Below are 72,089 nucleotides of genomic sequence, written 5' to 3'. Positions count from 1 at the left end.
GCATGTTCACTGAGAGGGCCATCTTCTGCCCGGAGTTTGCCTTGGAGCAGGCCCAAATGACACGTTATTTGAGCATGCTCAAGACTGACATTCATCAGTTTGTTTCCACACAACGATGTGACACTCCACTGGATTTACAGGAGGCCGCTAGGCGGCGTGAGTTGGAGACTGATCTGCAGTTGAGGGAGCAGTGGCAGGCCGGCTGTGCAGTCACAGCCGGCGCCGAAGCGGTCTAAGACCGCTGTTACCAGGATTGGGGGACAGCCAGGCCGCACTTGTGGGAAGTGCGGAAAGGCTCATTCATGGATGTGCCGATCAGGGTGTGGGTGCCACCGATGTGGCAAGCAGGTCCATCTGGCCAGGGATTGCAGGCAGCAGACTCCGGCTCCCGGAGTCCGACTTTGTTATCATTCTGAGCAGGTGGGCCATGTGAAGGCCCAATGTCCTTTATTAGTCGCCAATCTGACGCAGGTTCCAACACCGGCTACATTGAGGATTGAAGATGGGAGGCCAGTTAAGGCAGAGCCTCCGAAGGCTCAGGGGCGTGCCTTCCAGCTTACAGCCGAGGAGGCCAGGGCAGCACCGGATGTGGTTGCTGGTATGTTTCTATCCTTTATCTCATTTATTATATCTGTTTTATGCTTATCTGTTGTACCTATGTTTAGGTACGTTTTTAGTGAAATCCTTGCCTGCATTGGTTTTATTTGACTCGGGGGCGAGTCGGTCTTTCGTATCTCAGACTTTTAGAAGGGAGTTCAGTGTGCCAGTAGGCGAGCTAGAGTGTCTGTTGCGAGTCTCTATCGCCAACGAACACAGAGTTTCTACTTCTTCGGTCTATCGAGGATGCGAGTTGGAGATCTTCGGAGTGTCCTTTCTGATAGATTTGATTCCGATTCCCATGGGGGAGGTGTGCGTGATTGTGGGAAATGTATGTTATTCTACTAAAGTTTTTATAGTACAAGTACCCCATAACATGCTAGTTAGGTTGAGAAGCTTGGAATTAAAATTTGCATGAATATTAGAGAAAACATAGGCCCAAGGTTTCTAGGGTTGCATGTACACCATAGGAGTGTTAGAATGCTCAAAACCCTTCAGTATAGTATGGAGGATTAGGGTTACATCCATGTAAACCCTAATACCCATGAACTTTCATTTCCATAGGATCCATGGGTTAAAAACTCCATGGACTATCCATGCAAGCTTAGCCCAACCTAAATGAACTTGGCCCATTCTACATATATAAGAGTCCATATTTAATTAGTTCCTTTTGATCATCAAATTAATTCTAAATTAATTCTTGATCAATACTAATTAAATAATATGATTTCATATTAATATATTATAACTCATAATATATTAATAAATCATAACTTATATTATTCTCAAAAGATTATCCATATAAATTGTTTAGGTGAAGTGCAACCCAAATGGACCATGTCGGGTCGGGTCAAGTACATACCAAATATAGTTACGGACTTAGACACCTTATCCAACAGTCTCCCACTTGGATAAGTCCGATAACTATACTATGACTTCAGGAACCGACCAACAATCGTAGCTCTTAAAACTTTGTTGAACTATGAAGTGCCATTTTAGATAAGTGATCATATAATCCTCTGTTCTAGATATCAGTCGGACAAATACATGGAACAATGTCATACTTATTGTCCAGCAGTTTGTTTCCCGATTTCCGATTTGTTTGACATAGAACTAAACTGAACACATCAATTCAGTTCTGATCGGGCCCGAGACATAGGTCAAAACAAAATCATCGAGGGGCCCAGATATCACTTTTAATCCTCCAAGGACTAAAAGGAACAGATAAACTTCGACTCATATGCTTGTTCAAGTTACTGATGCGTTTTCGTACAATCAATGCACAACCAACTCATAGGCAACAACTCATATCTCAAGGTTTGAAGACTTATATGATATTACCGTCTCACGATCACTCGAGATAAATTCCATGAAGTGATACAGGTGAGCGTGGGTTTAATCCAATAATCAGAACTTATGAGCACTCATGAATGTTGTAGCAACTCTTGCTATGTCCAACACCTTAGACATCTACAAGCCCAATTCATGACAGTCTTGATTCATACCTACTTCCAAAGTACGACTGACTGTGGAGAGTTTGAATAAAGTAATTATTCTGGAAGTCAAAACATGCAAAGTTGAAACAATAGTAAACGGTTGACACAAGATAGCAACGCCTTACTTATAAATAAACAACAACTTTTATTTAATCATCAAATGTGAATTACATTTTACAAGTTTTAGAAATAGCTATCTAATCTGTAAAACTAATATCGTCCTTCAGCCCGATGCGCCTCGCATGCTGTAAATGCCTAACCCTAGTCAGTCCCTTCGTGAGGGGATCTGTCGGGTTTTCTTCTGACGATACCCTATTTTCCACGAGGAGTCCTTCTTCTATCTTGTGTCTTATGAAGTGATATTTTCTGTCAACGTGTCTGGATCTGCCATGATCTCTTGGTTCCTTGGCTAAGGCAACCGCACTATTGCTGTCACAGAAAATCTCCATAGGCTCCTTTATAGCTAGTACAACTCCAAGGTCTCCGATGAAGTTCCCCATCCATATCGCCTCCTTCGCTGCTTCATTCGCTGCTATGTACTCTGATTCACATGTCGAATCAGCTACTGTCTCCTGCTTGGAACTTTTCCAGGTAATTGCTCCTCCATTCATGGTAAAGACCCAGCCCGACTGAGAGAGGAAATTATCCCTATCAGTCTGAAAGCTAGCGTCACTATACCCCACTACTCTCAAGTCATCACTCCCACCAAGGGTAAGGACCCAGCCCTTAGTCCTCCGTAGGTACTTGAGAATGTTCTTCACCGCAGTCCAGTGAGCCTTGCCAGGATTCCCCTTATATCTGCTGACCATGCTCAAAGCAAAGGCCACATCAGGGCGGGTACAAGTCATAACATACATGATCGAGCCAACAGTGGAAGCATATGGTAATCGGCTCATCTCAGCTATCTCAGCCTCTGTACCCGGACTCTGAACCTTGCTCAGTTTGGCATTATGTTGGATCTGTAAGTCACCTTTCTTGGAATTATGCATGTTGAACCTTTTCAACACTTTGTCCACATAGGTGCTTTGACTAAGTCCAATTAGTCTCCTACTCCTTTATCTCAATATCCTTATCCCTAGGATATAGGTAGCTTCTCCAAGGTCCTTCATAGCAAAACACTTCCCAAGCCAGGACTTAACCTCCTGCAAGGTTGGGATGTCATTTCCCATGAGTAGTATGTCATCCACATACTGTACCAAAAAACTAACTATACTCCCACTAGCTCTGACATATACACATGACTCATCTTCGCTTCTCGAAAAACCAAACTCTTTGACTTTCTCATCAAAACAAAGATTCCAGCTGCTAGATGCTTGTTTCAATCCATAAATGGATTTCTCAATATTGCACACTCTATCAGGGCACTTTGCACTGACAAACCCTGTGGCTGACTCATGTAAACATCCCCAGCCAACTTTCCATTAAGGAAAGCGGTTTTGACATCCATTTACCATATTTCATAATCATGAAATGCAGCAATGGATAGCATAATCCTAATAGACTTAATCTTTGCTACTGGCGAGAAGGTTTCATCATAGTCAACTCCCTGAGTTTGAGTGAAACCCTTCGTAACCAGTCGCGCGTTATAGGTGTGCACTTTTCCATCCATGTCGGTCTTCTTCTTGAAGATCCAATTGCACCCGACTGTCTTACGGCCCGGTACACTGTCAACCAAGTTCCAAACTTGATTGTCATACATGGACTGTATCTCGCTGTCCATAGCCTCATTCCATTTCGCAGACTCGGGGCCTACCATGGCTTCCCTATAGCTGTTAGGTTCATCTAAATTTACCAATGTACTATCATAGATAAATGTATCACCTTCTGCAGTAATATGGAAACCATAATAATGCTTAGGTGCATTCCTAACTCTAGTGGAACGCCTCAGAGGTATGGGCTCGTCAGTTGACTCAACAGGAGTTTCCTCCTCAGGTTGATTGCTAGGGTTTGAGGTTCCTTCACCACTTGACTCTTGAAGCTCTTCAAGGTCAATTTGCCTCCCACTGTTTCCTTGGCATATAAATTCTCTCTCTCGAAAGACCCCTCTCCTTGCCACAAAGACCACATTCTCACTGGGTCTGTAGAAGAGGTAACCAAAGGATTTCTGTGGGTAGCCGATGAAAATACACCGCTCACTACGAGGTTCGAGCTTGTCTGGAGTCTCACGTCTCACGAAAGCCTCACAACCCCAAATCTTGATGTGGTCTAAATTGGGAACATTCCCAGTCCACATCTCGTGAGGTGTTTTGGCAACCTTCTTGGTAGGGACTAGATTAAGGATATGGGCGGCAGTCTCTAAGGCATACCCCCAGAATGAGATTGGTAACGAAGCTCGACTCATCATGGAACGAACCATGTCTAACAAGGTTCGATTGCACCTCTTAGCCATACCATTCAGCTGTGGTGTCCTAGGAGGTGTTAATTGTGAAACAATTTCACATTCCTTAAGATAGTCAAGGAACTCTATACTAAGATACTCTCCTCCTCGATCGGATCGGAGCATCTTAATGTTCCTGCCCAACTGATTCTCCACTTCCTGCTTAAACTCTTTGAACTTTTCAAAGGTTTCTGACTTATGCTTGATTAAGTATACATAGCCATATCTACTGTAATCATCAGTGAAAGTCACATAGAATCGGTTAGCATCCCTTGTGGTGGTTCTGAAGGGTCCACACACATCTGTGTGTATGAGATCCAACAAACCTTCACCCCTAGCACAAGTACCAATTAAGGGTGACTTTGTCATTTTTCCAAGCAAACAAGACTCACAACTATCATTTGACTTTAAGTCAAATGACTCCAAGACCCCAGTCTTTTGGAGTTGTCCTATGCGCTTCTTTTTGACATGTCCAAGCCGACAATGCCACAAGGATGCTTTGTCCAAACTAGTGGAAGAATCGATATGCAACACATTATTTCCTAAGTTGTCTACAACCGACACAGTTTCATATACACCATCACAAGGTAATGCTTTAAAATAAAGAACACTATTATAAAAAGCATTAATACCACCACATTCATTATCAAATGAAAAAGTAAACCCTTGTTTGTACAAACCGTGAAAAGAAATAATATTTCTCGCCATTTCAGATGAGTAACAACACTTATTCAAATCTAACATTAACCCACTACTTAGCAACAAAGAATAAACTCCAATCTTGGTGACAGGTGAAGCTTTCCTATTCCCCATGATCAAGTTTATCTTTCCGTGCTCCACATCCTCACTTCTTCTTAGGCCCTGCAAATCAGAACATTTATGAATACCACAACCTGTATCAAGGACCCAAGAATTAGTATGCGGAGAGTTATTAGACAATATAGTGTAAATACTTGCATGGGTAGGTTTGTGTGACATCCCCATTTTCACGGCCAGAAAAGACTGATTTTTTTTTGTTTATGCTTTATAAAAATCAGAGTACCCTTTTTAATAAAAATGTTGCGGAAACATAAGCATAAACAGAACTTACATTCATTTTCACTAGTGATTTATATCTCCTTAGTCTCTCAGTGTAATGTAACTTCGTATCGACACCTGTGATTCAAATAAACTGAGTGGGTCAGGTTGGGAAACCTGGTGAGTACATAGGGTATTCAACCCACAATAATATAATTATTATGTTTAAACATCAAACAATCAACCCAATTACCCATCCCCATTATCTTCCTTACTCTTTAGGGTCTACCCTAAGAGTCATCTATCCTGCATTCGTTCATTTCGAAGTCCCTTACTTCCAGGGTTTATAAGACAGACACTAATTCCATAGCTGCCAATGCACTAAATCCATAGCTGCTAAAGTTCATTCATCAAGTACTAAATCCATAGCTACCAGTGTAGGTACTAAGTCCATAGCTACTAACTTTTATCTAACAGGCACTAAGTCCATAGCTACCAGGTACTAAGTCCATAGCTACCAACACCTAACAGGTACTAAGTCCATAGCCACCTGTGTTTACCTAATAGGTACTAAGTCCATAGCTACCAGTGTTTGTCCAATAGGCACTAAGTCCATAGCTGCCGATGTTATTTATTAGGAACTAAGTCTATAGCTGCCAATGTTTACTCACATCATCTTTTATCTCTCATTATTCATATACCCATGTCATACCCAACATATTTGTAGATATAAAATACATATACAGTTTAAATCATTTTAAAACATGTATAAAATCATTCTTCCAGCATAGACAACAAGTATTCAGATAGTATGCACACATAGCACGTAATTTATATAAAATACTTCATATCTATGTGTAAGATGATAGTAACTATGCACTCACCTGATAAGGTGGTCACTCGGTACTCGGACAACGCTTCTTTAATCTTAAAACAATTTCCCTCGGACAAAACCTAGTATCATTACCACTAGAGTTTAGTCTAACGTTAATCGCGACTAATTAATAGTCTAGATATTATTACTATTATATAAGCGTTAAACAACACTCTTATATAACTCATAATAATAGCCCAAATAAGTATTTTAAGGTCCTAATAATGTTACTATATTAAAACATAAGCTATACTAAAGATAGGGTAGACATAGCTCACTTACAGCGGGTTTTTCGCAAAACCGAGCTTCGCTAGAGCAGAGTTTCTGAGCTGAAAGGCACTTTTCTCGGGGCTTCGGGAGCCTCGGGGCTTCCTTCGGTTGCTAGGGGGTTTACCTAGACTTTAGGGGGGTTAGGGAGCTTAGAGAGAGAGTATAGAGAGAGAAAGAAGAGGGTTGAGGGGTGAGGAAATGAGGGAACCCGACACTCTTATTTATAGGCTGAATTCCTGATGGAATCACCGAGTCAGTGCCATGTGTCATCATCTGATGGCTTTCCTTGGAGAGAAAGCAACGGCTGTGATCGCGCCACGTCACCCAAACTCGCACAGCACCTTCCCGACTTAGAAAAATCATAACTCTCGCATACGAGCTCCGTTTTCGACGTTCTTTTTTTCCACGCCTAGGTAAAAACAAGATCTACAACTTTAGTTTAGACTCTGTTGGCTAATTCTTGACCGATCTTAAATTTAACAGTAGGAGGAGATTAGACTGTTAAATGACCGCGAAAAATTCGCATCTCCTTCATACGGACTCCGTTTTCGTCTGTCTTTTTACCGTTGAGTTCCTATTAATGAGATCTTCAACTCTCATTTAGGCCGCGTAAGCCAAAAACTGCTCGAACTAAAATTCGAGTTTCGGGTCGTGCACTGCTATGCCAAATCTTAGAAAATTCATAACTTCCTCATACAAAGTCAGATTTTGGCGTTCTTTTTATGGACGCTCTCGGTTTAACATATTCTACAACTTTTGTTTATATTGCTAAGGCTAAAAAGCCCTCTATCGTAAATTCACTATTTACGTTTCCCGGTGCCGTGCCGGTTTTACCGTAAAACTTCGCCGGGCCATAACTTTTTCGTTATAACTCGGATTTCGGCGTTCTTTATATGTACAAACCCTTGAGACATATTATAAAACTTGGTTAAGATTATTTATTCTAAATAATCTTTTGTCAAAAAGTCGTTTTCGACCCCTATTATCTCTAAATTGACTAGCCCGGATCTACGGGCGTTACAGTTTGACCTTCCCATCCTTAACATCTTGCAGGTACTTGGGACAGTTTCATTTCAAGTGCCCCTTATCATGACAATTGAAGCATTCAGCTTCCTTCGGGTTGGAAGAAGGAGTGACAGAACCACCTTTGGTTCCACTCGAAGAGGAGCCATCAAGAGACTTTCCCTTGGTACCCTTCGAAGGGGTTTTCCTCTTTTTCCATCTACTTTTCCTGATTGCCAGAACAGGGGCGGAGTTAGGAGTAGGAGTAGTAACAACTGATTTACCTTTGAGACCACTTTCGGCGGTCTTCAAAATTCCTTGAAGCTTGTTGAGTGTGACCTCCTCCTTGTTCATGTGATAGGTCATTCGGAACTGATCATAACAAGCAGGTAAGGAGTGCAATATGATATCAATAGCCAACTCCTTGGGGAAGTTCACATTTAACTTCAGAAAACGGTCCACAAACCTTTGCATTTTCTGCATGTGGCACGTGATGGGTTCACCATCCTTCATTCGGGTTGTTATCATGGAAGAGATGATTTCATACCTCTCTTGACGAGCACTCTGATGGTAGCGGTCCATCAGGTCCATGTGCATCTCAAAAGGGTAAAAGTCCTCATAGGACTTCTGGAGTTCAGCTGTCATTGTGGCCAACATGATACATGCCACCTTGGTGGCATCTCTCGCATGAGTCCTGAATTCAGCGATCTCTTGTGGAGTAGCAGTAGACTCATCAATTTCTTTCACCTCCTTGTCAAGGACATATTCTTTGTCCTCGTAACGCGTGACCATCCTGATGTTCCTGATCCAATCATTAAAATTTGAACCATCAAAGATGACTCTCCCACAAAGATTCATGAGAGAGAAGGAGCTGGTAGGGTTTGAGCCAGAAGCAGCATTGTTGGAAGACATCTGAAAAGAAGAAAGACAAGTTTAGATTAGATATAGAATCCTTAATAAGACACCCAAATGTAATATTAAGGCTAGGACCCAACACAATACTTCATAACTTGGAAGAGGGATGCCGTAATCCAAGCTATGAAATATTTGAAGGTATGTGAATGACGATTCACCAATTTCCACCATGAAAAACGAAATAAATTATTAGGTTTTAATTGGATTGAAACTCCTAGATCTTTTTTAGATTCATTGAACTTTTCAGTGGCATGTTTAAATCTCGATTGTGCCCTTTCAAGTTTGTGACTGGGATGCCGAGGATCACAAACAAGGTGTGAATAACCATGCAAATTAACTTGGTACCCTTAATATTATCACCTAATCAATGTGTCGGTTACCCACACGCGCTCCACCAATCTATGATAAACATTAAGTCACCCTTTGCCACTCTTACTAGTCCATGTTGGTGTGTCGGTTACCCACACACGCTCCACCAACGACTTGGTAAGGTACAAAGTGCAATTTCATGGGTTAGCATCATTTTCACATTTTCCTAAAGTAACTAAGATTAGGAATTTATAAAACATTTAGTTACTTTATAATCATTATACTTTTTAGGGGTGTTCGCGGTGCGGTTTAGAGTTGAAACCGCAAACCGCACTGCACATGCGGTTTGAGTTTTTTGTAAACCGCAAACCGCACCACAAAAGCTCTCAACCGCATTATGCGGTGCGGTTTCATGCGGGCGGTTTGTGCGGTTTGATAAGTTGTTTCAATTTATAACTTTGGTTGTTATTCATTCCATTTAAACACTTTCAAAATTTATTAATTATATTGCATACCCTTTAAAAGGCATAAATATTGCAAACAAAAAAACCACATAATGTTTTGCTAAGTTGTTATGACTTATGAAATTCGATATCAGTCTTTTAAGTCTTTAATTACCATATTTAACCATCGTGATATAGAAAAAAGTTATTGGATAGTATGAAGTATTTGGTGATTGAAAACTTTGATATATATATATATATATATATATATATATATATATATATATATATATATATATGTGTGTGTGTGTGTGTGTGTGTATATATATATATATATATATATATATATATATATACGACGCGGTGCGGTTTGAACCACGGTTTGGTAACTATAAACCGCAAACCGCACCGCATAGTGCGGTTTGACAAAATTACGAACCGCAAACCATACCGCGAAATTCTAAACCGCATTATGTGGTGTGGTTTGTGCGGTTTATGTGGTGTTTTGCACACCCCTAATACTTTTAATGAGGATTATAGTCTTTGTTCTACCCATTCGGTGACCCTCCACCAGTCAAGGAAGCGGTGGGTGATAGTGGACACCCATTAAGCTGCCATTTTATAGGCAAAACCTTATACCCCCTTATAGACCGGCTTCGTGAATGAGGCCTACTAACAGTAAGACTGACTTGATCTTATACATATATATATTATTAACTTATAATAGTATAAAGTATAAGGGTTGAATTTTAACTTTTAAAACTCTAGGGTTTGGAATTTAAAGTGTGTGTGAGACTTTACAAATTCCAAGACTTGAGGGCAAGTTTTGAAACTATTCAAGACTTTTCATTTCTATAACTTATGAGTTTTAATGGTTTTAAAGAAAAAGACTTTTGGAATTCTATAACCTGAGGACAAGTTATGGAGTCCATTAATTGGCATTTAGATCAAGAATTACACTAACAAACAATTTGCAAATAATTCCTATGATCTACTAAAACTCATAAGTATGAACATCCATATCCACAATTTCAAGAATCATATAACCATATATAAAACTTGAAAGTTTGATAATAACCATTGTAAATGGATTAGCATAATCATTACCACACCAAAAACAAGTTTTATAAGTCCAAAACAGTTTAGGGTAATGATTCTAGTCCATTTCCAGCAGCAAAACTCGAAAATCTGCACATAGGGCCTCCTACTTGCCGAGTGCAAGAACATTTCGACGAGTAGGATGAGTTTACACCATGGACTCGGCGAGTCCACTGAACAGTGAACAGTTTTTCGACTTTTTCAAGCATTTTGCATCAAGTATAATGAAAACAAGCCTAGGCTCTGATACCACTGAAGGGTTTTGAGCATTCTAACACTCCTATGGTGTAAATGCAACCCTACAAACCTTGGATCTATGTTTTCTCTATTATACATGAAAATAATCATTTTCCAAGGTTCTCAACCTAACTAGCATGTTATGGGGTACTTGTAATATAAAAACCTTAGTAGAATAACATACATTTTCTTGTGGTTGATTGCTTGGAGTCTTAAGAGCCTAGCACCAATAATGTGGATGCCTCAAGTGGAATCACAAATCACCAAAACACATTAGAAAGCTTGAGAGAATCGAAAGCACTTGTAGAAATTGGCCCACTCTTGTTCACCCACACACTAGTGCCATTTCATGTGCCAAAGACCTCTTTATATAGTATGGTGGATTAGGGTTACATCCATGTAAACCCTAATACCCATGACCTTTCATTTCCAGAGGATCCATGGGTTAAAAACTCAATGGACTATCCATACAAGCTTAGCCCATCCTAAATGAACATTGGCCCATTCTATATATACAAGAGTCCATATTTAATTAGTTTCTTTTGATCACTAAATTAGTTCTAAATTAATTCTTGATCAATACTAATTAAATAATATGATTTCATATTAATATATTATAACTTATAATATATTAATAAATCATAAATATACTATTCTCAAAAGATTATCCATACAAATTGTTTCGGTGAAGTGTAACCCAAATGGACCATGCCGAGTCGGGTCAAGTACATGCTAAATATAGTTACGGACTTAGACACCTTATACAACAGAGAGTTCATCGGCCGAGAAGTTGGTCGGCGTGTATGTCCGCGAGATCGTGGCTCGCCACGGAGTTCCAGTCTCCATTGTCTCCGATCGAGATGTTAGATTTACCTCCCGTTTCTGGCAGAAGTTCCACGAGGAACTGGGCACGCGACTGCACTTTAGCACAACCTTTCATCCGCAGACCGACGGTCAGAGTAAGAGGACCATTCAGACCCTCGAAGATATGTTGAGGGCGTGTGTCATTGACTTTGGTGGGAGCTGGGATTCCCACCTACCCCTTGCAGAGTTCGCCTACAACAACAACTATCATTCCAGCATTTGCGCCCCGCCTTTCGAGCTGTTATACGGGCGGAGATGTCGCACCCTGGTTTGTTGGGGTGAGGTCGGACACAGGGTGATGGGACGGACAGCGGTAGTCTTGCAGACTACCAAGAAGGTTCAACAGATTAGGCAGCGGCTGCAGACAGCTCAGAGTCGGCATAAAATTTACGCCGACAGACGCCGATCTGAGTTAGAGTTCCAGGTGGGTGATATGGTACTCCTGAAGGTCTCACCCTGGAAGGGTGTGATCCGCTTCAGGAAGAGGGGAAATTGGGTCCCGGCTATATTGGACCGTTTAGGATTGTTGTCAGGGTTGGCAAGGTGGCATACAGGCTAGATCTACCGGAGGAGCTTAGCCGGATCCACAACACTTTCCACGTTTCGCAATTGCGAAAGTGCATTATGGATCAGGAGGAAGTGGTGTCGTTGGATGATATTCAGGTCGATGAGCGCCTGAATTATGTGGAGCAGCTTGTGGTCGTACTAGAGAGGAAGAAGAAGGTTCTACGGAACAAGGAGATACCTTTGGTGAAGGTACAATGGGAGCATCGGAGGGGATCCGAGTGGGTGTGGGAGCCCGAGTCCGAGATGCGGGAGCATTACCCGGATCTTTTTGCCGCAGCAGACTTCGAGGACGAAGTCTAAGTCAAGTAGGGGAGAATTGTAACATCCCGTGATTTGGCAGGTATTCCCGAAACCTCTTCTATCATTACCTTGTCATTTATAGTCCTTGGGGGTTGGAAGTGAAGAGCCAAGATAAGTTTAAGGGCCAAGTTTGCAAACTTGGGCCAAGAGGGGGTACGCTGCGCGTACATAAGAGTACGCTAAGCGTACTTAGGTCCGCCTTAGTATGTTGGGCGTACACTCGTGTACGCTGGGCATACTAATGTATGGGTGAAACCCTAATATTTAGGGTTTGGGGCCTATATAAGCAACATAATGAGCACCAAAACCTCCCTTACCTCAGCCTCCACAGATTATACTCGTCTTCCCCAAACCCTAGCCTTTCCTTTGTGTGCTTAAGCTTATTCAGTGTGTTCTTGAGTGCTTTAAGAGGAAGTTGTTGCATCAAAGAGTTGGAGGAGAAGATCTAGCTTGTGGATCTGAAGTTAGCTTGTGCCCAAGAAGCTCCAGAAGGTATAAAGCTCCAAAATTTATGCATATATGATTAGATCTCACCATTTTGCTTTAAAAGGACCATTTCTTGTCCCAAAAACCACAAGGTGGTGCATGTTGTGATTTGGACGAAAAGGGTTGTCCTTCTAGACTCTTGAAGGGACCTTGAGTGATAAAAATGAGGTCCCATTAGCTGTATGTGTCTCATGCATGGAGAAATAAGGTCTTAATGGATTAAGACCAAGCATTAAGAACTTTGTGGACGTCCAAAGTAATAAAGTTCATGACTTTATGGATCCTAGGCATGTTAGGTCTCTGGATCTGAAGTTTGGGCTTAAGTGCTTAAGCCATTAAGCACTTAATAAGGTTTTGGCAAAACTGTTGAGTACGCCGAGCGTAAATCCAGTACGCCCAGCGTAAATCCAGTACGCCTAGCATACTGGGTTAACCACCCCGATGGTGGTCAACATCTGGTCGAGTACGCCCCGCGTACCAAAGGAGTACCCCCCGCGTACGTCCTCTGTTGGGCCTTTGTCAAATGAGCTTCGGATTTTGGACTGTTTATGGACTATATGGAATATGGCCCTTGCTGGACTTTGTAAATAAGATATTTTAGGCCAGGTAGTGTTAGTGGATCATGAGGTTAGGCCCAATTAGGAGGTTGGGCCCAATTTAGTAAATTGGGCCAATAATGGGATTAATATATATGGACCTTCAAGTTAAGGACTTGGCATTGGGCCTTGGCCCAATAAAGAGAATGGATTTAACGAGTTGTGTGGACACTTAGTCAAGAAGTTATTTTGGGTATTAACTTAGTATTTATTATGTAATAGTTCGGGATTTCCGGTGAGACAGCACTCAGAGGTTCGGTATTTCAGCACTACTTGCGAGGTGAGTTATCCTCACTATACTTAAGGGTCTAAGGCACCAATTTCGGCCCTTTGGATTGTTATCTGGTTATGTTATGCTAGTATGATCTGTTAGATCGGTATCCTAGTAGGTAGGATAGTATTATGTGGTATGTGGTATGATATGTTAAATCAGTATCCTAGTAGTTAGGATGGTTTTATGTGATATGTGGTATGATCTGTTAGATCAGTTGTTGTCTATATATTGCTATATGATTATCTGTTATATGTGCACATGTTTTTTTGGTGGTTGAGGCTTATCTGCTTTGTGCGAAAGCCAATAGACCTGGGCATTCCAACCTGTTGGTTGTGGGCCGTGAGTATTCCATCCCGAGGATGATTGGACTCATAGTATGTTGGCATTCCAACCTGTTGGTTGTGGGCCTGGGGTATTCCATCCCGAGGATGATTGGACCCATAGTATGTTGGCATTCCAACCGGATGGTTGAGGGCCTGGGGTATTCCAACCCGATGGTTGACTGGACCCATAGTATGTTGTTTATGATTATATGTGTATTGTTGTGGGTATGAGTATTTTGAGGGAACTCACTAAGCTTTCGGGCTTACAGTTTTAGTTTATTGTTTCAGGTGCATCAGGGGATCGCGACAAGGCGAAGGCGTGATCGTACAGCTCCTCATGTTTTATTTATGTTTCTGGGAAAAACTATGATATTAGACTATTTTGAAAACAAATTTGTAATAATTGCTGGTTTTAAATGTTTTGAAAAGTTTTAAATTGGCTTTAATTTTATGGGTGTTACAGAGTATTACTTCATGAAATTCATCACGAGTAATATTGAGACGATAATATCTTATAATCTTGAAATGGAGAAATATGAGTTGTAATTTACAAGTCGATCATACATTGGTGATACGAAAATGCATCAGTAACTTGGTGTTATAAAACGCATTGTCATGTATGGTTTGATGAGTAAGAGATGCAAGCATATGAGTCAAAGTTTATTCATTCATTTTTCCCTAACGGGAAAAGTGATATTTGTGGGCCCTTCGATGATTTGGTGTTGACTTATGTGTTGGGCCCAGCCAGGACTAAATTGATGTGTTCAATTAGAAGTCCTATATCATAACAAATCAGAAATCGGGAAACATAGATTCTGTACAAAGAGATTGATTGGATTCCATGTCTTATGTCTGGGGATATCTTGTAGAACGAAGGATTATATGATCACTTATCTTAGTACACGTAATTGACTGGGTTAGAGTTCGACAACAGCTTTTGGAAGCTACAATTCGCTGGTTGATTTAGAAGTCATACTAGCAATTATAGTTACAGACTTATCCAAGTGGGAGACTATTGGATTAGGTGTCTAAGCCCATAACTATAATTCGTATGTACTTGAATTAATAACAACACAGTCCTTTTGGGCTGCCCTCAAACCTAGCAACTGGACAAGGAAATTATGAAAAGTGAGATATTAATTTATTATAAGATTAATAAATTAATATAAATGATTTATTAATATGTTAAAAAATTAATATATAAATAAGAAATCATAATGTTTAATTAATAGGTAGCCATAAATTAATTAGAATTGATTTTGGGGTTAATTGTATTAATTATAAAGTGCATGGACTGGTTTGCAATTATCCAATAGTTGAGTTGAAGGTTCCAGAACCTCCTTGGAAGGGGGTGGACGAAATCTATAGGGGAAACCTTAATGATTTTGTCCAAGGGGCTTGGATAAGACTTTTGGATAAGCTTAGGCCCTAAGCAAAGGAACATTAGGGTTTTCCCTAAACCCTAGCCACCTCAGCTATATAAGGAGGCCTCTGGCTCCCAAAATCAGCCACTCCTTCTCTTGAAGAAACTTTAGGCCGAAAATTTCATACCCTAGCCTCTATCCTCATAAGTTTCCTTCTTGTTAGCTCTTGGGTGTGATTCCATTAGAGGCATTGCATTTGTGGTGCTAAGCTTCCAAGAAGATCAAGATCAAAAGGATTACCAATTGTTTACTATAACAATTGAAAGGTATGTAACTCTAAAACCCTAATTGGTTAATTTCGAAAATAGCCTCCTCTCTTAGGGTTCTTGTTTTTCAATTCAAAGTTATATGTTCAATAGTTAAAACATAGATCCAAAGCCAAACCTGAAAAAGTAAACAATACCGCTCTGACGTCCGAACTCCCAATAACCAAGGACAGCTGCCAAACCCAATCCTACTATGAACAATACTTCCAAAACCAACAATTGAGGGTACCCATAGCCATGAACCAAAAGGTACAATGTACATATTTTGACGATAGGTTGACGCATCCCTTGAACAACAACTGATACAACTCAAACATTCGAAAAACCTCAGCCCTTGACGATGAATGAAATGGCCCACGATCGAGAATACATTGACAACTAATCCACTGATCCTATACAGTACTAAACAAAGCCGTGTGGAAATACACATACCAAACTCAGAAGTTGATTGGCAGCCCATCAACTGCTCATCCTAGACTATATATATATATATATATATATATATATATATATATATATATATATATATATATATATACAATGATCTAACAAATCCCTCAACAACCGATACTCAACCTAAGCGACCTAAACGCCCCATGACCTAAACATCGACGATCCTGAAAGAAACCACTGGATATAAGTTATGGATCTTCAAGCTTGAACCATACCAATCCACAATGAAATCCCTATACTTCTTCAACATGCACCAATAACACACAAAAGGCTCAAACAAGCTCTCAAAGGATTAGGGTTTCGAAATGGCCGTTTGGGGAGAGTGGAGGCTGATTATGAAAAGGCCTTATGGGACTTAAGGTGTTTAAATAGGATCTCAACCCTAAAAATTAAGGGTTTGGGTCAGCTTAAGTAAGCCCTACGTACACACCATGTACGCCCCGCATACTGCATGAGGTATGCGTCATTCTTTAATGAGTTACGCCCAGCGTACACATGGTGTACGCCCCGCGTAAATTCAAAATCCCCATTTGCCACTTCAACTTCAAACAACAATAACTTCTTCGTTTCGACTCCATTTGTGGCGATCTTTATATGCACCTAAAGGTATTGAAGAGTCCCACAATCATATCTCATTACTTTTGACTTAAAACGTACCAAACTAAAATTCTTAATTCACGCAAAAAGTTTGAAACATCACTTTTTCCATTTTACCCCTTTGACTCCAAAATATAAACCGAGAGCTTGGATCTTATAGCCAATATTATCAACATCCAATAGGGTCTAAACCCGATTCCCTTGAAGCCCAAGACATGTACTTAATCCATTTCGTTCAAAATCCCAAAATAAGAGACTTCTCGAAACGGGATGTTACAACCTATAACATAGAAGAAATAGAAATGGTTAATTAATTGATGTGCTTATTCCTGACCAAAGATGAAGGTGGTGGCTGGAGAATAAGAGAGACAAACTACAAAGAAATAATTATATTTTGGCCATATTTATGGTTTAACTATCTATTTTTAGTTTTATCAATGAAAAAAAAAGTTTGATCATTTTTCCTACGTAGAACATTTTGGCCTAAAATGATAACGAACTTTGAAAAAAACATGTCAATTTTGAATTATGTATATTGAATGAAATATACTAAAATGTGAAAAGATAAAAAAACAAATTAATAACACATTAATTACTTTCTATTACCTGTAAATTAGAATAGTTAACTAAAAATCGAAAAAATTATCACAAAATGATAAAGTGCATGAGAATGTGACAAGTGACAGACTTGATTTTTATTTATTAGAGTAGATGTAATTAGGTGTTAGTTTAGGAGTAGATTATATATTTATATTTTGCCGGTTCAAAAAAAAAATTCTTCAGTTAGTGTTATAAGACCATGAGTGATGTGACATGTAACGTGACATCGATGTTGCAGAAATCGGCCTCGGCGGGCGATTAACCGCTTGACGGCCTTGAACCGATTACGATTAGGGTGCTTGTCGGAAATTGGTCAAAATCAGTCAGTGGTCATTATAGGTCCTCGACGTTCATAGGCGGGTAAAATTTTAAAAATTCAAAATTTTTAATTTTCAAATATTAAACCAAAAAATTTACATTTTCAAATTTTCAAATTTAAAAGTATTATACCAAAATTTCAAAACTTTAATTTTAAATTTTCAAATAATTTTATTAGTAATTTAGGGTCCCTGATAAATAACCAATTAATTGCCGCCTAATCTAATTAATGCTTAACACCAGTCAACCGTCGAGCTATCGTTGAACGATTTCCACAACCTTGCGTGACACCGATTAATCGACCACCTAGTCCGATAATCGCTTAATACATTATGCTCTCAGATACTAAATAGAAGAAAAAAGTTAATAAAATTAATTAGGTTGTATAAGTGAAAAACCAACTATTCCGATTTCTCATATTTTTTTTTTTGAGAAATTAAATGTCTTCCTACAATTTCTTTCTATTATCCTCTTACCCACGTTAAATGTTGACAAGTGAATATATTATCAATTTTATTAAATGTGTCATTAAATGTGACATATTTCAACATTTGATATGATAGGAGGATAAGTAAGAATAAATTCTAGGAGGATATTTTTTTTTTTTTTTAATGTGCAGTTTCAAAAAGAAAACAACCTCTATTAGCACAATTCTTAAAGCGGACGAAACAATGCACATTATCTACAAGTGGTATTAAAAAATGGACATTATCTACGGTTGAAATTAACCTAAATTTGGTTGTTATGTTTGGTATTTAGTCATGTTAATTATATCTCAAACTGTGTTGGTGGGATCATCTTATTTACGTGTTTGGATATGCATGCGAAATGATTATTACGATTTCAATTGAAGATAGATTTATTTGGTGGAACATTCACCTTCACAGTATAAAATATTTTTAGTTTTGTTTGAAGTTATACAAATGAAAGAAAAAAAAACCACATAATCATTTAAGACAAAATTGCAAAAAATGGTCTCTGTTGTAGGCATTTTTTTCGAGGTTTAGTCCAAACCTCGACTTTTTTGGGTTCGTAGTCCTTTGGGGCTAGTTTTGTTGCAGATTTGATCCATCAGTAAACTGAAATGACTGTAATACCCTTGAGATATTTATTTTCTATTTTTCTTTCATTTTTAAAAAAAAATCTAATACTTATTTTATTTATTTTAATAATAAAAAAATATAAGGGGTTCACGATTCACCTTTTCTTTCTCTCTCTCTCTCTCTCTCTCTCTCTCTCTCACACACACACACACACACATATAGACAAATCATCATTCAAGAAACAATACAAGAAAATGGTTGTTATTCTTCACCCCGATAAGAACAAAATCATGGGAGTAGATGAAGCTTTTAAATTTGTTTCAGAATCATGGAGTGTTCTTTCTGGGTACACAAAAAGAAACTTGTACGATCTCCAAGGAAGAAGAATAGAATGTGTTGGTGGCTCCGATTAATGTCAAAAATAAGAAATCAAAGTCGGTTGATCAAACCCCACCCGCACCTCGTACAGTTGAATCAATATCATCGATCTCAACGACTTCAGGTTATCTTCTCAATAATCATTTGTCCAATTCTATCACCCAATTACACTTCAAAATCAATATCAAAATGGTTGAATGAGACCAGATCTCGAAGCTACAAATAGATGAGTTGTAATTTGTAAGAACAAAACCCTAGTATACTATATAAAAATCAATCAAAGAAGGAATGAATGTACTTTTCGAAACTAAAGGATCTCAAGAAACAATTTTTGAGTTAAATTAGGTCATAACAACAACAACAATTGACTACCGAATTCACAGAAGTATAGATTCAACTAGCTACTAAAATACCTAAATCAGATTAAAGAAGAAAAATACCTGAATTTACCAGATGTTCCCCGATGGTTTTGTGAAGTCAATATCTCCTGATATTCAACAGCCAAAAAGGGGAAATGGTTGCAACTAATCTAAAATTGTGTGGTGCAAAAAGCCATCTCTTTACATGGTTACTTGTACCAATGAAATCTTTACTATCATGTTGAGCTAAGAAATGAATCGAACTCTGATCAAACCCGATACACTTTAGGCAAATGTTGGAGGAGAGGCGAAATGTGATGGGTTTTGAACAAAAGAACATTCCTATGTGCACATGCAAAACCCTAAAGCTTTGGATCTAGGTTTCTCTATTATACATGCAAATTTATCCAAAGATTATAAACCCTAAATCTAGCGTATCAAAATCGAAATACATATAAAACAGGTTTAGATGTTTAGCTCTTGATAGTTGCAAGAATCTTCTAGCTTTGAGGGACTAGTATCACAAGTGTAATACCTCTAATGGATTACAAACACCAAGGAAAGAAGATGATCTAGAAGAGAGGGGATGAAGGCAGATTTTTGGCTATAGGAACTCTAGGTTTTCTTCTGGTAACCGAAATGTGCAGCCCTAGGGGTCCTTAAATAGCAGAGCTGCTAGGGTTTCAGCCAAAACCCTAATTGGATAACTTAGGCCTTAAGCAGTCCAAAGAACCTTCTGGAATAAGGCTTGGACGATTTCAAGGTGGGCTTCCACCCTAATTTCGTCCACCCTCATATCCATAAGGATCCACAACCCAAAACTCAATTATCTTATAATTGACAATTCCAGTCCCCTTTATTTAATTAATCTCTTTTAGTAGGGTTGTGCATGGGTCGGTTTGGGTCGGTTTTGGACCCAAACCCAACCCAACCCATAAATGGCAGGTTTCTGGTTTTCAGAACCCAATAGGATCGGTTTCTGGTCGGTTCGGTTTCTCGGGTTCTAAGGTCGGTTTGGGCAGTTTTTCGGTTTCTTGGGTTCAACCCATACACGCACGGGTTCTGAGTTTAAACCCACGGGTTTTGGGTTTTAACCCATTTTCCATAAATGAATCAACAAGTTAAATACTTCAAAAAACATCAAATTTAAGTTAGATACTTCAAAAAACATGAGTCTTACAACAAATAGTCTATTACAAGTTACAACCAAAGCCCGAAATAGTCTATTACAACCAAAACACAAGCAAGTATGGGTCGGTTTCTCGGGTTGGATGGGTCGGCTTCTTGGGGAGGTTTATCGGTTTTAAGTATGGGTCGGTTTCTCGGGTTGGATGGGTCGGTTTTTGGGTAAAAACCAAAACCGAACCCGATTTTTCGGTTTTTAAAAAATTCAAACCCTAACCATCAGTTTTGCTTCGGTTTCGGTTTTTTCGGTTTCGTTTTCGTCCGTTTTAGTCGGTTTCTCGGTTTCTTGGTTTGGGTTTGCTCACCCCTATCTTTTAGCCACAAAATTAATTCTTAATTAATTATTGACTAATATTAATTGAACAATATGATTTATCCTTTAATATATTATTCATATAATATATTAATAAACCATAATATCCTCTCTCTTTCTCTCCATAAATCATCCTGTCAAGTTGCTTTGGTGAAGGCAACCCAAAAGGACTATGCTACAACCGGGTCAAGTACATACCAAATATTGTTATGGACTTAGACACTAATCCAACAGTCTCCCACTTGGATAAGTCTAATAACTATAAATGCAAGTACGAATTCAGGATCCGATTAGCAATCGTAGCTCTCAAAAGCCGTTGTCTAACTCTGACTCGTCCTTTAGACAAGGGATCGTATAATCCTCCGTTCTAGATATCGTGCGGACAAATACATGGAAGATAGTCATACTTATTGTCCAGCAGTTTGTTTCTCGATCTCTGATCCGTCTGACATAGAACTTAATTGAACACATCAATTCAGTCCTGACCGGACCCGACACATAAGTCAAACCAAATCATCAAGGGGCCCAGATATCGCTTTTACCCTCTTAGGATAAAAGGAACATATAAAGTTCAACTTATATACATTTACTATTCACTCATCAAATCATGCACAACAATGCGTTGTATAAAATCAAGTTACTGATGTGTTTACGCATTATCAATGCACAACCAACTTGCAAACAATAAACCATATATCTAGGTTTAAAGATTATATGATATTATCGTCTTGCGATCACTCGTGATAAATTCCATGAAGTGATGCCAGCAAGCGTGGGTTTAATCCAATGCTCAAATCTTATTCATAGGCACTCATGAATGTTGTAGCAAACCTTTGCTATGTCTAATACTCTTTAGACAGTCTACAACCAAATCATGACAGTTTTCTTTCATACCTAGTTCCAAAGTATGAGCGACTGTGGACTGTTCGAATAATCTTATTATTCAGGAAGTCAAAACATGCAAAGTGAAACAATAGGTAAATAATTAACATAAGACAGTAACTTTGATTATAAATAATACTCTTTTATTTAATCATCAAATGTTAATACAATTTATCTATTACACGTTTCGAAAACTATCTAATCTAAACTAATATCGTCCTTCAGCCCAATGCTCTTAGCGTGTTGCAAGTGCTTAACCCTACCCAGTCCCTTCATAAGGGGATCTGCTGGGTTATCCTCTGACGATACCCTCTTCACTACGAGGAGTCCCTCTTCCACCCGATGTGTAATAAAGTGATATTTCCTGTCGATATGTCAAGATCTGCCATGATCCCTCGGTTCCTTGGTCAAGGAAACCACTCCTTCATTATCGCAAAAAATCTCCATAGGCTCCTTTATGGATGGCACAACTCCAAGGTCTGCGATGAAGTTCTTCAACCATATCGCCTCCTTTGATGCTTTGCTCACCGCTATATATTCTGATTCGCACGTTGAATAAGCTACGGTCTCCTGCTTGGAACTTTTCCAAGTCACTGCTTCTCCATTCAGGGCAAAGACCCAGCCTGACTGAGATCGATAATTATCTCGGTCTGTCTGAAAACTGGCGTCACTATACCCTCGCACCCTTAAGTCATCACTCCCACCGAGGACTAGAAACCATTCCTTGGTCCTCCGAAGGTACTTAATAATATTCTTGACTGCGGTTTAATGTGCTCTGCCAGGGTTCCCTTGATATCTGCTGACCATGCTCAAAGCGAAGGCCACATCAGGGCGAGTACAAGTCATGTCATACATGATTGAGCCAACTACGGAAGCGTAAGGTATTCAGCTCATCTCTGGCATCTCGGCTTCGGTACTCGGGATTTGAGTCTTACTCAACTTGGCGTTGCTTTGGATCGGTAACTCCCCTTTCTTGGAATTCTCAATACTAAAACATTTTAGTACCTTGTCCAAGTAAGTATTCTGACTAAGTCCTATTAGTCTTTTACTTCTGTTTCTCACTATCCTTATTCCCAAAATATAGGCAGCCTCTCCGAGGTCCTTCACAGCGAAACACTTCCCAAGCCAGGACTTAACTTCCTACAGGGTCGGGATGTCGTTTCCTATGAGTAGTATGTCATTGACATACAATACGAGGAAGCTAACTATACTCCCACTGGCTTTGACATATACACATAACTCATCCTCGCTTCGCAGAAAACCAAACTCTTTGACTTTCTCATCGAAACAAAGATTCCATCTGCGAGATGCTTGTTTTAATCCATAAATGGATTTCTCAAGCTTACACACTCTATTAGGATACTTTGCATCGACAAACCCCTCTGGTTGACTCATGTAAACATCCTCAGCCAACTTCCCATTGAGGAAAGCGGTTTTGACATCCATTTGACATATTTCATAGTCATGAAATGCAGCAATGGCTAGCATCACCCTAATAGACTTTATCTTCGCAACCGGTGAGAAGGTTTCATCATAGTTAACTCCGGGAGTTTGAGTAAAGCCCTCCGCAACCAATCGCACCTTATAAGTGTGTACTATCCCATCCATGTCGGTATTCTTCTTGAAGATCCACTTGCACCCGACCGTCTTATGACCTGACACATTGTCAACCAAATTCCAAACTTGGTTGTCATACATGGACTGAATCTCGCTGTCCATAACCTCTTTCCATTTTGCAGACTCCGGGCCTACCATGGCTTCCTTATAGTTGTTAGGTTCGTCCAAATTTACTAGTGTACTATCACTAATAAACGTATCACCTTCGCTTGTTATATGAAAACCATATAACACAGGTGGAACACAAACTCTACTGGCACGTCTAAGTGTAACACCCATAAAATGTGAGCCAATTTAGAACTTTTAAAACATATCCAAAAACATTAATCATTACAAAACTTGTTTTCAAAATGTATCATATCAGAGTATCCCAGAAACAAAGTCATAAAAAGTGAGGAGCTGTGCGATCACGCCTTTGCCTTGCCACGATCTCCTGATGTACCTAAAACAATAAACTGAAACTGTAAGCCCGAAAGCTTAGTGAGTTCCCCCAAAATACCCATACCCACAAAAATACACATATAATCATAAACAACATACTATGGGTCCAGTCAACCATCCGGTTGGAATACCCCAGGCCCTCAACCATCCGGTTGGAATGCCGACATACTATGGGTCCAGTCATCCTCGGGATGGAATACCCCAGGCCCACAACCAACAGGTTGGAATGCCCACATACTATGAGTCCAGTCATCCTCGGGATGGAATACTCACGACCCACAACCAACAGGGTGGAATGCCCAGGTCTATTGGCTTTCGCACAAAGCAGATAAGCCTCAACCGCCAAACACCATGTGCACATATAACAAATATCACATAACAGTCTATAGACAATACTTGATCTAACGGATCATACCACATAGCACATAACACCATCCCATTTACCGGGATGCCGATCTAACAGATCATACCACATATCACATAATGTTATCCTACCCTCTAGGACACCGATCTAACAGATCATACTAGCATAGCATAACCATATAACAATCCGAAGGGCTGGCCTTGGTGCCTTAGACCCTTGAGTATAGTGAGGATAACTCACCTCGCGACTGTCGTCTGAAACTAGAAAGCTCAATTCTCGGATCACCAACACGAACTCCACCACCTATAGTTACTATAAAACCCTTTTTCATAAATTTCCAAATTGCCACAATACCCTCAGAAGTTAACTGGTCAACTCTTGGTCAAAGTCAAAGTCCACAGTCAAAGTCAACAGTCCATGTTGACTCGACTCGTCGAGTGTAGTTCATCGACTCGTCGAGTCCTCCCTGAACTCGAGAAGTCGTGAAATCCTTGGTTGACTCGTCGAGTTTCCCCTTTAACTCGCCGAGTTCATACGTGTCCAAAGGTTGGAAAACCCTCGCCGACTCGCCGAGTCACTAGACTGACTCGCCGAGCCCACGACAACCTTCATCGGACTCACCGAGTTGTTCATCCAACTCGTCGAGTACATGGCCATCTTCATGTGGCTCGCCGAGTTGACTATGTCACTCGCCGAGTCCTTTCAGGCCTTCATCCATGCAGACACTTTTTAAGCCATGCCAAGGTTCCAGATTATAGATCCAAGATTCTAAGGCATGTTTATCACGTAAAGTTGCAAACTTTACACGCATGCAAGGCCCTAGAGGCGCTAAATGACCAATCTAAGCTTCTAATGGAGCTTTACACCTTAGGAGAGTCTCATCCTTGCAAGAGTTGGAAACTTTATGGACTTAAAATCCCAAGAGAGTTTAGTTCTGAAATTACAACTTCGGATCTTAGCTTACACACAAGAAAAGTTCCAAACATACTAGGGAAAACCCTAAAATTTGTCCAAAAAGGGGATCTAGAAATGAAATGAGGTCAGGGTAGCGATTTATACCTTCCAGAAGATGCCAAATAAGATAGATTTCAGATCCCACAAGCTCCTTGCTTCTGGATACTTGGTCTCCAAGCTCCCTTCTCCACAAAATCCTCTTCCAAGATTAAGAATACACAAATGGAACACACACACTCGATTAGGGTTTGAGAGGGACAAGAAGCAGTAAAGGGGAGGCTGGGGGAGGCCAATGATCCTTTAAATAGGGTGCAAAACCCCAGGATTTAGGGTTTCATCTGTCAGCTCCTACTCGTCGAGTCCCTTCTTGGACTCGGTGAGTAGGTCATTAAAATGCGTGGACCAACCCGCTGCTACTCGATGAGTAGGGCAATCAACTCGTCGAGTAGCCCTTGAAATCAAGAAACTCATATATTAAATCAATACCTGAGAATCGGGGCGTTACAATTCTCCCCCACTTGAACTAGACTTTGTCCTCGAAGTCTGCTACGGTGAACAGTTCCGGATAATTCTCCCGCATCTCTGCCTCTGGCTCCCACGTCCACTCGGACCCCCTCTGATGCTCCCACTGTACCTTCACTAAAGGTATCTCCTTGTTCCTCAGAATCTTCATCTTTCTCTCCAGAATGTCCACATGCCTCTCCACGTAATTCAGGCGCTCATCGACCTGAATATCGTCCAGCGACACCACCGCCTCCTGATCCATAATGCACTTTCGCAGCTACGAAACGTGGAAAGTGCTGTGGATCCGACTAAGCTCCTACGACATCTCTAGCCTGTAAGCCACCTTGCCAACCCTGGCAATGATCCTGAACGGCACAATATATCGGGGACCCAATTTTCCCCTCTTCCTGAAGCGGATCACACCCTTCCAGGGCGAGACCTTCAGGAGTACCATGTCACCGACCTGAAACTCTAACTCGAAGCGGCGCCGGTCGGCGTAACTCTTCTGCCAACTCTGAGCGGTCTGCAGTCGCTGCCTAATCTGCTGAATCTTCTCGGTAGTCTGCAAGACCACCTCCGTCCGACCCATCACCCTGTGACCAACCTCACCCCAACAAATCGGGGTGCGACATCTCCGTCCGTAGAACAGCTCGAATGGCGGGGCGCCAATGCTAGAATGATAGTTGTTATTGTAGGCGAACTCCGCAAGCGGTAGGTGAGAATCCCAGCTCCCATCGAAGTCAATGACACACGCCCTCAACATGTCCTCGAGGGTCTGAATGGTCCGCTCGCTCTAACCGTCAGTCTGCGGATGGAATGCTGTGCTGAAGTGCAACCGCGTGCCCAACTCCTCGTGGAATTTCTGCCATAAACGGGAGGTAAACCTAACATCCTGATCAGAGACAATGGAAACGGGAACCCCATGGCGAGACACGATCTCGCGAACGTACACGTCAGCCAACTTCTCGGCTGACGAACTCTCCCGAATCGCCAAGAAATGGGCGCTCTTGGTCAATCGATCCACGATGACCCATATAGCATCAAATCCCTTCGCCGTCCTCGGCATCTTGGTAATGAAATCCATCTTGATCTGTTCCCATTTCTACATGGGGATCTCTAGAGGCTGCAGCTTACCGTGCTGCCTCTGGTGTTCGGTATTGACCATCCTGCAGGTCAAGCACCTCTCGACATACCAAACGATTTCTCGCTTCATACATGGCTTCCAGTAACTCAAACTCAGGTCTCGATACATCTTGGTGGCCCCGGGTGAATAGAAAAATAAGACTTATGAGCCTTCTCCATGACCGTCTGCCTGACCCCACTAGACATCGGAACCCAAATCCGACCGCATCGGGTCAATAATCCCTGACTATCCTGCACGAACCGGGTATTCTCCCCCTTGATCCTCTCCAGCTTCCAATTCTCCGGTCGCATGCCCTCAACCTGGGTATCTCTGATCAGACTCACAAGCGGAGAATCCACCGCTATCCTCATATATACCGCGGGGGTGGAAAGCCCAACTGACTTGCGGCTAAAAGCATCCGCAACCACATTCGCTTTACCAAGATGGTAAAGGATCTCGCAGTCGTAGTCCTTGACTACATCCAGCCACCTGCGCTGCCTCATGTTCAGGTTCGGCTGATCCATGATATGTCTCAAGCTCTTGTGATCCATGTAAATGGTACAACGGACCCCATAAAGGTAATGTCTCCATATCTTGAGGGCGAACACCACCGCCCCCACTCCAAATCATGCGTAGGGTATCGCGTCTCATGCGGCTTCGGCTGCCGCGATGCGTAGGCTATCACTTGTCCTCTCTGCATGAGGACCAACCCTAAACCTGTGATGGATGCATCACAGAGCACCACAAAATCCTCAACTCCCTCCGGGAGTGTCAAGACTGGGGCCTCGCACAACCGTTGTCGGAGGGTCTCAAACGCCCTCTGCTGCTGAGGGCCCCACCGTAAATCCACCCCCTTCCTCGTCAGACGAGTGAGGGGTACCGCAATCTTGGAGAAATCCTGTATGAACCTCCGGTAGTACCCTGCCAATCCCAAAAAGCTCCTGATATCTGAGGGAGATTTCGGAACCTCCCACTGCATAACCGCCTCGATTTTGGCCGGATTGACCAAAATTCCCTCCTGGTTAACGAGATGTCCGAGGAACTGGACCTCTCGTAGCCAAAACTCACACTTCGAGAACTTGGCGTACAACCGTTCTCGTCTCAGAACTCCCAATAACTCCCGTAGATGCTCCTCATGCTGCTCTCGGGTCTTGGAATACAAGATATCATCTATAAACACTATGACCGAGCGATCGAGCATCGGTCTGCAGACCCGATTCATTAGGTCCATGAACACTACTGGCGCGTTGGTGAGCCCAAACGGCATCACCACGAACTTGTAATGTCCATAACGAGTTCGGAACGCGGTCTTCTCCACGTCCTCCTCTCTGACCCTGACATGATGATACCCAGACCTCAAGTCTATCTTGGAAAACCAAGATGCGCTCTGCAACGGATCGAAGAGATCATCTATCCTCGGGAGTGAGTAATGGTTCTTCACTGTTAACTTATTCAACTCCCGGTAATCAATGCACATCCGGCGCGAACCGTCCTTCTTCCGGACAAAAAGAATCGGTGCTCCCCATGGAGAACTGCTAGGTCGGATGAACTGCTTGCCCAACAATTTCTGCAGCTGTGACGACAGCTCCTGCATCTCAGGTGGCGCCAATCGGTACGACGCCTTGGCAATAGGGGTCGCACCAGGCACCAGGTCGATCCGAAACTCGACCTGCCTCTCCGGAGGTATCCCTGGCAACTCCTCTGGAAACACATCTGCAAACTCCCTGACCACAGGAACATCGGAAACCGAAATCTGATCCCTGGCTCGCATATCCAATACATACGCTAGGTAACCTGCACCCCCGTGCTGAATATACTGCCGAGCCCTGGCGGCTGAACAAAACCCTGACCTCGATCTGGTGCCCTCGCCATATATAATCAACTCTCCCCCACTTGGGGTTCGAACCACTACCCGCTGACCCTCGCAATCAATCATGACACCGAAACGACTGAGCCACTCCATCCCCACAATCACGCATACATCCCTCATGGGGATCGGAATCAAGTCTATCGGAAAAGGTACCACGAATATCTCCATCTCGCACCCTCGGTAGATTGAAGCAGCCGAAACCCCGTGTTCGTCGACGATAGAAACTCGCAACGGACACTCCAGCTCGCCTACTGACACTCTCAACTCCCTACTAAATGTCTGAGATACAAAAGACCGACTCGCCCCCGAGTCAAATAAAACCAGTGCAGGTAAGGAGTTCACTAGAAACGTACCTAATCACAAGTATAACAGATAAGCATACAATAGATATAACCAATGGGAGTAAGGATAGAAACATACCAGCAACCACATCCGGTGTTGCCATGGACTCCTCAACTGTAAGCTGGAAGGCACGACCCTGAGCCTTCGGAGGCTCTATCCTGATTGGTCTCCCATCCGTGATCCTTAAGGTAGTCGGCGCTGGAGCCTGCGCCGACTTGGCGGCTAGTAGAGGACACTGGGCCTTCATATGGCCCACCTGCTCACAATGAAAGCAAAGCCTGACTCCAGAAATCGGAGTCAGCTGCCTGCAATCCCTGGCCAAATGGCCCTGCTTGCCATATCGGTGGCATCCACTGCCTGTCCGACACATCCCTGAATGAGCCTTCCCGCACTTCCCACAAGTGCGGCCTGGCTGTCCCCCAGTCCTAGTATCAGCGGTCTTGGACCGCTTTGGCGCCGACTGTGACTGTGTCGGGGCCTGCCGCTGCTCCCTCAACTGTAGCTCAATCTCCAACTCACGCCGTATAGCGGCCTCCTGCAACTCCAGAAGTGTATCACATTGCTGGGTGGCAACAAACTGATGGATGTCAGTCTTGAGCATGCTTAGATAACGGGTCATCTGAGCCTGCTCGGAAGCAAACTCCGGGCAAAACATCGCCCTCTCAGTGAACATACGGGTGATCTCCGTCACTGACTCCCCATCCTGTCTCAAACTCATAAACTCCTGCGCCAAGCGTTCCCGCTCGACCCGCGGAATGTAACGGGCGCAGAACATGTCCCTGAATTGCTCCCAAGTAACACCAGCTCTCTGGTCATCAGTGTACGACCCACTCGCAAGTCTCCACCAGTCCTTGGCCCCGGACCTTAGCAGGTTCAGAGCACACCTGACCTTCTGGTCAGTAGGACACGAGCAGGTGAAGAAACACCCCTCCACATCCGAGATCCACCTCATAGCCTTGATGGGATCCTATGTCCCTTCAAAAGTAGGGGGCTTCGTGTTATCGAAGTCCCTGTATTGAAAAACTCGCCCCGCTCCCCCTCCTGCCGCTGTTACAGTCGTGGTGGCTGCAACAGCAGCTGTCTCAGCGAGGGCTGCATATATGTCGTCAAAATACTCCATCATAGCGGACTTAATAGTCCTGAACAACTCTGGAATCTGACCCCGGACAATCTCAACCACCTCCTCGTGGATGATCTCCCTGACCCGATCCTCTGTCAACATTGGCCCCTCCTGGCCGATAATCTCAGGTGCCACTGGGGCCTCCTGATCACCTTGTCCTGATCCTGATCCGGACCCTGTCGTGAAACATCTCGTAACTTCCATTCTGAAACATAACAGGAAGATGTTAGACAATCCGCATAAATAACCGGGAACCAACTCCCGACTAATCCCTAGGGGTTGTGACTTCCTTGCTACGCGTATGGGTCCTGTGCTTTCAGTAGTACGGGCCCATACTACCTTCCACACCTACCCATATTTGTCTCAAGTATCACCACAACACACTAACAATATACATAAACATAGCGAGCACTCAATCCTCACTCCTATAGGAAAGCTAACCGTCTCACAACCGACCTACCGGTCCCACACACTCACCCATCCATGAAACTTCCACCAACCCTGCAGCACTAGTGTATGCTGGCCATACATAACGCTGGACCCTATAGACTTTCAAATATCCAATCCTACCCTAAGCTCCCAATCAGACAAGAACATAACATAAGGCTAAATCAAACATTCTCAGGCTATAAGATCTTAATTATGTATGGTCGTGATGCATAGACTAAGAAACTATAGTTATGATGTCAATTTCATATAAGGAAAACCCTAGGCTATCAGGCATCATACAATCAGGAAATTCTTATCATGCAATTCCTGAAGATCCCTAGCCTAGCACTAGCATGCTGTTCTAACATATCATATAATCAAATAACTGTATGGTATTTTGGGGGGCTATTTACTGGCTACGGCTGATCGTACATCCTGCATCCTCATTTACTTATTTTGAAAACCATTTTAGAAATCATTTTGAAAACCTTTCCTTGATTTGAGACTGGATTCACAAGCATGTTCCTCCAATTCACTCAAACCAAGGCTCTGATACCAACTTGTAACACCCATAAATCTCGAGCCAATTTAAAACTTTTAAAACATATCCAAAACCATTAATCATTACAAAACTTGTTTTCAAAATGTATCATATCAGAGTATCCCAGAAACAAAGTCACAAAAAGTGAGGAGCTGTACGATCACGCCTTTGCCTTGCCACGATCTCCTGATGTACCTGAAACAATAAACTGAAACTGTAAGCCCGAAAGCTTAGTGAGTTCCCCCAAAATATCCATACCCACAACAATACACATATAATAAAAAACAACATCTTATGGGTCCAGTCAACCATCCGGTTGGAATACCCCAGGCCCTCAACCATCCGGTTGGAATGCCAACATACTATGGGTCCAGTCATCCTCGGGATGGAATACCCCAGGCCCACAACCAACAGGTTGGAATGCCCACATACTATGAGTCCAGTCATTCTCGGGATGGAATACTCATGACCCACAACCAACAGGTTGGAATCCCCAGGTCTATTGGCTTTCGCATAAAGCAGATAAGCCTCAACCGCCAAACAACATGTACACATATAACAAATATCACATAACAGTCTATAGACAATACTTGATCTAACAGATCATACCACATACCACATAACACCATCCCATCTACCGGGATGCCGATCTAACAGATCATACCACATATCACATAATGTTATCCTACCCTCTAGGACACCGATCTAACAGATCATACTAGCATAGCATAACCATATAACAATCCGAAGGGCCGGCCTTGGTGCCTTAGACCCTTGAGTATAGTGAGGATAACTCACCTCGCAACTGTCGTCTGAAACTTGAAAGCTCAACTCCCGGATCACCAACACGAACTCCACCACCTATAGTTACCATAAAACCCTTTTTCATAAATTTCCAAATTTCCACAATACCCTCATAAGTTAACTGGTCAACTCTTGGTCAAAGTCATAGTCCACAGTCAAAGTCAACAATCCATGTTGACTCGACTCGTCGAGTGTAGTTCACCGACTCGTCGAGTCCTCCCTGAACTTGAGAAGTCGCGAAATCCTTGGTTGACTCGTCGAGTTTCCCCTTTAACTCGCCGAGTTCATACATGTCCAAAGGTTGGGAAAACCCTTGCCGACTCGCCGAGTCACTAGACTGACTCGCCGAGCCCACGACAACCTTCATCAGACTCGTCGAGTTGTTCATCCAACTCATCGAGTACATGGCCATCTTCATGTGACTCGGCGAGTTGACTATGCAACTCGCCGAGTCCTTTCAGGCCTTCATCCATGCAGACACTTTTTAAGCCATGCCAAGGTTCCAGATTACAGATCCAAGCTTCTAAGGCATGTTTATCACGTAAAGTTGCAAACTTTACACGCATGCAAGGCCCTAGAGGCGCTAAATGACCAATCTAAGCTTCTAATGGAGCTTTACACCTTAGGAGAGTCTCATCCTTGCAAGAGTTGGAAACTTTATGGACTTAGAAGCCCAAGAGAGTTTAGTTCTGAAATTACAACTTCGGATCTTAGCTTACACACAAGAAAAGTTCCAAACATACTAGGGAAAACCCTAAAATTTGTCCAAAAAGGGGATCTAGAAATGAAATGAGGTCAGGGTAGCGATTTATACCTTCCAGAAGATGCCAAATAAGATAGATTTCAGATCCCACAAACTCCTTGCTTCTGGATACTTGGTCTCCAAGCTCCCTTCTCCACAAAATCCTCTTCCAAGCTTAAGAATACACAAATGGAACACACACACTCGATTAGGGTTTGAGAGGGACAAGAAGCAGTAAAGGGGAGGCTGGGGGAGGCCAATGATCCTTTAAATAGGGTGCAAAACCCCAGGATTTAGGGTTTCATCTGCCAGCTCCTACTCGTCGAGTCCCTTCTTGGACTCGGCGAGTAGGTCATTAAAATACGTGGACCAACCCGCAACTACTCGACGAGTAGGGCAATCAACTCGTCGAGTAGCCCTTGAAATCAAGAAACTCATATATTAAATCAATACCTGAGAATCGGGGCGTTACACTAAGAGGTAAGGATTTGTCGATCGGTTCAATAAGGGTTTCCTCCTCATGTTGAGCGCCAGTGTTAGAGGTTCCTTCATCGTTCGATTCTAGAAGCTCTTCAAGATCGATTTTCCTCCCACTGTCTCCTTGGCTTATGAGTTCTCACTCTCGGAAAACCCCTCTCCTCGAAACGAAGACAACATTGTCACTCGGTCTATAGAAGAGATATCCAAAGGACTTCTGTGGATAGCCGATGAAAATACATCGCTCACTACGAGGTTCTAGCTTGCTGTGAGTCTCTCGTCTTACGAAAGCCTCGCAACCCCAAACCTTGATATGTGCCAACGAGGGAGCTTTCCCTGTCCACATCTCGTGAGGTGTTTTGGCAACCTTCTTTGTAGGGACTAGGTTAAGGATATGGGTGGCAGTCTCTAAGGCATACCCCCATAATGAGATAGGTAGCGAAGCACGACTCATCATGGAACGAACCATGTCCAACAAGGTTCGATTACGCCTCTCAGCAACACCATTCAACTGTGGTGTCCTAGGTGGCGTCAATTTCAAAACAATTCCACATTCCTTGAGGTAGTTGTGGAATTCAAGAGTAAGGTACTCTCCACCTCGATCGGATTGAAGCATCTTGATTTTCCTGCCCAACTGATTCTCCACTTCCTGCATAAACTCTTTGAACTTTTCAAAGGTTTCTGACTTGTGCCTGATTAAGTAGATATAGCCATATCTGCTATAATCATCGGTAAAAGTCACGTAGAAGCGACTTGCATCCCTTGTGGTGGATCTAAAGGGCCCACACACATCGGTGTGTATGAGATCCAATAAACCCTCACCCCTTTCACAAGTACCAATGAAGGGTGACTTGGTCATCTTTCCAAGTAAACAAGACTCGTATACGTCATCGTCCCTAAGGTCAAATGACTCCAACACTCCATCCTTTTGGAGTTGGGCTATGCGTTTCTTGTTGACATGTACAAGACGACAATGCCACAAGTATTCTTTATCTAAATCATTGGAAGAATCGATATGCAACAAATCATTTCCTAAATTGTCTACAACCATCACAGTTTCATATATTCCATTACAAGGCAATGCTTCAAAATAGAAAACACCGTTAAAGAAAACAATAATAGAACCCTTTTCATTATCAAATGAAAATCTAAGTACTTGTTTATATAAACCATGAAAAGAAATGATGTTTCTAGCCATTTCTGGCGAATAACAACAATTATTCAACTCTAGTCCTAACCCACTACTAAGTACTAAAGACTAAACTCCAATCTTGGTGACATGCGACGATCTTATGTTCCCCATGATCAAGTTTATCTTCCCATGCTCCACATCCCTATTTCTTCTTAGGCCCTACAAATCAGAACAACTGTGAAACCCACATCCTGTATCAAGAACCCAAGAAATAGCATGAGATGAGTCATTAGATTGAATAGTATAAATACCTACGTAGGATGGTTTTATCTTTCCATCCTTAATGTCCTGCAAATACTTCGGGCAGCTTCGTTTCCAATGCCCTTTGTCATGGCAGTGGTAGCACTCTGCATCCTTAGGGTTGGAGGAGGGTGAAGTGGAGCCAACCTTGGTTCCACTAGAAGAGGTACCATCATGGGAATTTCCCTTATGGTGGCTGTTTGAAGGAACCTTCCTCTTCTTACCCTTCCCCTGCCTAATAGCCAAGACGAGGGCAACTGTAGCGGGAGTTGGTGCAACAAATTTGTCCTTGAGGTTGCTCTCAGCAGTCCTCAACAGGCCTTGAAGCTTGCTTAGAGAGACCTCCTCTTTGTTCATGTGGTAGGTCATGCGGAACTGGTTGTAGCAAGGAGGCAGGGAATGAAGAATCATATCAATCGCCAGCTCTTCATCAAAGTTAACATTTAACTTCAGCACGAGGTCAACATATCTCTGCATTCTCTGGAGATGAGCAGTGACAGACTCTCCGTCCCTCATCTTGGTCGTGATCATCGAAGTGATGATCTCGTACCTTTCATGTCTGGCGCTTTGGTGGTACATGTCCAGTAAATCCTGATGCATTTCATAGGGGTAGAAGTCCTCGTAGGACTTTTGGAGTTCGGCAGTCATAGTCGCGAGCATGATGCAATGGACTTTTGTAGCATCGCGCTTGTGGGCCTCAAAGGCAGCGATCTCCTCGGGAGTAGCAGTGTTGACATTCACTTCCTTCAGCTTTTCATCGAGAACATACTCTTTGTCCTCGTAGCGGGTGACCATGCGGATGTTCCAGATCCAATCATTGAAATTGGTCCCATCGAAAATCACCCTCCCACACAAGCTCATGAGTGAGAATGAGCCTGAAGGGTTTGAGCCTGAAGCGTTGTTTTTGTTCGAGTTAGACATCTGAAAGGGAAAAGAGACAAAGTTGATTAGATAAGAATCCCCAATTAAACACCCAAATGAGAAATTAGGGATAGGATCCAACAACATTATTTACAACTTAAAAGAGGGATGCCGTAATTTAAATTGCAAATAATTTGAAGGTAAGTGAATGACGATTCACTAATTTCCACCATGAAAAACAAAAGATAAATTAAGTTTTAAATGTATTGAAAACTCCTAGATCTTTGAGATTCATTGAACTTTTCAATGACATGTTTAAATCTCGATATGCCCTTCAAGTTTGTGACTGGGATACCGACGATCACAAACAAGGTGTGAATAACCATGCAAATGTACATGGTGCCCTCGAAGTTACAGTCACCTAATCAATGTGTCGGTTAACCACACACGCTTCATTGATCTATAACAAACATCGAGTCACCCTTTTCCACCTTTGCTAGACCCAAATTAGTGTGTCGGTTAACCACACACGCTCCACTAACGTCTTGGCAAGGGTACAAAGTGTAATTTCATGGAATAACATCATTTTCACATTTTTCCTAAAGTAACTAAGATTGGGAATTTTATAAAAACATTTAGTTACTTTATTTATCATTATACTTTTAATGAGGAATTTAGTTGCCCTATCCTACCCGTTCGGCTAACGACCCTCCACCAATCAAGGAAGCGGTGGGTGAGAGTGGACACCCATTAAACTACCATTTTATAGGCAGCAACCTTATACCCCCCTTATAAATCGGCTTCATGAATGAGGCCTACTAACGGTAAGACTAACATTTATTTTATACATATATAATAATTATTCTTATAATATTACAATAGTATAGGGTTGAATTTTAAACTTGTAAAATTCTAGGGTTTGGAATTTAATTATTTCAAAATTAAACTTTTGATCCAAAAAATTTAAATCCCAAAACTTGAGGGCAAGTTTTGAAACATTTCAAAACTATCTAGATCAAAATTCAAATAATATAATTAAACATTTAATTGGTGATTATCTAATTTTGACCTAATCCAATTTCATTCAAGATAATTGATCAAATAACTCAAATAATTATGATTTATCAAATAAGGTAATAATGATCTTATTAAATTATAAATACCTTTTATTTTGACAAAGATAATCACAAAGAATCAATAAAATTCGGATTTTATTAATTAAAAACAATTATGGTAATTATCCCAAGTCAAAATAAGCAAAAATCCCGAATTTCCCTCTGTCTGACTCCCCGACTCGCCGAGTCCCTTACAGAACTCGTCGAGTACACTTTGGGACTCAACGAGTTTGTCAGGGAGAAGGCAAGAAAAACGATTTTAAGCAATGAACAAACATACCATGCATCAAATACAATAGAAACCAAGCAATGCTCTGATACTATTGATGGGTTTTGAGCAAAAGAACATTCCTATGTACACATGCAAAACCCTAAAGCTTTGGATCTAGGTTTCTCTATTGTACATGCAAATTTATCCAAAGCTTTTAAACTCTAGAGCTAGCGTATCAAAATCGAAATACATATAAAACAGGTTTAGATGTTTACCTCTTGATAGTTGCAATAATCTTCTAGCTTTGAGGGCCTAGTATCACAAGTGTAATACCTCTAATGGCTTACAAACACCAAGGCAAGAAGATGATCTAGGAGAGAGGGGATGGAGGCAGAATTTCGGCTATAGGAACTCTAGGGTTTCTTCTGGTAACCGAAATGTGCAGCCCTCGGGGTCCTTAAATAGTTGAGCTGCTAGGGTTTCAGCCAAAACCCTAATTGGATAACTTAGGCCTTAAGCAGTCCAAAGAACCTTCTGGAATAAGTCTTGGACGATTTCAAGGTGGGCTTCCACCCCAATTTCTTCCACCCTCATATCCATAAGGATCCACAGCCCAAAACTCAATTATCTTATAATTAACAATTCCAGTCCCCTTTATTTAATTAATCTCTTTTAGCCACAAAATTAATTCTTAATTAATTCTTTACTAATATTAATTAAACAATATGATTTCTCCTTTAATATATTATTCATATAATATATTAATAAACCATAATATCCTCTCTCTCTCTCTCTCCATAAATCATCATGTCAAGTTGCTTTGGTGAAGGCAACCCAAAAGGACTATGCTACAACCGGGTCAAGTACATACCAAATATAGTTATGGATAGACACTAATCCAACAAAATGTGGTTGTGAGAAGAATGTATACTAAATTTTGGGCACCAACAGGTAGATCGTATATTACCAGATCCCGAAAATTTGTTGGGTCATCAATTTCACTTCCTACTTCCCGACATCATTCTTCATATTTAAACATGTGTACATCCACATAAATTTATTGGAGTAGAGGTATTTGGTTGTTATAGATGAGCGATGGTGGTTTTGGTTATAGATTAGAGGAGGTGATGTGTATTATAGATTAGAGGACGTGAACAGGGGCAACCTGATGAGAGAGAGGGAGAGAGGGAGGGAGGGGGGGGGGAGAGAGAGAGAGCAGACCCTTTTAATTTTTAATTATTAAAATAAATAAAATAAGTATTAGATTTAAAAATGAAAGAAAAAGTGAAAATAAATACCCCAATGATATTATAGTCATTTCAGCTTACCGAGGGACCAAATCTACAACAAAACTAGCCCAAAAGGACCACGAAGCCAAAAAAGTCGAGGTTTGAACTATACCTCGAAAAAAATACATACCACAGGGACCATTTTCAGTTTTGTCATCATTTAATTATATAACTTATATATCTAGTATTCATTTTAAATTTCTTACTTATTTTTAAAATCTAATTATATTTCCCTATAAATCATAATGTTGGAATCAATAAAACTTCTCACCAAACTCTCAGAAATTAGTTACTTAGATTTCACGTTGCAAATAATTAATTTAAAATGCATCCAAACACTCAACGTAAGTTACAATGACATGTTTAAATCTCGATGTGCCCTTCAAGTTTGTGACTGGGATACCGAGGATCACAAACAAGGTGTGAATAACCATGCAAATGTACATGGTACCCTCAAAGTTACAGTCACCTAATCAATGTGTCGGTTAGCCACATACGCTCCATTGATCTATGACAAACATCGAGTCACCCTTTGTCACCTTTGCTAGACCCAAATTAGTGTGCCGGTTAACCACACACGCTCCACTAAGATCTTGGCAAGGGTACAAAGTGTAATTTCATGGAATAGCATCATTTTCATATTTTTCCTAAAGTAACTAAGATTGGGAATTTTATAAAAACATTTAGTTACTTTATTTATCATTATACTTTTAATGAGGAATTTAGTTGCCCTATCCTACCCGTTCGGCTAACGACCCTCCACCAATCAAGGAAGCGGTGAGTGAGAGTGGACACCCATTAAACTACCATTTTATAGGCAGTAATCTTATACCACACTTATAGATCGGCTTCATGAATGAGGCCTACTAACGGTAAGACTAACATTTATTTTATACATATATAATAATTATTCTTATAATATTACAATAGTATAGGGTTGAATTTTAAACTTGTAAAATTCTAGGGTTTGGAATTTAATTATTTCAAAATTAAACTTTTGATCCAAAAAATTTAAATCCCAAAACTTGAGGGCAAGTTTTGAAACATTTCAAAACTATCTAGATCAAAATTCAAATAATATAATTAAACATTTAATTGGTGATTATCTAATTTTGACCTAATCTAATTTCATTCAAGATAATTGATCAAATAACTCAAATAATTATGATTTATCAAATAAGGTAATAATGATCTTATTAAATTATAAATATCTTTTATTTTGACAAAGATAATCACATAGAATCAATAAAATTCGGATTTTATTAATTAAAAACAATTATGGTAATTATCCCAAGTCAAAATAAGCAAAAATCCTGAATTTCCCTCTGTCTGACTCCCCGACTCGCCGAGTCCCTTACAGAACTCGTCGAGTTCATCTGACTCGTCGAGTACACTTTGGGACTCGACGAGTTTGTCAGGGAGAAGGCAAGAAAAACAATTTTAAGCAATGAACAAACATACCATGCATCAAATAAAATAGAAACCAAGCAATGCTCTGATACTACTGATGGGTTTTGAGCAAAAGAACATTCCTATGTACACATGCAAAACCCTAAAGCTTTGGATCTAGGTTTCTCTATTGTACATGCAAATTTATCCAAAGCTTTTAAACCCTAGATCTGGCGTATCAAAATCGAAATACATATAAAACAGGTTTAGATGTTTACCTCTTGATAGTTGCAAGAATCTTCTAGCTTTGAGAGCCTAGTATCACAAGTGTAATACCTATAATGGCTTACAAACACCAAGGCAAGAAGATGATCTAGGAGAGAGGGGATGGAGGCAGAATTTCGGCTATAGGAACTCTAGGGTTTCTTCTGGTAACCGAAATGTGCAGCCCTCGGGGCCCTTAAATAGCTGAGCTGCTAGGGTTTCAGCCAAAACCCTAATTGGATAACTTAGGCCTTAAGCAGTCCAAAGAACCTTCTGGAATAAGTCTTGGACAATTTCAAGGTGGGCTTCCACTCTAATTTCGTCCACCCTCATATCCATAAGGATCCACAGCCCAAAACTCAATTATCTTCTAATTGACAATTCCAGTCCCCTTTATTTAATTAATCTCTTTTAGCCACAAAATTAATTCTTAATTAATTCTTGACTAATATTAATTAAACAATATGATTTCTACTTTAGTATATTATTCATATAATATATTAATAAACCATAATATCCTCTCTCTCCATAAATCACCCTGTCTAGTTGCTTTGGTGAAGGCAACCCAAAAGGACTATGCTACAACCGGGTCAAGTACATACCAAATATAGTTATGGATAGACACTAATCCAACAAAATGTGGCTGTGAGAAGAACGAATACTGAATTTTGGGCACCAACAGGTAGATCGTATATTACCAGATCCCGAAAATTTGTTGGGTCATCAATTTCACTTCCTACTTCTCGACATCATTCTTCATATTTAAACATGTGTACATCCACATAAATTTGTTGGAGTAGAGGTCTTTGGTTGTTATAGAGGAGCGATGGTGGTTTTGGTTATAGATTAGAGGAGGTGATGTTGATTATAGATTAGAGGACGTGAACAGGGGCAACCTGATGAGAGAGAGGGAGAGAGGGAGGGATGGGGGGGGGAGAGAGAGGGAGAGAGGGGACCCTTTTAATTTTTAATTATTAAAATAAATAAAATAAGTATTAGATTTAAAAATGAAAGAAAAATTGAAAATAAATACCCCAATGATATTATAGTAATTTCAGCTTAACGAGGGACCAAATCTGCAACAAAACTAGCCCAAAAGGACCACGAAGCCAAAAAAAATCGAGGTTTGAACTATACCTCGAAGAAAATGCATTCCACAGGGACCATTTTCAGTTTTGTCATCATTTAATTATATAACTTATATATCTAGTATTCATTTTAAATTTCTTATTTATTTTTAAAATCTAATTATATTACCCTATAAATCATAATGTTGGAATCAATAAAACTTCTCACCAAACTCTCAGAAATTAGTTACATAGATTTCACGTTGCAAATAATTAATTTAAAATGCATCCAAACACTCAACGTAAGTTACAACAACCATATATTCTCTCTCCTATAAACAAGAAAAATTTGTTAACCTTTTCTATGTCCAAAACCATTATGTTAGGGATTCACACAATCAGAAGATGAAAAACATCACTCTCTTGAAATCAATAATAATGTCACTCCTATTTTTTCAAGGTTAATATCCACCTTTATGAATTTAAAATTCGACATTACTTGATGTAATAATACGTGACAAGGACTTGTGGGGTCGGAAGTCTGTCTTTTTGTCATGTTCATTATTGAGTTTTCAACCAGCAAAAGAGTTTCCATAACTCCGATGACATGTTAGAGATCTAGGATAAAATAAGTAACTCAGTTTCGGTTCAAGACCTAGTAATGACATTGTAGGGTTTTCCACATTTGTTAGTTTCCCTCATTGTTAACCGGTTAGCTTCTCGTATGGATGAGAATTTGGGCCAGAAACCCAAACCGAACCGAACCGAACCGAACTGCAATAAGCAATTCGATTAGGATTTCAGGTATCTATATAGGCTTATTCGGTTCTCGGGTTATTCAGTTTGGGTTACCCAAATAAGAGCTTATTCGGTTCTAAATACCCGACCCGAATAAGCATTCGTCGTTCCTTTTCTCTTATCGACAGAATTTAAAATCACGATTCACACTTCTGTCCTTGTCGCTCATAACAGAGAAAAACCCTACGCTTGTTCTCGTCGTTTCAAAATCGACCATTCTTCTCAAATATTTCCAAACTCAAAATCACTTATGTCGATCTTCCTCTTGTTTCAGACGTTCAAAAATCAACCCTTCCTATTGTCTCTAAGGATTCACGAATTCGTAATTTGTCTAGTAATGGAAAATTAGACGCCAACTCAAGAAACTCAAGTAAGAAATTAAGTCTCATTATGTTAATCTACTATGTAAATGCTATTTTTTCAATGTGTTATTGTGTTATGTTAGTTTTTGAATGTTTTATGTTCATTGTTATTCTATTATTCGGGTTATCACTACTAGAAAAAAGGCTTTTCTTGACAGACAAATTACGACATACAACACTTTTATGACAGGCATAAACGTCTGTCATAAAATTTATGTCATATATCGTAAAATATCAATGATTTACGACAGACAAAAATGTATGTCGTAATTTTATGTCATATTTTAAAAAGTAATTTAAAATGATTTTTATCTGTTAATAGTATAAGAAAAAGTTAGCAATCGCAAACAATAATACAATGATTCTATGTCGACAAGTACATGAACACTATATAGTATGAAAAAAAATTAAAGCAGGTTTAAAGGATGTGAGTTGAATATTAAAACCAATAAACCACTACATTAGTGCAAAAAAACTAATTACAAAGCAGGGAAAAAAACCCGAACAGTCTAACAATTTGAAAAAACTCTAGTTTGGTGTGAGGAGAAAAAAAAACAAAAAGATGAGTGTTTGGAAAAAAAATTATATTTTGGTGAAAACTCTTAAAAAAAAACCTGAAGAATGACCTTTATAATCGATAGTTTAGCATTATTTTTGTTTGCTAACCTACAAATAATTGTTATTATATATAATAAAACGATGCATGGTAGAAAATTGCATATATAAAAAGGAAAATTATGCATGATAATAGCTAGCAAAACAACTATTTTTTTAAATGAAATAAATGTTTGGATGGTTTGTAAAAAAAAAAAAAAAGAGTTGAAGGACCATTTCTAGTGTCCATCTTGATGTTGTTGGACTGGTCCAATTATATGAAAAAGTTAATTTGGAAAGAGCCCAAAATGAAATTACAGCCCAATTAGATAACTATAGTCCATGGAAAACCAATTAGGCCCAATTTCCTTTTTTTTTTTTTTTTTAAGAATGCCGAGCGATTCTGGACCGCAATACGTATTTTGTTGGGGGAAGCTTGTGGAACGCGAGCGTAGAATGGTTGAACTTTATCTTTAAAAATTGGACCATTATTGTGTTGTAGGGATAGCCCAATAAAACCAGAAACTGGATTGGGGAAGCCCAAAATAGGATTCTTTGCAGCTCATCTCGAAATTAGGCCCAAATGAAGATTTTCTTGTTTGAACGTACTAGGGCACCCACAGGCCCACTTGTTGACGTATGTTGCCCTTACATCTTCGATCTCCAAGGAAGGATGCGCTCGGCGACTGGACACCTAGTGGTCGGAGCTGTGATGCTATTTCCGGCGCCGATTGATAGTACGGGAGTCAACAGTTGCTACGGGCGGTGACGACGGAGACCGCCAATGGAGCTGTTTCAGCGGATCTCACGTCAGCAAGTTGGGAACGTCGATCTCTCTGGCGGGAGGTCACGCAATGGTCGAGAGGTGCGATGGAGCTTCGCCGTCGACAAGAGATGGTGGTGACGGGCGTTGAAGATGCTGCTGTTAAGGGTCGACAGACGGTGGTGCTTCATCGTAGACCACCGGAGCTCGCCACACGGGTGCGATGGCTCTGAAATCGCCGGACGAGAAAGAGAAAGCCCTGCCTTCGTTTCTTCTCCCTCTTCACGATCAGTTAATGCTTCCAGAATTGTCGATGCAAGTCTTCGCTCTCCTCTCTTCCCCAGTCGAGCCAAGCGCCGACGACGTTCCTCCGATTCACCACTATCGCATTATTTGCCATTCATCCGTGTTCTTGAGTCGGCTGCTTTCGATGGTAGCCTTCCATTTCTATTTCCCCCATTCAATAGCATGTGCACAACAGCTGTTCGATGAAATGCTTACATGAATTGGGAGTGCATTTTGAGTATATCTATCTCCCTCTGTTCATAATCGGTGAGCTCCCTCCCTCTCTCTCTCTCTCTCTCTCTCTCGCTCGCTCTCTCTCTCCAATTTGCTTTAATCAGTCCAGGTGTAACAAACTCTAATCTTTATTGTATTCTCAATTGGATGGATTGAACAACAGAGAGGATCGTGTTGTATATAATTGCCCCAATTTTCACGAAGTTCAGAGAAATCAATGGAAGTCTCCCAGCCGGATTTGAAGCTTTTCAGCGTTCGGATAGTGTCAATTGATTACTACGTCTCCTCCAATTCCAGGCTTTGATCTCTGTTACAGTAGCATTCAAGGTATCTATGCTCATGAACTATATTTTATTTATCTCATCTTGAGTCATAACTTTTCTACACTCTTACAAGTGTCTCCATTTACCATGGTACTATGCGCTATCGTTTTGGAAATTTGATGCGGCTATTTGTACTTAATTGATTCAATAACACAAAGTTTTGAAGTTTTTCAATTCCTCTAAAGAAATGCATGCACTTTGCATTTGTACCACATAAATTGCTCCCAACACAACACACAAAGCCTTTATTTTAAATAACTCCAAATGAATGTTCAAGTATTAAAGCTGAAGATATGATAATTGAAATGGCTTGTTTACACCATAAAAGTACACCGATTGTACTATATAAAATAGTGAGGGTCTATGTCTGCTTTGCAAAGAAAGTTCTTTTGCAAATGTTTATATGTCTCTGTTACTTATATTTCTGAATGGACAGGTGGGAAGGTGAATGAGGTTTCTGTGATTAGAGTATATGGGTCAACACCAGCTGGTCATAAGACATGTTTGCATATTCATCCAGTAAGTTTCTCACATTGATACTCTAAAAACTTGGGAGTTTATGAGAAACTGCAATTTGGTAGGTACTTATGGTTGACAATGTAGAATCAAGTTTCATTTTTTGATACAAAGTGTTGTTTTTATTTGATTGCTATTTGTCAAATAGCTATTGAGTATGATGAGTATGAAGTATCTTGATTATGATGCAGGCTTTACCATATCTATATGTTCCTTGTTCAGATATAGTTCATCAACCAGACCAAGAAGGTATTGCACATATTCTTAATGGCATTGATGTCATTAAATTCTTTCTCAATTGCTAATACAAGAGCTACATATAATCATCTTTTTGCTCATTGTTGGCTAATATTGATCAGGTGATGTGTGTGCGCGGATGATATCTCTCGCTCTTGAAAGGGCACTGAAGGTATTTTTTTTCCTGAAAAATGTGTGTTTGCAGGATCTCATGTTAACTATAGGTATAATTCTTCAACTGTTACAACTTAAAGCTAGTGTTGGATCAATGTCTAACAATTTGTTATATAATTGTACAGTGTCCCTTTCAGCCTGGTTACACAGAATGCGGGTATTATGTTCTTAAGTTCATGAAAGCGGTTGTTGAAGGACTTGAAGTGTTGAATAACAATGTAAGTAAATCTATTAGTTACTTGATGGACTTGAAGTGTTGTAGAATATTTATATATATAATTATTTAATGGTTTTTTGCTAATATATTAGTTTTTGTCTCAGTTTTGGGGGAAGAATGAATATACAGACGTCGAGCTTGATAGGGTGCGTGAAGAATGGGCTACTTATGTCATAAATTTTATTTACTAGTGATATGAATTTGACAATTACTTTTTGATGAATTTGGAGCGTATTTTTGAATTTGACACTATAGTTCGTGTAAGCCTTTTTATATATGTATGATGTTTTATTTTGCGTTATTAGACACTAAATATATAGTTTAGTTTGATTAAGATTTGGTGTGTGTGTGTGTTTATATATATATATATATATATATATATATATATATATATATATGACATACAAAGCATGTCGTAAAAATGTCAAAAATCATATTTTACAAAACATGTTGTAAATGTCCGTCATAAATACAAAAAAGTTACGAATTATGACAAAGTCGGTCGTAAATGTATGTCGCAAACGCATGTCGTGTATGTATGTTGTAATTGTTGGTCATAAAAGTCTGTCGTAAACTTTATGATAGACCTAATGTCTGTCATTTTCCTTTATGACATAGCTTTCAATGACAGACATTTGTCTGTCATATATAGGCATTTATGACAGACATTGTCTGTCAAGGAAAACCTTTTTTCTAGTAGTGTATTCGGGTTATAGAATCTCAATACGGTTTATTCGGTTTTTTTTTTTCGATTATATTAGGTTCTTAATCATCTTATACATGTTATTCGGGTTATTCAGGTAATAACCGAACCGAACCGATTAATACCTGAACCGAATCGAACCCGTATTGGTTAATCGGTTCGGTTTTCAGTTCATGCAATTACCCTTATTCGGTTTTCAGGTTATTCGGGTTCGGGTCGGTTCGGTCCGGTTCCGACCCGAATAACATCCCTAGCTTCTCGTTCTTAACAGGCCGTTAAGTACATGCTTAAACACTCATAATGGGATAGAGGTTGTTTATGGGGTTCTTAGGGTCGCCACGATTCAACCTTTTGGGGTTTGGGATAAAAAATTCGGCTATTGGATTCGAATGATTAATAATAAAACATATAACTATTGGTATAGTTTTGAAAATGTTAGTTGTTTATTTTGGTGTTTTTACTAAAAAAACAGTTATCTCTAGCAATAAAAGTAAAATCTCATAATCAAGAAACTTGTAATATCTTATATGCATCCACCCATACGTAAAGTTCTCAAATACTAACTGAAAACCTATATAAAAGTGAGTGGGCTTGTCATCCAGCAATAAATGGGCTTGGTCCTCAAAATGATGCCTTCGGCCTTTTAGAGTTTGAGGCGTATTATCTAATCGATTTATTTCTACGTTAAGGTTGTAATACTTGGTCCGTTCTATATTTATTGTCAATTTTTTACTTTTATTTTTCAGTTTTGACCTTAAATATTATTATTTGTGTTGTAAATTACTTGATGAAACTTATAAATAACAATAAAAAGACATTTAAAGCACAATCAATTTATATATTTTGGATCAAGTATTATACAATCCTAACGGTCTCTTATTTTGCTTATATTAGTTATACAGTATTAGTAACCTTTTAATCGTTTTAATCCCAAAATAAAAATTCATCCTAAGCCCACCCGTCCCCTTTATAGCCCAATTTCTTTAATTTTGTATTGGACAATTACAAATTTCCTACATACAAATATACAATAACAAACATAATTACCTACCTAAAACTGCAAATCAGCTGCAATAGATGGACAATTACAAATCATCGGCAAAGAGGCTAATGCAATTACATTCATCAACATTCTTTTTTACCAACTTCAATTTCAATAAAAAGGTAATTTCTAATTCTTATTAGTTAATGCATATTTAAGTTTTGTGTAATTTGTGGTTAATATTTTTGTTGAACACTATAATTTGTAATTAATGATAAACTTATGATTGGTTTTTTATTTCTTATACCATCGAATCTGTTTTCAAACGAAAAAAGATGTTCACGACTTACAACCACATATTGTTAGTGATAATATTAGGGTAGATGTTCATAATAGATACCCATGGTTCACAACCTGCCCACTTCCTGAAAGGAATCTGCATATTCAGCAAATAAATAGCAATTATGTCTATCAATATGTATGGTCTTGGATTATCAATAATGTTTTTTCTTTAGAATTTAGATACCTGATCGACCCGCTTACTTCTATTATGTTAATATTAATCACTATTATTGGAATTATGGTTCTCATTTATAGTGATAATCATATGTCTCATGACCACAGATATTTCAGATTTTTTTGTTTATATGAGCTTTTTCAGTAATTTGTATTTTTTAGAAAGTAGTTGGGATATGTTTGTATCTGTTAATAGGATTTTTAGTAATATGAAAGAGCTTCACTTATCCTAAAATCCTAGCTCCGCCACCGGTAATGATGATGAAAATCATGAATCTCGAGGCTTCCTGAATCTTTTGTCTGTCATCTCTCTCATTAATTGTTCTTACATGTATGATACTTGGAGATGGAAATGAGGTGCTGTGGGATATTTCTTTCCGATGCATTCCTTGAGGAAATATAGTGGTTGAGATGCTTTTGATGTTGACCCGTTCAAGTTCACATTGTCCAGTTGAGTTTCATTTAAGGTTAACTGTTTTATTTGACGGTTTTTCATAAATTGTATCTCGTTGGCTTCCCATATAGCCCTCAGCGATGTTAATATCTCTTCCACCCTTTGCTCTTTTTGCGATGACCGTTAATGATGATGTTGACCATGTGTTTTTCGAGTGTATCTTCTCCAAGTCTCTACGAACCGGAGTTGTGTTTTCCTAGAGCAACTTCTTAAGTCTATTAAGATGAATCTTTTGCGTTTGTTGGAGATCTCTAATCCCATTAGTACGGTGTTGAAGCTTAAGCATGCTCTTGTGTACACGATTCTTTGGCGGATTTGGAAGTCCAGAAACGCTTTGCTTATCAGAAAGATTAGATGCTCCTCTTTGAAGACCGTGAATGAGGTCAAACTTATGTCTTTGGATTGGATTGATTGATTAAACACAAAGTCCAATAATGGTTTTTTATTTTTACATATATCAATGGATATCAAATACTTTTAAACAACCAATATTAATATAGGAATAACTAATCACTAATCTCCGTTACTCCAGTTGAATCACACTTTATCCAAGATCGAGACAGAGTAACCGTTAAATTTTCCGGCATCCATCGTCTGATCCTCAGGCAACGGAGTTTCATCCTCACCACCGTGTCTCCAAATCTTCCAAACCCTAACAAGATCAATCACCAACATAACAAACAGAACTAAACTCCCCACAGACACAACAATGTACATATCCATCGTCTCCGCTAACCGATAAACAAATCCAAACGTTATCACCGTAGTGAGAAACCAGCTATCCAACTTCAACAATAATTGCTGCATCAATTTCTCGTGTTTAGGCAGGGAAATGAATTTAGATAAGCATAATCTCGACAAACCGAAGCCTACATAAAGCAATGCAAAGAAAATCGCAAATGAATTGTTATTGCTGCTGATGGCTTTGGAGATCGTACGGGTGAAGTTAGGGATTATGATGACGACGATAATTGGAGTCCACTGATCTTCGTCACAATCTCTTTGGATCATGCTATTTGGATTTAGGGTTACCTTCTTGCGGAGAGGGATTTGGATTCCCATTCTGATTAGTTCGAGGAGGTGAGGGTTTGAATTGTTTGTGTAGATTATCAATTTTCACAGAAAATTGAAGTGATGAAGTTTGGAGATGGAAGCAGTAGGGTTTATAGATACAGAAGCGCGAAAGTAAGCTTCCATGGAGTTTCGTAGCAGCTTGAAACTGATTTCGCAGCCGTTTCAGTGATGGGGGAGGGAAGAGTAAAGGAAATTCACAGGAAAGCATATGTTGCCGGTGGGTCTCCACCATAATAAAAAGCGAATAAAAAAATATTAACATACATAATCACAAAAATGAATAAGAAAATACATTAATTTAAAAATACAAATCTAGCCAAAATTTTTAATTACTTATCAAAAAATAGCCAAAAAAACCACTTAGCCAAAAATAGCCCCCAAAAGAGTAGTCAACTTTCCGCAGTTGACTACTCTTTTCCCCTAAGACTACTCTTTTCTCTTAATGGGCTACTGTTTCACGGACCCGTTTATTTTTTTCGTGACCCATTAGCCCAAAGTATATACTGTAAAATTTTTCAGATTAGGTCATTTTTTCCTATTTTTTTTGTTGGTTTTGCTATTTTTTTCTCTCAATGGAGCACCCGAAGAACAACCAGGTTTGTCTACTTTTCATCAAAATTTTACCGTGTTTGTGAGTATGAGTATGTTTTGTATATGGGGTTAAGTTTTTTTTGAAAAAAATTGAAAAAAAAAATATAAAACCGTAGGTTTCATACGAAACCTACGGTGTACAAGTGCCCAATGCACAGATTGTGCAGTGTCGACTTGTACACCTACGGTTTCGTATGAACCGTACGTAATTTTTTTTGACAAAACAGTAGATTAAACCCCAAAACCGTAGCTTTTTTGACAAAACAGTAGATTAAACCCCAAAACAGTAGACTTTAAAAAAAAACGTATTTTTTTTCCCAACCGTAGGCTATAGTTTGGGAAACCGTAGCTAAACCGAGAGGAAACCGTAGGTTTTAAAAACCATACAATTTTGTTTCTTAGAAATGAAAAAAAAAATTATACAAAACACGAAACAGTAGACGAATTGACGAAACAGTAGACGAATATAGAAACCTACGGTTTCGTGAGCTATATTTGGACATTTACTAATTTTTGGCTAAAAATTGCTAATCACTTCCTTAATTTGGCTAGATTAGTAATTACCCCTTTAATCTTTTACAAAATTGATGTTTTTTTTTTGTCAATAACACCTTTAGAAACGTTTTTTTTTCAGTATGAGCTTTGTTTCTAACTTTCGATTACATTTTACAATAAGTAAAGGTTTTCGGAATATGGATTTAAAACCTGGCGAAGATAATCTAATTAGAGATGAACATTTGTCTAGAAAAAAATCGGAACCGGGATGTTGGTCAAGTTCTCGGTTCTCTACGTCCTATTAAACCGGTTTTCAGTTCTTCGGTTCTCGATTCGGAATCAAACACATCCCTAAAGAGAATACTTATTTTTAAATTTTAGATATTATGAATATTTCATAGGTTACAAAGATTTAGCTTAAAGGATATGTTTCACAACTTAGAAGATTATGAAATGCTTATATTCATTTTTTTAATATCATTAGAATAGGGGTGGACATTTGGAACTATGGACCGGATCGGACCGGACCATTTTTTTGTACCTCGGGGCAGGTTCTCGATTCTAGGATTTGAGCAAAACCGGTCTGGTCTGCCTGGTTCCAGGTAAAAACCACTTTTGGACCGACTTATTTTAAAAAAAAATTGTATTTTGTGAAAATTTTTAAACAGGCATATCTCATTCCTTTTAAGTCTGATTGATATGCGAGTTTTTTCCAACTTGTAATTTAGAGTTTGTAGATGATTTTAGACTATAATTTTGTTATTTTTGGTGTTATATTCGATGAGTTACAATCCTTCAAAGATGAGATATCAAAGCTAAATATTTCAGCTTTTCATCAAGAAATTTAAACTTTTGTATTCTATGAAATTCTTTAAACAAGCATATCTCATTCGTTTTAAGTCGGATTGACATGCGGGTTTTCCTAACGTGTAATTTAGAGTATGTAGATGATTTTAGACTATAGTTTTGTTGTTTTGGGTGTTATATTCAATGACTTACAATCCTTTAAAGATGAAATATCAAAGCTGAAATATTTCAGCTTTTCAGCAAGAAATTTAAACTTTTGTATTCTGTGAAATTCTTTAAACAAACATATCTCATTTGTTTTAAGTTGGATTGACATAAGCTTTTTTCCAACGTGTAATTTAGAGTTTGTAGATGATTTTAGACTATAATTTTGTTGTTTTTAGTTTTATATTTGGTGAGTTACAATCCTTCAAAGATGAGATATCAAAGCTAAAATATTTCAGCTTTTCGGCAAAAAATTTAAACTTTTGTATTCTGTGAAATTCTTTAAACAAACATATCTTATTTGTTTTAAATTGAATTGACATGCGGTTTTTTCCAACGTGTAATTTAGAGTTTGTAGATGAGTTTAAACTATAATTTTGTTGTTTTTAATGTAATATTCAATAAGTTACAATCCTTCAAACAAATGATATAAAGTATAAACAATTAAAGTTTAACTGGTCCAAAGGGCACAAGAAACAGAAACATATTCATTTTTACGAGTTATACCGTATCAAACCCAAAAAAAGTATTCATTTTAACAACTTGTAACGTATCAAACCCAGCAACATATTTGTTTTAACGGGTTGTATCAAACTAAAAAACGCGTTTTAACAAGTTGTGTCGTATGCATGTAAAGTTGTACCGGTCGAAACGAGTCCAAGAACTGGAAAATCCAGACATGGACATGGACCCGGTAAGTCTCATCCGGTCCGGTCCACAGTCCACAATATTCTTCGAAACCGGTCCGGTCCAAATGCTCACCCCTATAATCAAGGGCCACCATTGAATCAAGACCTAGATAAGAGATTGTTGAATTACTTGGAAATAAGAGATTAGACAACTAAACCCTCAATGATAGGAAAAACTATGTAAGTCTTTGGCTATTGTAATTGTTCGAAAACAAATACTTAAATCTCGATCAACTTAAAGTATCTATGGTGCCTAGAGAAATTTAAGTGTAATATTGCCAATTTGCCATGAGTATAGATATATTTGAGCATGTGTATTCAAACATGCTTACCTCCTTTTCCTTTTCCTTTTCCTTTTCCATTTTCTTTTTCTTCATTTACTTTTCTTATTCCTCTTCGTTGGATGCCACTCACAAATGCCCTCCTCAACAAAGCCTTGATTTGCTTCTCTATCAAACAAAACCTTTCCTCCATCAATCGTTCATACAATAAAGAAGATGATCTTGATTACATCGGTCAAGCTTGGCTAGGTTCTTGTTATCATCCAATTATGATGAACTGGAACGAGAACACAAGACGTTGCAAGTGGGATGGTGTCACTTGCAACCACTTGGGTATCTATTTTTGTGGTTTGGTGGGGTCCATTCCCAAATCCATAGTTAGCCTTAGAAACCTTACTACTCTTGATTTATCACCAAACAAGTTTAACGGAACATTTCCTTCATTCTTGTTTACCCTCCCTTTGCTAGAAAATGGTATCTAGCAAAGGGAGGGTAAACAAGAATGAAGGAAATGTTCCGTTAAACTTGTTTGGTGATAAATCAAGAGTAGTAAGGTTTCTAAGGCTAACTATGGATTTGGGAATGGACCCCACCAAACCACAAAAATAGATACCCAAGTGGTTGCAAGTGACACCATCCCACTTGCAACGTCCTGTGTTCTCGTTCCAGTTTGGTCGTTTTCCGGAAAAAATTTCCAAGAAAAATGAGAATTTTGAAAACGCGGTTAGTTCATCTATTTTTCTAAAATTTTCCGTTATCTAAAATTACAAAGAAGTTGGAAATTTTTGGAAAACCGATAATCATTGTTTTCTAGTTTTTTCTAATTCTATAATTTTTCTAAAATATAAACACACAACTACTCTCACCCTACCCACCTCTACCCACCCCACCTTAACACCTCCAACCCACCACACCCCTACCCACCCACTCCCAAGCCCACCCCTACACTCACAAACACACCCCCACCCATACCCCCACAATCACACAAACAAACACACACACACACACAAGCAAACACCCCCCCCCCCCCCCCCACACACACACACCTACCCCCACAAACACACACACCCACACCCACCCCCAAAAACACACACACATACATACCCACAAACACACCCCCACAAACGCACAAACACAAACACACACACACACATATACCCACTCCCACCCTTACAAACACACACCCACACCCACACACACACACCCACAAACACACCCCTATCCACACCCCACACAAACAGACACACACACACACCCCACAAACACACACACACACACACACCCACACCCACACCGACCCCCACAATCACCGACCTACCATCACCACTACCACTACCCTATCCGTAGCACCACCGCTGTCGTCGCCATCACAACCACTGCCACAATTGTCATTGTCGCCGCCACCCCACTGCCGCCACCACCACCACCACCATCACCGTCGCCATCATCGACACCACCACTGCCCCCGCCGCCGCCCCACCCCCACCCTGTCACCGATACCGTTTTCGAAAAATAAAAACCGATAGAAAAATACACATCTAAACACGTTTTCTAATTTTCTAAAACTGAAAATGAAAAATGAATAAGTTTTAACTAAACGCGTTTTCTAATTTTTACAATGAAAACTGAAAACGGAAAAGGGAAAACGAAAAATAGAAAATGAAAACTATTTTTCCATAACTAAACACAACCTTACCATCTGAGTTGTTCAACTGTTGTTCACTAAAGAGATTCTCCCTCTCGGTAAATCAGTTTGATGGCGAGATTAATGGAGGCTTTAGTACTCCATCCTCATTTATCCAACCCACAAATCTCAATTACCTTGATCTTTCATTTAAAAATTTCACCGGATTATGGGATCTGAATACATTGCTATCAATCCTACCTAACCTTCAAAATCTTGATCTCTCTTACAGTGGCTTAACTGTTGTGAACAACAATGGTACCAACCATGTCAATCCTAGGTTATAATACTTAGAGTTGGCATCGTGCAAGCTTACTGTGTTTCTGGAGTCTTTACGAGCCATGAAAAATCTTATATATTTAGATCTATCAGTTAACGACATACATGGTCACATCCCTGATTGGGCAGGGGAGATTGGAGGAAACCTATTGAATTTTTTGAATTTGTCAAATAACTTCATAAAAGGGTTGCCAGAAATTCAATTTCAATGGGATAAAATTGAGTTTCTGTATCTTCAGTCTAACCAGATTCAAGGATCGTTCCCTCCATCAATTTGCAACATGAGAAAGCTACAAATCTTGGATATATCCAATAATAGCTTTAGTGGACTGATTCCACAATGCTTTGTATCAACTCCTCTCTTTTAATGGTAGATATGAGGAACAACGATTTTCATGGAATCATTCCAAATATGTACAAAGAGTGTGGAAGATTAGAAGGGTTTATTTTGAACGGAAATCGATTACAAGGAGAGGTCCCAAGTTCCTTGTCTAAATGTCAATCCTTGAAGGTATTAGATCTTGGAAACAACTAATTAACTGGTATGTTTCCAGGATGGTTAGCTCATCTTCCAGAGCTGCAAGTTCTTGTCCTCAAATCAAACAGGAAACACAACTTGAAGTTGATGGTGATGGCGATGTAGATGGTGAGAGTGGATTTCCATGGAGAGTGGTGATGTTGGGGTATGGTTATGGGACCGTAATTGGATTAGTGATGGGATATGTCATGTTGTCTACGGGAAGACAAAAGTGGTTCAATGCAATTGCTGATGCAGGAGAGCACATGCTCCGAACAACGGGAAACAAGAAAAGATATGTATATATTGGAAAATGAGTTTAACTTCTCAATGTAGTGTCTAAATCAGGTTGTAGCATCGATTATGTTTTGAATTTGGCAGAAATTGTTGTTATGGTGTATTTTTTATTCCTGTGTTAGTTTTGTAAACATTAGTAAGTACTGAAAGTATGTTTTCTGTCATTGCACATAATGGATTCCACTGATAAAGTATACAAAAACACATGTTAGAGGACTACAACACAAAATCGCCTTCACTAACATTAAAAATTTGACCAATGGTTTATAATCCATCATATTTGAAAGTTCTAAACAAGAGGAGTTATGGAACTTGTTAAGCATTGGTTTTGTGGTAGTTAGATATAAGTAAAAGTTGTTATCAGATTAGTTGAAAGGTTTTACAATAGTTCAACTTTATCAACAATGCTACATTGACTTGTACACATTTAATGAAAGTTTCTATTTTGTTGTCCTTTGGGCATATTTCGAGGTTCTAAATGCAGATAGTTCAGCATAACAATCTCTATGATGGTTCTCGCTTTGATATTCCTCATATCCAAAGACTCAACCTTGGTTACAATAATTTTACTTCTTCCGAACTTCGTTGGTAGGTATTCTAATAGTCTCTTTAGGAATTATGGACTGTATGCAACCTCATATTTTAAACGATCTTCTACGAAATTCTACTCATTTGAGAGAACTCTAGATTGGTGGTATTAATAGAGGTTGGATTTTACTCTCTTTTCTTAACTCGATTTCCAAGTGTGTTTGTGTGTATGTGTCGATTACCAGATCTAGTGGTGGTTTCACATGGTGGTTAGTGGCCGTGGCAGATGGTGGTGGTAGTGAATGACAGTGGTTACACAGGTGGTCAGTATTCTTGAATGTGTGTGTTTATAAAATTCTTCATGGGTGTTTGTATGTGCGCATGAAGATGTTATTGAATATATGTGTATTCATGAAGAACAAACCATGGTATTTTTTGAGATGTTTTTTTATTTATAATTTATTGATTTATTAAAAAAAACAATATACAAAAAATGTAAAAAGAATAAAAAATGGTAGAAAAGTCATTATACATGCAATATAGACCAACCACACAATAAATGAAACCACATGGACTAGCACATAGAGTTTTCGATAGTTGTGTTGAATCAACTTGTTTTGGATAACCATAAAGACTAACCACATAATTTTGTGTATTTTATAAAATAAAGCCATAATTAATTTTCGAAATAAGGATAACTTTTGTCATAATCTTTCCAAAAGACCGCAACAAGGGAATATGTCACTTTAGCCCTACAAACTATTCGTGTTTGTTTTAAAAGCCCCCTATGTTTCTTTTTGTAGTGTAGGGGCTTAAAGTCCAATTTGAGTGGTTAATTTGGTCACTTTACTTAGACTAAGCGGTTGTAATGTCATGTGTGTGTGTTTTATCCAACATGGCAAGGGAAAATGAAGACACAGTGTACAAATAGAATGCAATATGTGTAAGTAGATACACACGTGGACGGAACGGTCCCTCTCTTGATTTGGGCTCCATACGATTAATTCATTTTCCCCGGTGGGTTTTCCTCAACGCCCACCCACAATAACTCATTGTCTATGCAATTTCATCAGGGCTTCTCACCCACAAATTTTCTTTTCAAGAAGTAGTAATCACACTCAAGATCTAAGACTCTCTCTTTTCAAGAAGTAGAAGGTAACAATATGTTTCTAGATGGCTGGGGATGGCCAGAGAGAATGGTGGGTTGGGATGGCGGTGTTTCAGGTGGCTTTGCCTTCGGTTCGTCGCCGACACAAACAACGTTGTCCATAAAGTGAAAACAGGAAACTAAAAATAAAAGCTACTGCATAAACTCCCAGGAACTTTTATTGAAGAAACTTTACTTACAACTCCAATACAAGTGAATGTTTACAGGAACCTAATCAACTGATTTTATACTAGACAGAAACATATTAGTATTAAAGTAGAAATCTATAGAAACATATAAACATTCTATATTCTTATTTCCTTATGGCGCAAGGAAACAAAGAGGACTTGGACAACACTCCAAGAAACTTGACTTCTGGACCGGATCACACATTCTAGACACTTTCGATCTCAGATATTCACCAACAATCGCCCCCTGAATTTATGAGTCGAGGGTAATTCTTGCACACCAAGCAACGCTTTCATCTGTACGAACCTTATCCGAGCTAAGGCCTTCGTAAGTGGATCTGCTCGTTGCTTATCTACCGAAACATGTTCAACAATCACTTGCTCGTTTTCCACAAGCTCTCGAATAAAGTGGAATTAAGTGTGATTGTGTTTGCTTCTTCCATGAAATACATGATTCTTTGACAGTGCAATTGTTGATTTGTTGTCTATGCGAATCAGCAGCTTCTGTTTTTTCATTCCTGTCAGCTCAGCCAATAACTCCCTTAACCATATTGCCTGACATGCAACTGTAGTAGTTGCCATGGACTCAACTTCACACGAGGACAAAGCTATTGTATCTTGCTTCTGGGAGCACCAAGTGATAGTTGAGTCACCAAGATAGAAGACATGCCCTGTTGTACTTCTTCCATCATCAACATCCACATTTTGACTGCTATCACTGTAACCTAGCAAGCCCAAATCTTTACTTCGTTTATATACTATCCCAAAAGATGGAGTTCCACGCAAGTAACGAAGGATTTGCTTAATAGCGCGTGCATGTGATTCTCTTGGACTTTGCATATAACGACTAACTACTCCAACCGAATATGCTAAGTCAGGATGAGCGTGTAAGAGATATCGTAAGCAACCTACTATTTTTCGATAATAGGTAGTTTCAACTTCTGGTTCATCTTCAGCTTTTGATAACTTTAGTCCTGGCTCCATCGGACATTAACTTGCATTACACTCTTACATGCCCGCCTCTTTTAGAATCTTCATAGCATAACTCTCTTGACAGACCTTTACACAACTGCTTTCTTGCAATACTTCAATACCCAAGTAGCAAGTTAGTTTGCCAAGGTCTGACATTTCAAACTGTAACGCCATTAGTCTCTTGAATTGGTTTATAAACTCTAAACTTGTTCCCGTCACGAACAAATCATCTACATAAACCGCAACTATTATATATATTATCCATTAAAAACCTTTATAGAAACCGCATTTTCTTGCATGCATCTTTAAAAACCCATATTTTTCAACGTGTTGTTAAGATTTAAATTCCATGCTCTCGGAGATGGTCGAAGACCATATAAAGCTTTTTCCAATTTGTAGAGTTTTGTTTCTTCACCTTGCTTCACGAAACCTTCTGGTTGACTCACGTCCACTTCTTCTTTTAAATCTCCATATAAAATGTCGTTTTTACATCTAAGTGATGAATCTTCCATCTGTTCCCGGCTGCGAGAGCAATCAATAATCTTATTGTCTCGAGTCGAGCTACTCGCGAATACTTCATCAAAATCAATGCCTTGCTCTTGTACATAGCCTTTAGCTACTAGACGCGCTTTGTACCTTGTAATTGATCCATTCGTATTTCTTTTAATTTATACAACCATATTAACCCGATAGGTTTAGCATCTTTAGGTGGAGGAACTAATTTCCAAGTATTATTCTTCTCCACGTCCTCCTCCCGTACCCTTACCTGATGGTACCCGGAACTCAAGTCTATCTTGGAGAACCAACATGTTCCATATAGCTGATCAAAGAGATCGTCAATCCGGGGGAGTGGATAACGGTTCTTCACCGTCAATTTGTTCAACTCCCGGTAATCAATGCACATCCAGTGTGAACCATCATTCTTCTTGACGAAGAGAATCGGCGCTCCCCACGGAGAACTGCTCGGACGAATCAACTGCTTGCCTAGCAGCTCCTGTAGCTGAGATGACAACTCCTGCATCTCAGGTGGTGCCAATCGGTACGACACCTTGGTGATAGGGGCCACACCTGGCACAAGGTTGATCCTGAACTCGACCTGCCTCTCCGGAGGCACTCCGGGTAACTCCTCCTGGAATACATCAGCGAACTCCCTGACGACTGGAACCTCTAAAACCAAGACCTGATCCCTGACCCGCGTATCCACCACATACGCCAGATATCCCGCACACCCGTGCAGAATATACTGTCTAGCCCTGGAAGCTGAACAGAACCCTGAACCCAACCTGGTGCCCTCGCTGTAGATAACCAGTTCTCCCTCACTTGGGGTTCGAACTACCATATGCTGACCCTCACAGTCGATCATGGCACCGAATAGACTCAGCCAATCCATACCCACTATCACATAGACTTCCCCCATGGGAATCAGAATCAAATCAATCGGGAAGGATACCCCGAAGATCTCCAGAACGCAACCCTGATAGACTGAAGAGGCAGGAATCCCGTGTTCGTTGGCGATGGAGACTCGCAACGAACACTCTAGCTCTCCTAAGGGCAAACCGAACTCTCTCCTAAATGATCGAGAGACAAATGACCGACTCGCTCCAGAGTTAAATAATACAAGAGCAGGCAGAGAGTTCACTAAGAACGTACCTAACATAGGTACAAACACATAAAACATATAAAATCAATAAGATAAAGAATAGAAACATACCAGCCACCACATCCGGTGCTGTCCTAGCCTCTTCAGCCGTAAGCTGGAAAGCGCGTCCCCGAGCCTTCGGAGGCTCTGCTCTACCCTGACCCCCATCAGTAATCCTCAGTGTAGCCGGCGTTGGAGCCTATGCCGGCCTGGCAGCTAGTAGGGGACACTGAGCCTTCATGTTCTTCCATAAAATGAGATCTAAGCAAATAGAGATCAATGTAGCAACTTTTTACCTCTAAATGGATGCTAACAACAAGTAGATGCCAGATCCAAAGCCTTCTCCTCTCTTCAATCTCCTCAACCTTCAAGTTTCCTTCTCAAAAGCACAAGTTCCACTCTCCAAGGCTCACACACACTCAAGAAAGCACCAAAATGCGGCTAAGGTTTCCTTCTGGACTGTAAGAACGATGAAAGAGGCTACAAATGAGCCATAAGTTCTTTAAATAGGGTATAAACCCCTAAAAATTAGGGTTTCCCTTTACATCGCCTATTCTTCGAGTCGGGACCTTCCGACTCATCGAGTAAGTTCTAAGTCCTGCGTCCTCATAAATGATCTCTACTCGACGAGTTAGAGCTCCCCAACTCGCCGAGTCCATGCACAAAACCCTAAAAAATAGATAGTTTAATTAATACCTGAAACATGTGTTACAAGCACCTCCATGCGCATCCTCCAAATTGTGTAGTTTGTTGATGTCAAAGTCGGACATTGGAACTTGAACGACGTGTGTTCCTTAGCCGGTAGTTGCGACGATTCTCCTCCCGTCATCGCTACACGGTTTCAGCTAAAAAACAGATTTGATTTTGCTTCAAAAACAAGAAAAAAAGAATTGATTTTTTTTACTAATGGAGATCCCAAAAAAAAGAAACATAATAAGTTTGTTGGCCAACAAATTTTTGGGCCAAGTAGAAACCCAAAGTCAACCACCGGCCCGAATCGGCCCAAAGTCAAACAGCTATGCACGAATCTATATTTAGGTTTACACGAGTTCAACGACTTCTGAACAAAAAACGCTGGAACAGAAAAAACGGTTCAACTCAGATTCTCCACACGAGAACGTGTATGCTGTCGATGTTACTTGCTATTCAGATTCTCCACACGAGAAATCTGAATAGTAGCTGTTTTTCTCCCCACGAGTGTTGGTGATTTTAGTGTCACCATGTCATTTTAAGTAACTGGAACTAACATGTGAACTAAGGGGCTTCATGATTTGTACTCTAATATATGTACGGGGTTGTGCGGAGTGCACGCATGTATAAGATCGAGTCAGAAGCCGGTTCGACGACTAGTCGGGGGTCCGGGGGCAGCGCCCCCGGGTCCGGGGTTTCCAAAGGGGCAACGCCCCTTTGGCGGGGTCTAGGGGCAGCGCCCCTAGCGGGGTCCAAGGGGAAGAGCCCCTGGCTGGGGTCCCGAATTTTGCATGTGGGAACATAATGGAAAGCTCAATTTCTTGAGGGTGATTATGGTAAAACTAACGAAACTCGTTAGTTTTGGTAACGCTAATCCGGATTAATAATACTTGCTTCCAAAGCAACTAATGACGGCCCAACCCTAATGAAACCCTAATCGTGTTTAATATATAAACAACTCTTCCTTTCCAGAAGGGGGGACGTTCTTTAGCTCTCGTTTTTCATCACACATTCACGATTCCCTTTAGCATATTGGCTTACGTTTTCTGTGCCTAGAAACGTAAGTGTCCACTTGGATTATCCTAGGCTGAATTTCTTGTAACCCAGGCATAGGGTAGAAATATCAGTTCGGAAAGTGATATCACGATCCAAGTTGGTATCCAGATCTCCACCACAAACCCTAGACTTCCCAACAACGAGAACTCTGAAACGATTTCTCCACACGAGGGCTTCAAGCAATCGTCGGTGGTTAAACAGGAGGGCTTGGAGCAATCGCCAATTTCACTTGCAACACATGAATCGTCGATTTCAACACAAAATCTGAACAGGTTTGCAAGAATCTGATACCACTTAAAGTGCAAACAGGAAACGAAAAAAAAAATTACTGCATAAACTTGCAGGACTTTTATTGAAGAAACTCTACTCAAAACTCCAATACCAATGAATGTTTACAGGAACCTAATCAACTTTACAGGAACCTAATCAACTGATTTTCTACTAAACAGAAACATATTAATATAAAACTAGGAATCTATAGAAACATATAAACATTCCATATTCTTATTTCCTTATGGCTCAAGGAAACAAAGAAGAGTGGACTTGGACAACACTCCAAGCAACTTGAATTCTGGACCGGATCACACATTCTAGACACTTCCGATCTCAGATATTCACCAACAGTCCAGTGACACACCTTTAGTTCGTACTTGGATCGAACGGCCACCTTTTCCGGCGCTGCTGCCATTGACCACCCGTCTTCCATGTCTGGTTTCACTTCCGGCGTAGCTAGGTGGGTTCTCGTGGTTTCTCATTCCGACATGTATTGAAGGTGAATAAGAGGAAGATGATGGGATCTATGTCAGACGGTCATCTGTTTCCTCTGATTCTCACCATTGATTCACCTTCATTCTTTTTAATCTTCTCTCAAACAGGTAAATGTATGTTTATAATTTACTCACCATTTATCATAAAATCAATCTGGTTTCCATGAAATTTGCAATAACTCTTTAATTCGTGTCCCGAGGACACGAACCCTACTTCCATTTATATGAATATTTTTTTTAGGTAGATTCATTTGTAATCATTATTTGATTATTTATTTTGTTAGATTCGTCATCTAACATAATTTCACCATTATTTATATTTTTAAGATTATAATAGTATCACCATAATTGCCAAAAAAAAAGCCTATTATACATCTAGTAAATGCAGGAAAATAATAAATTATATTAGGCATAAAGTAGTATATAATTCATAATAAACTACTAGAAAACATAGGGTTTTCCTACGGAAAATAGCCACGGAAAATTTCCGTAGCTAATTAGCTACGGAATCGCTACGGATCAACTACAAAATGGGATGCCCTAGTTTAGTAACGGAATAGCTATAGAATAGCTACGGACTAGCCACATATGCTAATCCGTAGCTATTCCGTAGCTAATTAGCTACGGAATGGCTACGGAATACCTACAGATACTAATTACCTACGGATTAGCTACGGAGTATGCTTTCCGTTAGAATTCTGTAGCTAATCCATAGCTAAGTAGCTACGGATTAGCCACAAATTTTTCTTATTTTCGATTTTTCGGGCACCAAACGTCGTTTTTTTCGCTTCGTTCTTTTCACACCTCTACTATACATGATTCTCTATATTTTCACAAACTTGTAGCTATTAGTATCATTCATAAAGTCGTGTGCCCCTTCGGGATCAAGTACTCGTTTCACAGTTTAACATTGTAATGCCTATACTTTTCACCAACTTGTGATAGATTATGTTTGTATATGTATATTTATATACATGAATGAGTTGTGGTATATGTGTACGTGTATATGTGTATGTATACGTGTTTGTGAGATGTATGTGAACGTATTCATAAGCATTATAGTGTTAAACCACTAAACGAGTAATGGATCCCGTATGTGCACACAACTTTATGAATGATATTAATAGCTATAAGTTGGTGAAAATATAGATAATCATGTATAATAGAGGTGTGTAAAAAACAGAGCGAAAAAAACGAAGTTTGGTGCCCGAAAAATCAAAAATAAGAAAATTTTGTAGCTAATCCGTAGCTAATTAGCTACGGATTAGCTAATTACCATCATCATCACCATCATCATCATCATCATCACCATCACCACCATCACCACCACCACCACCATCATCATCATCATCATCATCATCATCATCATCATCATCATCATCATCATCATCATCACCATCATCATCACCACCACCACCACCATCATCATCATCATCGCCATCACCATCATCATCATCATCATCACCACGACCACGACCACCATCATCATCATCATCACCATCACCATCATCACCACCACGACCATCATCATCATCATCATCATCACCATCATCATCATCATTATCATCACCATCATCATCATCATCATCATCATCACCACCACCACTACCACCATCATCATCATCATCATCACCACAACCATCATCATCACCACACCACCATCATCATCACCACCACCACCACCACCCCCACCACCATCATCATCATCATCATCATCATCACCATCATCACCATCACCACCATCACCACCATCACCATCATCACCATCACCACCACCACCATCATCATCATCACCATCACCACCACCACCACGATCATCATCATCATCATCATCATCATCATCATCATCACCATCACCATCACATCATCATCATCATCATCACCACCATCATCATCATCATCACCATCACCATCACCATCATCATCAACAACATCATCATCATCATCATCATCACCATCATTATCATCTTCGTCATCATCGTCGTCATGATCATCATCATCATCACCACCACCAGTATCACCACCACCACCACCACTGCCACCGCCACCGCATGATAATAATAATAACTAGAAAGGTTACCCCCGCTACGCGGGGGCCAGAAGCTTTCAATGTTGTTTGCGAATCGATAAATATGACAGACGTAGAAAGTGCAAGGATGAAAAGCCCGGACTTTGCCTCGGACCGTTTTTTTTCATGTTTTTATGAAAAAATGTAAAAGTTTTGACTGCAAGGACCAGAAATGTCAAAATGGCTAAAGAACTAAAGGGGTAGGAATTAGCAACTTTTTAGAAAAGGGATCAAAGTTGTCAAACCGTTAAAGTTCTGTGGCCAAACTTTAAAGATTAAAAGGTTCCTAAAAAGTGTAAAAATATTGATTATAAGGACCAAAAGTGTCAAAATGGTTAAAGAATGAGGAGCAAAGTTGCCAAAAAACATCCAGTTTTTATGGAAAAATGTAAAAGTTTTGACTGCAAGGACCAGAAGTGTCAAAATGGCTAAAGAATTAAAGGGGTAGGAATTTACAACTTTTTAGAAAAGGGATCAAAGTTGTCAAACCGTTAAAGTTTTGTGGCCAAACTTTAAATATTAAAAGGTTCCTAAAAAGTGTAAGAATATTGGTTGCAAGGACCAAAAGTGTCAAAATGGTTAAAGAATGAGGAGCAAAGTTGCCAAAAAACATCCAAATTTATTTCGTCACTTTGAAGTTGCCAAAAAACATCCGAACGTCTAACAATTTTGATTGGGTCTGTTAGACGAGCAGCTTTCGTGTTCATCAAACTAAGGTGAGTCTCCTCACCATACCAATGGGTCGAAGGCACCAATGCCGACCTATTATGTGTTATGTGGAATGATAGTTGATTACGTGATATATGATATGCTAGTTGTTCGTGTGATACTCACATGGAAGACCCCGGGGGGTTCCCGTGGCAGTGGACTAAGTCCATGCGGGGGTTCCCATGCATTCGGTGTAAGACCTTGGAGGGTTTCCATGGCCTCCTAGTTGTTTGCATGTTTAGCTTATGTGACATTTTTGTGGTTAGGAGGACCATGTGGGGGTTCCCATGGCAGGTAGTTAAGACCATGTGGAGGTTCCCATTGCAGGTAGTTAAGACCATGTGGGGGTTCTCATGACAGGTAGTTAAGACCATGTAGGGGTTCCCATGGCAGGTAGTTAAGACCATGTGGGGGTTCCCATGACAGTGGGTTAAGACCACATGGGGGTTTCAGTGGCACTCAATGTAAGACCTTGGATGGTTTCCATGGCATCCTTATATGTTTATATGCATGACTTATGTAGCTTATATGGCTGATATGGTTTATGTGATTATCTGGATTGTGTGGGGTATGTTATGGGGAACTCACTAAGCGTTAGCTTACAGTTTGTTGGTTGTTTCAGGTACTTCAGGATCTAAGGGCAAAAGCCCGGCGTGATGACGCGACATGCACTCTCTGACATTTTGTTTGTGGACACTCTGATTTTATGAATAATTTATCCGATGTTATGGATTTTGAAAACAATTGTGATCGGAATTTTATAATTTATGGAAATGAATTCGTTATTTAAAAATATCGATTACTAAGACAATCAGTCACTACTAAAAGTAAGCATTAATATTGCTATCTCTGTGAGTGATCAAGAACCGAAAGTAGTATCAACAACAAGATCAAAATCTTCAACCTAAGAAGAAATTGAAAGAAACCCATGAAGAATATCCCCAACGATCATCATAAATATTACAGAAGAATAATAACATCAAACCAACTTCAAATTAAATTGTTTTGATTGAAAAAGGAAAGGGATCCAATACCTTCTGTTCAGTGGTACTTTCCTCACCTCCTTCTTGTCGAATATGACTGTTGGATTAAAATACCTTAGTGGGTATTCTTAGTTTTTGCCAAAAATGTGGAGAAGATGGAAAGCAGTGGATTTAAAAATTGAGGGTAAAAGAGATAAGATCATAAGAGAGAGAGAAACCTCCTTTTTATTTCATTTTTAAAAAAATAAGTGAAAACATCATAAACGATCCATGTGTTAATGTGTATCTGTTAACATTCATGTGTTAAAATTAGTTTGAATGGTATGAATATTAGTTACCATGATAAATAATACCCACAATATTATTAACATCGTTTGCATAATATGATTTCTTTTATATGCTAAAAGAAAATTATAACTAACTTATTGTAACTAAATAACAGTTACACATTCTTTCAATTAGTAATTGATACTTGTTTTCACAGTTTTTCAGGCAAGCTTGCACGTTGTTAGTTTGATACAAGACTGTTATTTTGTTTCACCAATTCAATGGATAATACTTGCAATATTTGTATGGTTACGAGAAAAAGAGCCAAAGCAGGAAGCAAAGGCAAGGTTAGAAATAGTTACAAGGAATATATTCATACAAAGTAGGATAGGACAGTTGAAATGCATTGTGTTTGTATGAGTATGAATTGTATTGGTTTGTGTTTAACCAACTTAATTGAAATACATTGAGTAAATGCAACGTATAATGTTATAACTAGCAAAGTTTATTGTAATTTTTATTAGTTTTGTGGTTGAATAAGTAATTTATTATATGTTTAATTTTTGGATTTTTTCTGTATTTTAGGCAGAAAAATTGGATTTTTTAATTTTTTTTTACTCATTTTGGTGACAGATTAGTGACGGAATTTCCATAGGTAAGTAGGTAACAGGTTCTGTGGAAATCCGTTGGCAATATCTGTCACTATTTCAATCCGTAGCTATTTATTTCCGTAGCTATTTAATTCCGTAGCTATTCCGTAGGAAATAGTCAATTTTAGTCAAACATGACTCCCGTGGGTAATTCGTAGTAAATCCATAGCTATTTATTTCTGTAGCTATTCCGTAACTATGGTAGCTACGGAAAATTCCGTAGCTATTCCGTAACAATTCTGTAGCTATAATTTAGCCACGGGGCCATTATGCTACATACATTTTTCCGTAGCAATTCCGTAGCTATCTGCTTATAGCTATGGAATAGCTACGGATTGTGCTGTAGCTATTGTACCAATTTTCTAGTAGTGATATATGTCAAAGTTATTTGTTAGACAAAAACATATATGAAATATAAAATAAAAATATACTACTCGGATGTGTCATTATCGTCGTCCCTCTCCTTAGTGCCCCTCCTATCATTTTGGGTCTAGAACGAGCAGATCACTTCTCTCTCTAGCTGGCTGGGTTACTAAGAATAACATCTAAGAGAATCCGGCTACAAAAAATTTATATGTAGATTAATAAGGTTAGGGATAGCTGAGTAACTTTATATTTACCCTCAAAAATCAGTTTTCTTGGATTGTGAGTTCAAGTGACAATAATAACTTTTTTTTGGAATGCATTATTATTGGACCATAAATACTTAAATTGATGGAAGCTCCATTGAAAGATTCTTCTTGTTGTTAATTCTTATGTCAACTAGAAAGTTAAAACTTTTACGCGCTTTTAAACAAGAAAATTAGATTTAAAGTCCTATCAAATGCCAAATTATCAAAATATTTTTAACACTAAAGGGCTTTCTAGCCCAATGGTATCAGGTGCTGTCCTCCATCATTGAGGTCAATGGTTCAAGTCATGTCTAGAACATAGGTGGACTTAAGAGTCATATAGGAGTATGTTGGACTTGTCATTAAAAAAAACCAAAATATTTTTAACCATCTCTCTCCCTTTTATCATCTACATATTTTGCTGGGAAGTTTCTTCTCTGTTCAGTCTCTTAGATTTTGTCCCATTTCAAATCCAAAACATGCTTTAAACTAATGCATCAAAACTCATTAACACTCAAATTAACTTAAAATCAAACAGAATAGGGACAGATGATCAAGTAAACCATTAAAACCTCCCAAAAGATGAAATCAAAGAACCTGTTAGGAGAACAAAAAACCAAAATAAGGTAATCAATGAGTGCAACTTTCATGGAGCTGACAGCTAGTTGTCGAATGGGGTTTAGGTTTTAATTCACAAAAAGACTTGTGCAACCCAAGGCGTTCATTCAGCATTAAATGTAAGTGTGCATGCTGGTTCACTTGAAAAGTCTTAATGAGCGTATGAAAAAGTTGTACACATAAGACCCGATCAATATAACAAATAAGAAAACCCGCAAAATCTTTATGCATGTCTTTGGATATATGGATATTGTAATTGTTCGACTTAAAAAACTTAAAATCTCAATCAACTTAGTTTTGAAAAAGCTGCTTCTTCTTCTTCTTTTTTTTTTTTTTTTTTTTTTTGAAATGACAAATCAAATCTATTCTTAATATGCTCCTTAGTTTCACCAATGTCCACCGCGGGAGTTGAACCCTCAACCTCAAGGAGGGAGTACAACACCGGATATCGCTGGGCTAGAAGCCTTTTGGTAGTTTTGAAAAAGCGTCATCGAAATACTTTGTTATTTGTTACGATCACTTACGTGTTGAATAATTTGCATAAATAGACAACTTAATTAAAAATGAGGGCCTACCAAATCAAAAGTCTTGTATTAATAACCCAACTCTTACGTTCAAAAATAAATGTATGTTTGTGAGTTTGTTTGGTTGAAAAGTTTATATAAAAATCTCACTTATTAACTATAGAGACACACAACTAGTAATTAGGGAAGCGATTCGTCCACAACAATTTTTATCCCTACAAAACAATTTGTGCTTTATAGAGTTGTACAATACAACATTTTAAACACAATTTATTGTATATGGAGAAAAATATTGTGTATTACTAAGGCACTAGACACACATCTATAGATTCTATATATCGTTAAGTCAATGAAGTTACAAAGTTTGAATGAATAGTGAGACCACTTAATATCAAGGACCTACTACTTGAAAGACTTGAACAAACCATGTTTTAAGTTTAGAAAGAAACAAAATAGACCACACAATGGTGTCTAAAGCAACTCCAAGCATATTCTTGTAATATTAACACGAGTACATATATTTGAGCATATTCAAATGTTAATAGCAAATTAGACACAATGACTAATTCAAATATGCTTATCTTCGTTTCCCTTTTCTTTTTCTTCACTTCTTTTGCTTCTTCCTCTTCTTACAATGCCAATCACAAATGCTCTCCTCAACATGCCTTCAAATTGCTTCTTTTTAAAAAAAACATGTCCTCCATCAACAACTTGGACAAATACCATGATTTTAAGTGTAGTTGGCTTGGTTCTCGGTATCATCCAATAATGATGAACTGGAACAAGAACACAAATTGTTGCAAGTGGGATGGTGTCACTTGTAACCACTACACGAGTAACATTATCGGTATTGACCTGAGTTGTGGCATGCTATGAGGTACCATCCACCCAAACACCACCCTCTTTCACCTCCCTCGTCTCCAAACACTCAGCCTTGCTTACAATGATTTCACTGCTTCCCAAATTCCACATGAATTTGGCAGGTCTTCTAATAGTCTCACACATTTCAACCTCTCTGAGTGTTGGTTCACCGATGAAGTTTGTGTGGAAATATTATTTCTTCCTAAATTGATCTCTCTTGGAATGGTGGATTGCAGATTCAACCTAATGTTTTCAAGAATGTACTGCAAAATTTTACTCATTTTAAAGAGCTCTCAATGGTCGGTGTTGATATAGGTTGGATTTTACCCACTTATCTTAATATCTCGTCTTCTCTACAATCACTTGATCTTAGCAGCACTGGTTTTCAAGGGAAGTTACCTGATAACATCTTCAATCTTTAATATTTAGAAAAGCTTCACTTGTCAGTGAACATTGAAACCACTGGTCCCTTGCCCAAAGTTAACACAAGCTATAACATCCCTCTCAAGTCGCTAGATCTCTCCATCACCAACTTATCAAGAGAGATACCTGAATTACTTCGAAATCTCAAGTCCTTAAACTATTTGGATCTTTAATCTTGTAGTTTGTCTCAAGATTTCACTAAGACTGGGAAGCCACAAATACATTATACAAATTAACACAACTAAATCTCAGAGTTCTCCATGAATCATCCTGCACAACACTAACAAACTAGTCGTAACGCAATAATATCGAAATTTAGATTGTACTAGATTTTTTAAATTATACTATTTTGGAAACTCTATATAATATAAGTAAAAATTCTAAATCTAGCATTTTTCAATAAAAACTTTTTATTTTTGAAATCCTTTTTCGACCCCCTATCCCACACTTATTTCATACAATACCCCCACTGTATACATAAAACAAATAAAACACATAAAAACTATAAAAGGAAGAAAAAGGAACAGACTCCTTTGGGGTAGCAGTGATGAGATCGAATCGATTGTGGAGAAACGTTGACATATCGATATGTAAGCTGGAACTGGACTTCTACTGCTTCTGAATTTGCTAGGAAAATAAATCAATAACACCGACTTCTTAAAAGTAGTGCAAAAATTGTATAATAATGCAATGTACAGTTACCACAACGCGGGAAAGTGTCGACCACGTCGTGACATCGAGTTTGAGAAGCTTCTGAATCTCGATCAATGCAGTCGCTACGACGTGAAAAGTAATGTCCACGACGTGGGAATGAAAAGTCATGTTTTTAGATCGCGATGAACTAAAACGTGACGTCGTGGCAATATAGCCTCCATGATGTGGAAATCAAGCATCTTAGAACTGGGAAATCTTCTAAAAATTGAGCATGCGTGTATGATAATCCCATGTAAAAACGTCATAAGGCTCATAATAAGCTCTATAAATCCATCATATGACGCGCACCTCGCGCTAATCAAAAATTGTGGCTCTCAATTATAGTCTTCAAAATTATCTCACAACTCTTTCTCTCGAATATTAAACCTACTTTCTGCACAACCAAGTCATGATTCCCTTCCTAGACTCACATCTCAACCTCTCCTTGGTCGCATCGCACTTCTCAAGACAAAAGTTTTTTTTTTATTAAACACTTAATCCCTTCAGACCAAGGCTTATACTTTTAGATCTAAATCTCACAATAGACTTAATCGATAAAGCATATTTATAACCCAATCAAATCCTAACTCATCAATTTCCCAAAAATGACTTTACATAGCAACAAATCCAAATATGCACTCAAATAACTCTAAATAATCCCATAAATCACCCAGAGTCAAACATATGGTTTTCGAGTTCTCCAAACTCCAAGAACTTTAAGAAAAGGGTTAAAAGGAGACCAAAAAGTCATCCCAAGTCTATATCTATGCATGAATCTGAATAAAATAAGGAACTTTATGACTTACAAAGCTTTTGAAGGGACTAGAAGGTAGAATCTTCAACTAAAAATGGCTTCTCCAAGCACCACAAACTTTCTTCTTCACCAAGAATCTCTCAAACACACCAAAATCTCTCAAGGGGGTACAAGGGGGCTAGGATTACGAACTGGATGTGGAGGCTAGTGAATACAACAAACCCTAAATGTTATTGCATTTATATAGGGCCCAAGGCTCGAGATATAAGGTTTTCAACACAAAGCGGTGTCGATTCGTGACGTGACCAAGCTCTGGGTCGCGTCGCTACTTATTGACATGGTTTGCGTCGTGATTTGCCAAAAACCCGAAATCTAAAACATAATACAAATCAACTTGATAGTAACTCTTACTTGGAAAGTTGGTGTTACACTTACTACTATGTTGATTTTAGTCTATTCAGTCAGTCGCATCGACATGAAAAGTGCTTGTAACCAACTCCTATAAACACGATGTTTTTGTCATTTACACTAGACATTTCACTTTTAGGAAAATTCATCTATTTTCATTCAAGAACATTCATATCTTTTTTTTTTCTATTGTAAGTTTGATTTAACGTTTGTTTCTTATATTATGGATTATCTTTTGAACTATGATTTAAAAATTTATATGAGATAATTATGTTATATCTTCTTGAATGATTTGTTTGCATGTTTTCTTGTACTCAATTCCATATTTTATTCGGAAATATGTTGAATTGTTAACAAAATTAACCACTTTGTTAATTCTAATAATGTTCTTGGGAACAATTAATGGTGTTGTTTTTCTCTATGAATTCAATTTCACTACAAATTCATATCGGCATTTTCATCATCATCATAGCAACATGTATGCTAAGATCAGAAAGGATATAACTTATTGTATTATATTAGGTTTAATCAATAAATTGCATTTGGTTAAATACATATATGGAAGGTTGTTAGAATGGCTAAACATAGGCCAATGCAATTCAATCTTAATAAGATCATTGCATCATAATTTTTATTTAT

At 39.2% G+C, this 72,089-nt stretch overlaps 1 protein-coding gene and 1 pseudogene across 3 annotated transcripts; one reads left to right on the top strand and one right to left on the bottom strand.

Moving 5' to 3' along the window:
• Positions 1-43,216: 43,216 nt before the first annotated feature.
• On the top strand, positions 43,217-45,623 carry LOC145109442 (uncharacterized). Of its 3 annotated transcripts, none has more exons than XR_013709012.1 (7): positions 43,217-43,888; positions 44,019-44,182; positions 44,615-44,697; positions 44,886-44,943; positions 45,054-45,103; positions 45,231-45,323; positions 45,427-45,623. XR_013709012.1 is itself a non-coding variant. In XM_079046593.1 (7 exons), exons 3-7 carry the CDS (start codon positions 44,738-44,740, stop codon positions 45,511-45,513), a joined length of 306 nt encoding a protein of 101 aa, XP_078902719.1. In that variant the 5' UTR covers positions 43,218-43,888; positions 44,019-44,182; positions 44,615-44,737; the 3' UTR covers positions 45,514-45,623. The 3 variants fall into 3 exon arrangements, 1 of the variants encoding a protein (XP_078902719.1); XM_079046593.1 differs by having other exon boundaries at positions 43,218-43,888; positions 44,615-44,755; XR_013709011.1 differs by having other exon boundaries at positions 43,219-43,888; positions 45,054-45,155.
• Positions 45,624-57,172: 11,549 nt separating this feature from the next.
• Positions 57,173-57,742, bottom strand: LOC145107097 (secreted RxLR effector protein 161 pseudogene; annotated as a pseudogene).
• Positions 57,743-72,089: the final 14,347 nt, after the last annotated feature.

Source organism: Lactuca virosa, chromosome 4 (genome assembly GCF_052849685.1).
Source record: "Lactuca virosa cultivar CGN04683 chromosome 4, Lactuca_virosa_CGN04683_v6, whole genome shotgun sequence".
NCBI classification, from domain to species: domain Eukaryota; kingdom Viridiplantae; phylum Streptophyta; class Magnoliopsida; order Asterales; family Asteraceae; genus Lactuca; species Lactuca virosa.
This window is presented reverse-complemented; position numbering and strand designations above follow the sequence as displayed.

Excerpts from the sequence above, each read along its gene's own strand:
- LOC145109442 (XM_079046593.1), top strand. Across the intron at positions 44,944-45,053 it reads TCATCAACCAGACCAAGAAG|GTGATGTGTGTGCGCGGATG; the intron begins GTATTGCACATA and ends AATATTGATCAG. Across the intron at positions 45,324-45,426 it reads TTGAAGTGTTGAATAACAAT|TTTTGGGGGAAGAATGAATA; the intron begins GTAAGTAAATCT and ends TTTTTGTCTCAG.